Source organism: Aquarana catesbeiana, linkage group LG02 (assembly GCF_042186555.1).
Source record: "Aquarana catesbeiana isolate 2022-GZ linkage group LG02, ASM4218655v1, whole genome shotgun sequence".
Classification (NCBI taxonomy): Eukaryota; Metazoa; Chordata; class Amphibia; order Anura; family Ranidae; genus Aquarana; species Aquarana catesbeiana.
The window spans coordinates 262,193,696-262,265,784 of record NC_133325.1 but is presented as its reverse complement, the minus strand read 5'-3'; positions in this window follow the sequence as shown (position 1 = coordinate 262,265,784).

Below are 72,089 nucleotides of genomic sequence, written 5' to 3'. Positions count from 1 at the left end.
CATACTCGTAAGATCCTGACTTGGGCATCTGGATATATCTTTTTTGTAATCTCTGGGAGGGATGTTCAGCTTTTGGTAACACCTTTGGTAACAGGTAAAACAAGAAGTGGTATGTTAGTAAAACAACTGTGGAGAACCCTGGCTCTATCCCACGCTCATTTACTAAGGCAGCCATAACTGCTTGTGACTGATGACACGGTCCATGTGTCAAGCTGGAGGGAAAAGAGTGGCTGGCAGACATAAATGATCACCTTTTCCAAAGTCCTATTTCATAAGAAGTTGCCCCCTGTGGACCACTTGTTCTTCTCGTTCCGGGGTCCTTAAAGTTGAATTATTAATCCCAGCTATACTGGGCCAGAACTAGGGTGGAATCTGTGAGTTGCACAGACCCATCAAGTGTCCGGGGCTGTAAATGCAGCATCCTTAGTCGCCTGGTCTGCTTCCATGTGTGAAAGTTAATATGGCTACCTCAGCAAGAAGCTGGAAGGCTGAAAACAGCCAATCAAATTAACTTAGCATGCTTTATTGGTTTACCTGCCGAAGTAAAAACAAGCTTCTGGCCCTTTAAATGGAACCAAAAGCTCTCTATATCTCGACTATCTATATAAATATACACTCTTTTTTATAGCTCACAGGCTTTGCTAAAACATGGAGCTCTGCTTCTTGAGCTGGGGAAAAAGGATTCAATGACTTTGAATACAGAGTATCCTTCTGGGTGATGAACTGCATACTCAAATCTACAAAAAATGTAATATCTGGGTCTTCAGGGAGTGTGTCCTGCACTGGGCTCACAGCAGCTGATTCCCACATCAATTTAACACACATGTCTTCCTTTGTCTCCAGCCTCCTCCAATAGAGGCATTAAGGTGGCTGGATTCAAATGTACGCATTTTTCATTGTTAGATTTGTACATAAATAAACTCATATTTTAAACCTTTCATTAGACAAACATTTAGTTATCTGTATATTTGCTGCGCAGAATGTCGGACCATTAAAATTTAAATGTTTGACCAAAACAATATCTAACTTTGTCTAATAGCACCTTTGCATAAAAGCTGCAGCTCTGATATATCGGGATGAACCATTCATTACTGGGTCCAGCTTCCATAAATATATTACAATGGCTTGTTTTCTATCATGCTATTTGTGTAAGAACTCCAGTTTCATGTTTCAAAAGACAACTTCTTCCTGGCAATATTATAATAAATGATAACAATACCCTGCGGTCATGGAGAGATGCCCATAAATCCAAAATATTCTTCTGCTTATACCACTGTACTTACAAGAAAAAGGGGCACATCATTTCACAATCCACACATTCTGCTTTGGATTTCAAAAATAAAAATAAATAAAAACAAAAGGACCAAGAATCTGTATGATGGACCAGAAAGCATCAAAAACTATAAAACAACTGGCTGCAGGCGGCATCTATCCTAACAGGGTGTGTGGACTTGATGTGATGGGTCTGTTATATTTAAATTTTATTTATTATTACTCTCACATCATGGACCGCACATCAAGTTATTATCAAAAACTTTAAAATTTCATTTTTGTAGAAGAACTTCTTATGTATCCCATCCATCTTGGCTTTGTTAAATATTATGGCAGCTTTATTCAAAATAACAACCTTATCTTAATCTTTTTTTTCTCTCAATAAGGGCTTATTGTATAAATGTAAAATTACAAAATTGTTATCTTAATCTAAACTAATCTCATTCATTACAAATTTCCCCATTAACCTGGACTTCATTTCCAACCAAAGGTTGTCTAAACCAGTTTCAATATATCTATACTATTAATAAAATTGTTAAACTCATATTAGAAATTAAAACTCATTATTACTTAATTTTACTTAATTTCCCTTTTTAAAATGCACTGTTTCCACTATCAAAGGATATTCAATTTGTGTAATACACGGTTAAATGTAACCTTCATTTTACCATGTCTGGAAAACAGATTCAAAATAATTGTGATCACATTGTTTACCATTAGATTCGTTAACCCGGCACATTTTGTTATAAATGTTTTGTCTAAAAAACAGAAATTGGCATGGTGTCCTTCCAGCTTATCACTAACCTCTCATCCCAGCCACATTTCTTTCATGAGAGCACAAAGGAGGGGGTCACATCTGCGTACATGACACACACACAAGCAATAGAACTAAAGGTCCCAGCATTCGCACACACATACACCAATATCTCTCTAAAATCGCTTACATTTTTCCCATTTGTACATGCATATCATTCTCTCAATTTCTTTTAACTCTCATTAATATTTCCCTGCCTAAATTCTGCTTTCCTTATTTTGTTTATATCTAGCTTCTATGATCAAAGGGGGAGCCAGAGTGCTCATCCCATCTTCCCTCTCTGACAACATATAAAGTATTCTGTTTTAACTCTCATTTCTCTGTTTCTGATTTTACTAGTTGTAGTGCCTGACCCCAAATTCATCCCACAACTTAACATGAAAATGTCCCTTTCTGTCTAGTGTTAATGTCACCCTTGATCCATCCTGCTCACATAGATAGCTGTTTCTCTAGCTGTTTACTCTGTATGATTCTTAGTCCCTGTGGACTTTGGTAACCCAGTTACCCATTGTGGATCCCTGTCCACTCTAACCATTAATCTAGGGGCTCAGTATAGGCGGAACCGCACCTTTGGTTCATATATAGCGCTCCTCTTGCGCTGGGCATTTTTGAGGGTCTCTTACCCTTCATTCCCTTACTTAATTCAATGCCCATAATGACTGGCCAGTCTTCTCTCTTCTCTACGTGTGCCTATACCCTCTTGCCTCTAAACTACTTTATCTAGCAGATGTACTACATATACCTGTGAACAGCACTATTCTTCCCTTTCTTATCTATAACACTCCGATGGACAGTAGACAGGGACAACATAACATATAACCACCAATCAATACAGTTTGATTAAAGGGAGTAAAATAGGTACCCTTTGTCCCGAAAATGCCTTACCGATCAAGGAAGTCTGATAACTCAAATGTAAGCAAAAGGCTTACCTCAGCCGGCTGATTATCAGAAATTCCCGGATCGTCTCAAGCTCCTCGTTTCGGATACTCAGGGTCACCTGGAATCCCCTCCTAAGGCAAAGCTCGCCATGCTGACTCGGTAAAATTGATGATAGGCAACTCCTATCCTCATATTGATTAGTGGTTCCAAATTAATAATAACTACTGCAGTAGGGAACAGACACAAAAGATACGCTCAGCATCTTTCCAAATAACTGTTCTGCTTTATTATGACGCAATTGAAGGTTTTTATGCACATGATTACGTAGGTATCACATTAATATTACAATTGTACGTTCATGGTAACAAGGGGCGTTACATAGGCAGGCTTATTCTAATCAGGACTCAAAAGAATGTAAACATTTACTGAAAATATTATTAGTGCCGTGTGCACAGTGAGGGCAGTGTGCAATACATACAAAATACAATCTATAATGAAATATATTTTATTTTAATTTATTAATAAATACTTATACTTGTATACTTTATTAAAATGATTTTTTTAATGATTATAAATGTATTTTGCATTTATATGAATGGTGTATAGCTGCATTACATATGTGCATTACATTCATTTACTATACACCATTCACATTTAAATAGGGACATGTATGATCTTTAAATATTGATAAAAACAATGTTTTTTTTATAATTAGGTTAATGTATATTGTGTAGGGGGAATTTAACTTTATTATTTTATTAATATGTTGGGGAATAATGTGTGCTGATTTGTGTTAAACTTTTGTATTTTATGGTTCCTCATACTGTAATCCCGCTATATCACGCGAGATTACAGTGAGAGGAGCCATTCTCAGGAGTTCCTGGCGTTTGTAGATCGCTCCTCAACTCAACATGAGAAGCGATCTACACACTTTCATAAACAGGCACTCAGAGGAGAGCGATCTCCTCTGAGAATGCCTGAGAACTGAAAAGCGGTATTTTACCGCACTTTCATAAAAGGACACCTATGTTTTAGGTTGCTCTATTTATGACCAATCATTTTTATTAGCGCTGCCATGAGATGTATCATTGCTTTTACATTTGTAAATTTTCATTGTTATATTGTTTTACTCTGTACCAATAAAGTGAATTTATATATTTTTACATACTACCTTGGTGTGCACCCTAATTTGCACTCTCTCTGTGTCCGCACTATCCATGGGGCTTATCTGTTTTTCTCCAGCTGAACTTCTGAGTCAGTTTCAGCTGCACCTAATAATTGAACCCTATATTCATCCTCAGCAATCTGTTCAGGGGGAAAGGCTACTGCCATCACTTGGAAAAGACCTTGGGTTGATCGTCTGTTTACTTACATATAATGCCAAGTTGAAAAAGACTATGTCTTTGTTGTTTGTCATGAAACTTCTTCATTTTCTCTTGCTGTTTTTTTTTCTGTACCTCTTCTTTTCAGGCGCCAATAGTCTGCATCTACAAAAGAGCAATGAAAAACAATATTTATGCTTTGTTCAAGAAAATGAAAGAATTCTTAAGTCTCAGCCAAAAATGAGTAAGAGGGCCTGAACAACATAGATTCGAGAAGGGTTGCACCATTCTCCTATGTGGTTCAAATGCCATAAAAGCCATCATAATAAAATATATGATTTGCGTAAACATTGGAATGTAATTGCAACTAATTTAAATACTACTAGTCATTTAAGCAAATCAATGTTATAATATTGCCAGCCAAGTATATAACTTACAATAGAATAAAACGTATATGAAAAATAGATCTCTAGATCATGATGACCATCACTACTGTACATTACACGTAGGTAGGTTGCACCCAAATGTTTTACAAGCCAACAGCTGAAAGAAAAGGAGCTTTTAAGAGACAAAGTGTAATGTGAACCTATGTCTATGGTTTGTTTACAGTACTTTAAGTTATTATTAATAGGCCACAATCATTTTCTCTATAGAGTCTTTAATGTAAAGTTTTTATTTCTTTGAGTTTTTGTCTATCTTCTGAAAACAATTTAAGAAAGCTGCACTGTATTTTTCTATCAAGATCAAATCAATATTATTTTGATCCGTTGTCGTGGGGCCCATAGGCCGGTGCCTATTTGGTAATCTGGGGCTGTCTTTCATATTTACAATAAGGTAAGTGAGCATTGTCAAAAAATGTGTATTACTGACAAAACCACCAGTTAAAAGTAAAGGGGAAAAAAGTCTGAAAAAAGAAAACTAAATGCAGCCACCACACCTAAGGACTGGTAATCTAAAATATATAAAATGTTTGCTCTTTGTCTTAGGTACATTTTGAAGTGATTGTAAAGTTTATTTTTTTAATACCAAACATATTATACTTAGCAATCCCAATCCTCCTCTTCTGAGGTCCCCCCGCTGGTGCTCCTGGCTCCTCCTCTTTTCAGTATGCCACTGTAGGAAACCACTTCCTATGGTGACACACCTACGAGCTTGATTCCGAGCCACGTTGCCTGCCTCCATAGACACAGATAGCATGGCTCAGCCACACCCTCCCACTCCTTTGTCACGGGATTTGACTGACTGCAGTGGGAGCCAATGCCTCAGCAAAACCTGTGAGAGCAGGGGGAGCCTCTAGAGATGGGCACAATGCTGGATCAAATGAGGGCTCAGTTAAGTATAAGGGCATGAGGGAGCGATATTACTACCTGAATATTTTTTACCTTAATGCAGGGAATGCATTAGGCTAAAACATGTTTAGGCTTCAGAACCACTTTAATATTAGGCAGTCTTGAGAGAAACTTGTCAGTTGCCTAAATGGTAGATTCATAAGTGTGTGAAACTGGCTTTGTGCACAGGAAACTTGCCCAGGATTCATTTTAAATTCTTCTTAGCCTTTCCCAAACTGCAATAAATAGAGTTATACTGAGAGCTTATGTCTATGAAGTACATCAACGCTAGAATGCTTGTAGAAATGTCATGCTAACTCTCTTGCTTCAGTACTTTTAGGCTGATTTACTAAAGGAGCTGAAACAATACACTTAGCAAAGTTAATGATAACTTTGAAAAATGTTTGCTCACTTTTCAAAGTAAACATTAGTGAAAAAGATGAACCTATGTTCACTAAAAAAACAAAAAAATAAATATATAAAAAAAAATAATATTTGAGAGAAATGAAAAAAAAGTGACTACAGCTTTATAGTATTTTTTAAACCTTGGTGAACATTCACTTGCGGAGTGAATAATTCCTATTCATTTAGTAAATAAAGCCATTCGAGTCACTGATCTTTATGTTAATAAAGGGCTCATGGCTTTTCTCCAACTTTACTGACTTCTTGTTCCAGGTCAGTGATTCAAAAAGTACTGAGGCCAGTAAATCAGCAGAGCCTTCCAGTCCTCCAATGACCTACGTTAGCCATCTTGTTGAAACAAATAAAATAATTTGGTCAGCTGACCAAGATATTTTATTTTAATATGACCAACAAATACAATTACATATTTAACTATTTCATTAGAATACAGTTACCATATATGCATTATAGGTTACATTTAAAAAATGGAGCTACCTTTAAAATAAAGTATCTTGGCTGTGCCACATTTTAACATACTGTATCTTATACATAGAATGTTATATAGAAATTCTCATTTCTCAAACTATGATATTTCCAATACAAATAGGCATTATTGCAAACTAAACCCAGAGCTCCAATAAATGACTTAAGAATTAGAAAGTACCATTTTCATTCCTACATTTATTTTAAGTGTACCGACTTTGCAGTAATGATGAAATCTAGGCACCATGCAAATAAGTTAATTTATTTTTATCACAAACAAAAACTTTCCACTTTATTCCAAATGTTCATTAGCCTACACTACAGCAGCCTAATGTGATTTTCTGAATAACTAAGCAGCTCAGAATTTAGAGCCTAGTTGATAAACAGACCTTCCCATGTCCCTGATGGAATAAAAATTTAAATATTTAATCACACACTACAGACAGAAAATACAGTATGTATGCCAGTTGGGTTTAGAGTGATGTCAGAAATTGCTTTATTTTTTAAGCATAACTAACAACTGCTTTAGAAACATCTTAGACTGTTAGCTCATTTCCTGCTATTTCTCTGTAGGTAGACTGGCTTAGCAGTTTGAGGTGCTTCAGAATATATAGGTAACATGAACATAACTACAACCAGGCAGTATATTCATTCTTGGAAATTAAAGCTAAAAGAGGATCAAGGTGTGACACCCACTGTTGCACCACGGGGAATTTAAGGACCCTGGATCCAATTCCTGTATTTTGTATTCAAAGAATGTAAAAACTTTGACAGAGCTTGGTAATAGAAACATGCATGGTCTATAAAATTAAAGATAAATGCTTAGTTGGTTCTTAAGACGATAGATGTTACTACTATGAGATCTACTCAACTTCCTGCTTGCTTGTTGTTGTTTTCCTACTGAGAAACATTCAACACGTCCCTAAACTAAATACCACTGCTTAAGAACTTGATTGATGTCTCAAGTAGTTCATGTGTAAGGACCTGGTCTGAACCTGCAACCTCTGCTGTGTCTGGCGGTGTCTAATTCCTTGAACAATCTTGCCTTGAATCGTGTTTCTCTTTAAACGTTAAACCCTTTGCTCCTCCCATGAATCTTTTCCATGCATGTGCACTTCCTGTTTGCCAGATGATTGGGCTCTCTCTAGTCAATATCTTGCTCTTTTAACTTTTGCTGTCGTTCGTATATATGCTGCCACTCGTTATGGAAATTTGACTTTTTCTTCGACTACGCTTCTGCTTGATCCCAAATTGCAACCACTTGTTACCAACTTTTGGCTTGTTACTGACTACATGTCTGCTTGATCCCTATTGGCTATACACTATATTGTCAAATGTATTGGGACACCTGCCTTTACACGAACATGAACTTTAATGGAATCCTAGTCTTAGTCTGTAGGGTTCAATATTGAGTTGGCCCACCCTTTGCAGCTATAACAGCTTCAACTCTTCTAGGAAGGCTGTCCACAAGGTTTAGGAGTGTGTCTATGGGAATGTTTGGTCATTATTCTGGAAGTGCATTTGTGAGGTCAGGCACTGATGTTAGACAAGAAGGCCTGGTTTGCAGTCTCCGCTCGAATTCATCCCAAAGGTGTTCTATCAGGTTGAGGCCAGGACTCTGTGCAGGCCAGTTATGTTCCTCCACCCCAAACTCGCTCATCCATGTCTTTGTGGACCTTGCTTTGTGCACTGGTTTGCAGTCATGTTGGAACAGAAAGGGGCCATCCCCATACTGTTCCCAAACAGTTGGGAGCATGAAATTGTCCAAAATGTCTTGGTATGCTGACGCCTTAAGAGTTCCCTTCACTGGAACTAAGGGGCTAACCCCAACCGCTGAAAAATAACCACACACCAAATCTCCCCTCCACCAAATGATAAAATTGTGCATACCTGTGAATGGTGGCAAGCTTCTGTACTCTATACATTCACATTCTAAACTCTAAAACTTTCATTTGTATGTTCGTGTATGTGGGATAAGTATGTGCATCCATGTGTGTGTGTGTGTGTGTGTGTGGGGGGGGTGTGCTTGGATGTAGCTATTTTTTTTACACCTTTTTTCTCACTAAAACTTTATTTATAATGACAGAGAGGACTACATGATACAATTTTTTTGAGACAGATTATATTTTTTAATGCAATACTCCCCACGTACATGTTCATGCACAAACGGCTATATCTTAGATTGGGTGCTGAAATGACCAATGTCTGGAACCGACTGCAATCAAGAGAAGGAAGTGTCACCAGCACACCAGCAGCTCCAAAATTGGGTCCAAAATTTTAATCACATCGTATCAAAAAATAAAAGCGACGTTTCGGAGCCACGTTGGACCCCTTCATCAGGCATGTGACAAATTGTGATACAAACAGTCCACTATTTAAAAAAACATTCAGCAATCAGTGCAAAGAGGAAATAACCCCCATCCCGCCCCCTGACATCCAATTACATCATATCCTGTCCATAAACCTGTGTGTTTGCTTCCTATTTTTTGAGACAAGGAGGGGGATATCAGACCCCTGAGGTCTCACCTGCCCTCCATTAAAGCTACTGGAGTTCAGATAACACTTCATTAGCTTTCTCCCTGGCCATGGCAGTCAAGGAAAGTGACAGGCAAATGCAGAAGTGATGTAATGCATTTTACCTCTAGGTTCTTACTAGGTAGGAAGACATGCAAATGAAAATTCACTGGTCTCCCTCACCTCTACCCAATGATACCTGCCATGGCCCACGGGTGGGAGAGTGGAGCCCAGGAAATATGATGGGGCCACAGAGGGGGGCGAATGTACACAGACATATCATATACGTCATAATCAACATCACCTAAAAATTGCTAAGGGTAAATAGCGGTGCTAAGTGCAAACAAACAGTACAGTGCATGTATATAATATTTGATAACTATACACATGCTTAAACTAATAAAACTGAAATAACACCCAGTGTGATATCAGTGAAAACAAATTAAAAAAGTTCATATAAAAGTCTTTATAAAACTCAAGGTGCAAATGTTCATCAGAAGTGCATTTCCATAGTGCTCCAGTTTTGTGACAATACTAAATCTTCACACCATACCACATGAGAGCGTGCCACCACTTCCCCATTAGGTTTAGACTCACCAGATCAATTTGCCTCACATTCTCATGTTTGGCAAATAAACTGTTTACCCCAAAGGGTTAAGGGTTCATCAGCAGCAATCTCCAACTCATAAATGGTGGATCAAACAGCTCATACATGGTAATAAAGGGGAACGCTCCAATAGTGTAGTATGTTTTAAACGCGTTTTATTAAAAACTCATCAATCATTACACTCACATTACTTTATGGTAATGTATTAATAAAAGCACACCCACATCACATCCTGCGGTCATGATGGACACAACGCCGAATGTTCGAGTCTCACCTGACCGATGGTTCTTGCCGTAACGTCACTTCTGGTATCTCATGTTACATCATTTCCAGTTGCCATACAGCCAGCCGATGCGTTTCATCATCACAACTTCATCCAGGGATCCCAGGAGGAAGTCGTGATGACGAAAACACGAGCATTCAGAGTTGTGTCCATTCGAGACTTCAGGATGTGATGTGGACGTGTTTACGTATACATGCATAGTTGATGTGGATGCAGGGATCTCTCCCACTGTGCTATTGTCTTCTGAGAGTGGGGACTACCCCCCAAGTGCTGCAAGCACTGATCGAATGCTTGTTTTCCAGCAGGGCCATTCGATAGAAGCCAGTCTATAGACCGGCTTCTTTTGAATAGAGAGGAGTACTCAAGTACCAAAATTCAGCTGGTTCCTAAGAAACTGGCTAAATTTCCATATGCTTGTACCAGGCTTTGGTCCAAAAAGCAGTGGGCAGGACTAGGAGGGGCCAGATGCTGATTAAAAAGCTATGGGCTTGTCAATGCATTGGCAGTGTGATTAGCCATGCCCTCTGCAACATTTTTGAGTGTGACAACTTTGCTCTAAATTCAGGAGCAGTATAAAATTGTTGCTCTATCATCACAGGAAGCTACATTAGGTTAACCTCACTGGCAGGCTCAACAGATATTTGTGGGACTTTGTGAGGGACCTAGGAAAAAAACTGTAAGTGCAGATGCATGTTTAATTAATTTCTGCAGCACATTTTTTTAAATAGGAGAACGGGCAGATCCAGAGGGGGGCAACGGGGCAATTACCCCCTCTGAGAATACGGGTAAGTGAGTGGGTGGGCATGCGTCACTGCGGGTGAGAGAGCCGGCGGGCGGCTCCGTGGCTGTGAGCACAGGCAGCTCCGTTGGTGAGAGACAGCGGGCGACTCTGCAGGCGGGCCGGGCGGCTCGGCTGGTGAGCAGCTGTGTGGCTCGGTGACAGTGTGTGAGCAGGCTGCTGGCCAATCAGGGAGCCAGCGGGAAGGGGAGCAGAGAGATGACATCATCTCTCACTGCTCGGCGACCGCCTTGTATCCCTGCAGTTCTGCCCTCACTGTGCAGTGTGCAGGCAGCCGCAGCAGCAGAGAGATTACTCATCTCTCTGCTGCTTAACTGGTAATCTGCTGCCTGACTCTGGGACACAGCAAGAGACAATTATAGCAGGCAAGTGACAATCCGCAGTGTGGGGCATGGGACGTGGCAAGTGACAATCCGCAACTTGTGGCAAGTGAATCTGCAACATGTGGCATGGGACGTGGCAAGTGACAATCTGCAAGGTGTGGCATGGGATGTGGCAAGTGACAATCTGCAACATGTGGCATGGGACGTGGCAAGTGACAATCTGCAAAAAACACAAAAAACACAAACCTCTGCGCTTAGGACAGAAAGAGGGGGACAAGATATGGAAACAAGAGGGAGGAGGAAAAAGACCAAGGGGGTGGGGAGGGGGGAGGGGAAGGGGGTTAGTAATAGAAGGTGCAAGGGGTAAAGAACCCCAAAGAGAGAAAAAGGGGGAAAAGGAAAAAGAAAAAAAAAAAAGAAAGGTATGCTGCCACCTTTAGTTAAGCCCTCAAAGAGGACTAACATATATATGAAGTTTTAAATAGAGGTATGGCGCTTCCTTATAAAATGTGTACTTGATATTAATGTGACCGATATGAACTATACCATACACAAACAGTGATAAATAATCATATAAGTGCCCCCATAGCTGGTAACATATATGTGATACGAAACGTGAAGAAGACCCTAATTAGGTACCATATACCTATATGCCCAGGTAATTTCCAAAAAGTACCACTAAGTGTGGCTGCTGATACACTATGCAGCTAATATGATGATTCCAACATATATATATGCAAAAAATATATAAAAATTAATATAATATAACAGTGCAATCGAATCCAAAAAATAGTTATGTACCCAAATGGTCTGCAAAATGTGTAATAGCTTATATGGATAGAAAAAATGTACTGTCACAAGTAATGCATCCCAAACTGCAAATAGCAGAAAATTATATGTATATAAATATACAAAAAAGTTGTATACCAGTGCAATCAAATCCAAAAAATATGTATCCAAATGATCTACACAATGTGTCTCAACATAATTGAATAAAGAAAAAATAATAAAAAATAAAAAACACAAAAAACTGTCACACGTGATACGTCCCAGATTGCAATTAGCAGATGAGAAAAAAAAAAAAAAAAAAAAAAGAAGGTCCAAGAGCTTGGTGACTGTGGTGCCCTTATAGATGAAAAATCCGTGACTTCTGTGCTCCCCCTTTTGGCTCCCCACTCACCGACTCCCACTGCCCCTGCAGGGGTAACAGACACTTCAGGATCCCAATCCCGTCCTCTTGGCCGATATCCCGTGGTCACTGAGATAGGATGTCCTCTCTCCCAGGCGTTTCCAAATAGCCTCTTTGTACCACCTCCTTATACCACGTCCAAGACAGGGATCCCCAAAGAAATCCTCATAAAAAGAGATGCCACCTCATAGTGTAGTAATTGAATTAAAACTTTATTACCATAAAAAAGCTCCCCACATGGGAGAAATTAAAAGCATGTAACACTACACTATGGGTGAAGCCGAAAGCCAGGAAGTAATTCACCGCAGCGTGCGGTCCAGCTGCGTTCCAGGCTCTCTCGCTCCGTACCCGGAAATGACGTAAGTGCGTAGCTCCGCCTTACGCGTTTCGTCATCGACGTTTTCAAAGGCGGCGCCATCTTACTACACCTCACAGGTTATAAGGTGAGCGGACATGCTGGATCCTCCCTGCTCCCGTCACTATAGGAATTTTGATTGGACAATCAATCCCAGAGCTCCTCCTCCCGATGACTCTCATTAAGAAACCCAGGTCGAATCCCTATGTCCCTCGGTCAGGAAATAATAATAATATTACGGACCCATGCATCTCCGCTAACCCTTACATAAATTGGCAGACATATTTCACATACAGTAACAGTGCATCAAACATCTTATTAATATGTATTGCAGGTTGAATTTAAATTGGAAAAAACACATAAGTATATCATATAGACAGAAACCTCAGTGGTGGGTTGCGGTACTACATGTTCTTCATCTTGCAAACCCAGTGTCTATCTTGTAAAAGTGAATTTAAATAAAGTGAAAAACTGATTCCCATTCTAGGTCTGTTTTTGTGTAAAGATAAAGGAAAGGTATTAGATATTCATTGCTATCTTTATGGGTATCCACCTCAGATCTCCAAACTTCAGAAGAAAGAATTTTTTACATCTGAGATTTGGAACCAAATATCATTGGTATTTCTGGGACATTCCAAACCACTCGAGAAAAATTATAATCTACAATATATCCATAAGGACTAACTTCCAACCTTTCTATATTGGACCGGTGTATTCCTAGGTGTAGATATTACATTTCCAACCCCAGGACATTAATAACCTAGTTGCTATCCCACATATTGCAGCCTCCCAGTGGTATGTTCTAATAGTGAACTCTCCCAGGTCCTCTATGATGTATGTCCTTTATTTTTACCTGTTAGGTGTCCAAAAAAAGGGGGCATAGTGTAACAACACATTATGATATTATATAACTAAGCTATTGCCTGTATAAATGTTGAGTTAGGGGACAGCAGTAGGATAATCACAGACATGATCAATATGGGAGTGGAGCATAGGTTTGTATACAGCTGACACCCCCAGCACCATTAACTTACAGAACTAATTAGGCATATGTGCATATACGGACATAGGTGGGGATACCCATACTTAGTTATGAGGGACCATGTGCAATTCACATATATGTGGATACTGTTTCCATATATATGTATATATATTTTCAATCATGTCTTTTATGTTGGTTTTTTGTCTGCTTTTATTAATGCCCTTTATGTTTTCATATTTATATTTAAATTTCCCACGTCCTTAAGGTAATTTATACCCCCAAGATGACATCATGCACTTATACCTCCCGGATTCCTAGTACCCCAGAAAGCTACCTTGGGGTGCTGACACTGCATTAGAGAATGTCTACCAAGTGGTATCTGGATGTACATGGGAGAGTTCACTATTAGAACATACCACTGGGAGGCTGCAATATGTGGGATAGCAACTAGGTTATTAATGTCCTGGGGTTGGAAATGTAATATCTACACCTAGGAATACACCGGTCCAATATAGAAAGGTTGGAAGTTAGTCCTTATGGATATATTGTAGATTATAATTTTTCTCGAGTGGTTTGGAATGTCCCAGAAATACCAATGATATTTGGTTCCAAATCTCAGATGTAAAAAATTCTTTCTTCTGAAGTTTGGAGATCTGAGGTGGATACCCATAAAGATAGCAATGAATATCTAATACCTTTCCTTTATCTTTACACAAAAACAGACCTAGAATGGGAATCAGTTTTTCACTTTATTTAAATTCACTTTTACAAGATAGACACTGGGTTTGCAAGATGAAGAACATGTAGTACCGCAACCCACCACTGAGGTTTCTGTCTATATGATATACTTATGTGTTTTTTCCAATTTAAATTCAACCTGCAATACATATTAATAAGATGTTTGATGCACTGTTACTGTATGTGAAATATGTCTGCCAATTTATGTAAGGGTTAGCGGAGATGCATGGGTCCGTAATATTATTATTATTTCCTGACCGAGGGACATAGGGATTCGACCTGGGTTTCTTAATGAGAGTCATCAGGAGGAGGAGCTCTGGGATTGATTGTCCAATCAAAATTCCTATAGTGACGGGAGCAGGGAGGATCCAGCATGTCCGCTCACCTTATAACCTGTGAGGTGTAGTAAGATGGCGCCGCCTTTGAAAACGTCGATGACGAAACGCGTAAGGCGGAGCTACGCACTTACGTCATTTCCGGGTACGGAGCGAGAAAGCCTGGAACGCAGCTGGACCGCACGCTGCGGTGAATTACTTCCTGGCTTTCGGCTTCACCCATAGTGTAGTGTTACATGCTTTTAATTTCTCCCATGTGGGGAGCTTTTTTATGGTAATAAAGTTTTAATTTAATTACTACACTATGAGGTGGCATCTCTTTTTATGAGGATTTCTTTGGGGATCCCTGTCTTGGACGTGGTATAAGGAGGTGGTACAAAGAGGCTATTTGGAAACGCCTGGGAGAGAGGACATCCTATCTCAGTGACCACGGGATATCGGCCAAGAGGACGGGATTGGGATCCTGAAGTGTCTGTTACCCCTGCAGGGGCAGTGGGAGTCGGTGAGTGGGGAGCCAAAAGGGGGAGCACAGAAGTCACGGATTTTTCATCTATAAGGGCACCACAGTCACCAAGCTCTTGGACCTTCTTTTTTTTTTTTTTTTTTTTTTTTTTTTCTCATCTGCTAATTGCAATCTGGGACGTATCACGTGTGACAGTTTTTTGTGTTTTTTATTTTTTATTATTTTTTCTTTATTCAATTATGTTGAGACACATTGTGTAGATCATTTGGATACATATTTTTTGGATTTGATTGCACTGGTATACAACTTTTTTGTATATTTATATACATATAATTTTCTGCTATTTGCAGTTTGGGATGCATTACTTGTGACAGTACATTTTTTCTATCCATATAAGCTATTACACATTTTGCAGACCATTTGGGTACATAACTATTTTTTGGATTTGATTGCACTGTTATATTATATTAATTTTTATATATTTTTTGCATATATATATGTTGGAATCATCATATTAGCTGCATAGTGTATCAGCAGCCACACTTAGTGGTACTTTTTGGAAATTACCTGGGCATATAGGTATATGGTACCTAATTAGGGTCTTCTTCACGTTTCGTATCACATATATGTTACCAGTTATGGGGGCACTTATATGATTATTTATCACTGTTTGTGTATGGTATAGTTCATATCGGTCACATTAATATCAAGTACACATTTTATAAGGAAGCGCCATACCTCTATTTAAAACTTCAAGTGACAATCTGCATCTGGTGACGTGGCAAGTGACAATCTGCATCTGGTACCAGGTGACCTGGCAAGTGACAATCCGCAACGTGTGGCGTGGGACATGGCAAGGGACGTGGCAAGTGACAATCTGCAACGTGTGGCATAAGACGTGGCAAGTGACAATCTGCATCTGGTGACAGGTGACGTGGAAAGTGAGAATCTGCATCTGGTGACAGGTGACGTCGCAAGTGACAATAAGCATCTGGTGACAGGCGACGTAGCAAGTGACAAACCGCAATGTGTGGCAGGTGACAGTGGCAAGTGACACGCTTGGGGCTCCCACTGATTCTGAATTATGGTGAGTTGAACCATTTCACTTTTTATAACAATGTAATAATAGTAATAATACGCTTCAATCATCCTGACACCTTAACAACCATAGTGCCGTGATGATTGAAGCACTAACACCAGCCATTTCCCCGATAAATTTACCCCAAAAAAAGGTATTTTCTGGCAGTGCCCCTCCCAAGACTAGGCTCTGAATCCATCCCTGAATAGGAGGCCATAGTTCTATTTTAATTCTGACTTTCCTTAGCTGTCGGCTTGCTTCTTGTCCATGACAAAAGATAGTATGATAGCCACAGACCACCATAACGGCCCGCATTTTCAGAAGGGGGTCAGCTAAGACAGTCTACATTTTTTTCTTTGTACTGGTTTCCTTTAAAGAAAAAAATCTGCATTCTGCAAGGCTAAAATGTTTAGCATAACACTCTAATTAGCATTACAAGATATATTTTAGGGGTTAAATATTAGCATATTACCATTTATGTGTTTGACTCTGTGTGAACCTCAGGGCTCCTTTTATCTTTTTCTATCTAACATTTGGAAACACCAAATTATCAGCTAACAGCTTTCCATGCAACCTTTTATAAGAACAGTGCCATGTCATTTATAGAGTGTGGAGCCATCTATTGTCTACAAATGGTTGCCTATTTGGCACAGTTATCATGTAAAACTGGATTTATTAAACATTTGAACAAGTTTACTCTAAATAAACTTTGTGGACTACCCATTAAGACTGATAGGATGTCTTACTCTACCTGGATATAGAAGTTTCTAAAACTTGCAATCAGTAAACATAGTCAGAATATTATTCAGAAATCTTTAACATAATAGATAAGAAACAAGTCAAATTGGCAAATTTTCACAAACTCACCACATACTAAGTAGTGGTATAAGATGAGCAAATATCAGCTGTGATGAAGCTTCTTACTGATTGGTCAAAATGAGATTTTACACTACCTTTAAAGTTAATCTGGTTGCACCAAAGCTTACACCAGTGCTAACGTTTAGGCACTTTGTGATACCTGTAAATGACTGTTATGCCCTGTACACACGATAGGATTTTCCGATGGAAAATGTGTGATAGGACCTTGTTGTTAGAAATTCCGACCGTGTGTAGGCTCCATCACACATTTTCGATGGGAATTTCCGACACACAAAGTTTGAGAGCAGGCTATAAAATTTTACAACAACAAAATCCGTTGTCAGAAATGCCGATCGTTTGTACACAAATCCGACGCACAAAGTTCCGCGCATGCTCAGAATAAATTAAGAGATGAAAGCTATTGGCTACTGCCCCGTTTATAGTCCCGACGTACGTGTTTTACGTGTACGTGTTTTAGGTCACCGTGTTCAGAACGATCGGATTTTTGTGTGACCGTGTGTATGCAAGACAAGTTTGAACCAACATCCGTCGGAAAAAATCCATGGATTTTGTTGTCGGAATGTCCGATCAATGTCCGACCGTGTGTACAGGGCATTAGTCTTTAAATTGAACCATATAATGCCCATTCCTAGATCCTTGGTTTTTATACAGGCGGATGAGATAAGAAAGATGATGACCAGCTCCCCCCTGGTACTATGCCCCAACAAGGTTATTAAACTGTTAAATGCAAACTTTAGCAAGCATGTAGGGCTCTAGCATTTGACATGTCAGGTTTTCTATAAACACAAAATGTTTTTCTTTTTCTGTTTTGCTTTGATCAAGAAATTAACACATAAAAGTTAAGCATTTTTGAAAGAGAAAAAGAAAATTACACTTTTATTTATGAGTTAGTGCTTTGTTCGCAAATCACCTAATTTAGTCTCCGTAAGTTCACTTCATTCTTTCATCTGTTACAATTATTGAATCCAAATGTAATGTTATTACTTGAAACAAATATCGACAATGCAATTATGAAAAGTCTTAGAAAGTATTCATGCACAACAAATCAATAATTATATAATTAGGTCAATGCATACATTATTTAAAAACCATGTCTACCTTTCCAGACATAGCAGAGATAAAATTAATTCTACTAATTTGATGTATCGATTGTTTTAGCATTTGTTGAACTATTAACATATTGTCCTTACTGTGACTTTTCTTCTCATTTCAAACAACATTTTATAAAATGACAATTCAATATATCTCAAAATTGTGTCAAAATGTAATAAAGGGTCATTTCATGATAACATTACCCACACTTTCACTGTCTATGTAGTTTTATACTCGTGTAATGCGAGCTACATGAAACTGTTTCACAGTCTTGCCCAATTGTTGACTGCCATTTTCAGAGACACACTGCAGCTACCTGGCCTACAGAAATCTTCACCATCCCCAAATCACAGGGAAACTTTGAAATGTAGAGCAAGAAGATTTTAGTCAATTTTTTCCTCGGTATGTACCCTAAAAGTCTCCTATCTCCACTTTTTGTTTTCTTTGAACCTTAGGGATGTTGGTACTATATTACATTTAGAATCTTGGAACTGAATTCTGCCTATTCATTAGCAAGAAGATATAGAAAGAAGGGGTGAAATAGAAAATGCAAAGTCCAGTTTGTGTGACAACCATTGTTGCCCCTATAAATACAACAGAGAAGTGAATGTAGACACCAAGGGACAGGAAGTGATTTAATTCCTGAAAATTGTTTATGCTGTCTTTGCAGGAAGTAACAATGACATTGTATTTCTGACAATATCTACAAGTAATTTTTGAAGTTGGTAAAAACATTCTTAACCTGAAAAAAGGAAATGAAACCACCACATCTAAGAACAGGACAGCTGCAATGTATTACAATTTGGTTTTGAGGTTTAGATACACTTAAGCCTAACAGTCACCTCACACCCTGCATATAACCTTGTACATAGTGGAGATCAGTCGACAACTTAGAGGAGGATTCTTGCCTAATTAAGTAGACAGCATCTCAAGTAGGCCTAAGAAGAGAAGGCCATGCATGCACATTATGTGTTGCTTCTGTCAGCTCGAAGGTCAGAAACACTGTCTGATTGTAGACTGTGGTTCTTGGTCCAGGTTAATGGCTGATTTGTAGATCTAAAGGGAGTTATACCTATCATGGGGAGGGTGTGTGGAGACTGTGTAACTTACTTTGTTTGAAAGTATTCTTAAACTGTAATACATGTATTTATTTGATAACAAAATCATTTCATGGCTAATGAATTTATTTGGAAAAGCTTTGGTTCTGTCACGAGTTTGAGTACATTGATCGGACGCCGGGTTTTAACCCCTGTCTGAGCTGCTTGGGTTCCTGCCAATCCACCCCTCTGAACCTAGGTATTATAAAAGAGTTTTTACCTGTGGGTTAGTGTTAGCCGGACCTTCCTGTTCCTCTGGCGTTTGCTGTTCCTTCAGTATTCATTTCCTTGTATTCTGTGTGTTTGTTCGTCCTCGTTGCTGTTACCAGTGTTTTGTTGCTTGCTGCACTCTTATTTCCTTAGGTGGCTGTGTATCCTTTTGTTTTCTGTTGCTGTGAGTTGTTTCTTCATATTGTCTCCTTCCTCTTATTCCTGCTTGCTGTGTCTGTCTCTCTCTGCGCTTTTGCCCAGCTTCCCCTACTCTCCTGTGCTTCATGCTTGTTCCCTGTGTCCTCCCCCTAGTGTTTCTTCTCAGCTTGCTGCCGTAGTCTTTCCTCGGTACCTTGTATCCAGTGTGTACCATGAGTCCTGCCAGTGTGCTATTTGCTAGCACTGTGCCTACACGGGATTGTTGGAGAGCAGCAACCTGGGGGCTGCCTTGCAGCGCAACATTCACACCTCCAGTGGCTCTGGTAAAGACCAGTTGGCTCCTTGGATCCCGTGACTCTGACACACCTCTGTTTGTGTCTAGTAACACTGCTCCTGCATATTCTAGGACCAGTACCCTGGCACACCCATTTAGTCGTTCCTACTGCCCTGCTAGACCTAGAGTTTTACAATCCCAGGCGTTCCAATCTGCAGATCATGATAGGTTCTAAGACTGAATTAAGAAAACTGACAGGTTTCTGCCCCTTCCTTTCCTCTCCTCCACTGACAAAAGCCATTGCATTTTCTTCAAAGGATTAATTATTTATTTGCCTCTCCTCCAATCATAGAGCATATTTATATTCTTGCAGCATACTTTATTTCATGGAAGTTCTGTGACTACTAAACATTAGCTTTAAGCTGGGTAAATATAATATAGTTTATATTAATAGTTTGGAATCTATTTTTCACATGCAGGTAAAGGACTAGTTTTCTTTTTTTTTTTTGTTTTGTTTTTTTTTTGTTTCTACGGTTTCTTTTTTTGCTGTGCTAAAAAGAAGCCAATTTACAGAATTTAATAGATCAGGAAGCTAATATAAATAAACCAGCCAATAACTCAGATGAAGTGTTCATCAGTTCCTTGTCTGTGGGAAATTTTAATCAGGCAGAAAGCAAACAGTTGCTGCTGCATTCTTTTTGGAAAACCCATAATTTTCTTACGATCTTGTGTTATGGATGCATGCCATAAGTGTTAGCAACATAAAGTAAGTAGTTTAAAATGCAGACACTTTGCTTTATAAAACCATTTTGTAAGTAAAAAATGGAAAAGGCATGGACATTATTAGTCCTCTTAACCACTTGCCGACCGCCTCACGCATATATACGTGAACAGAGCGGCACGGGCAGGCAAAATCACGTACCTGGTACGTGATTGCCTTCCCGCAGGCGGGGGGTCCAATCGGACCCCCCCCCGATGCCAGCGGCGGTCGGCATTTGTCTGGCAGCGATCAGAGATGAGGGGGAGGCCATCCGATCGTGGCCCCCCCCCTCGCGATCGCTCCCAGCCAATGAGAAACATCCCCTGCCTGTGTATAGTACACACAGGCAGAGGATGTGATGTCATCTCTCCTCGGCTCGGCAGTTTCCGCTCCGACGCCGAGGAGAGAAGATATCCAAGTAAGTGTAAAACACAAACACACACAGTAGAACATGCCAGGCACACTAAACACCCCCGATCCCCCCCCGATCGCCCCCCGATCCCCCCCCAATCACCCCCCCGTCACAAACTGACACCAAGCTGTTTTTTTTTTTTTTTTTCCTGATTACTGATTGGTGTCAGTTTGTGACAGTTAGAAGTGTTAGGTCAGTGAGTATTAGCCCCCTGTAGGTCTAGGGTACCCCCCTAACCCCCCCTAATAAAGTTTTAACCCCTTGATCACCCCCTGTCACCAGTGTCGCTAAGCGATCATTTTTCTGATTGCTGTATTAGTGTCACTGGTGACGCTAGTTAGGGACGTAAATATTTAGATTCGCCGTCAGCGTTTTATAGCGACAGGGACCCCCATATACTATCTAATAAAGGTTTTAACCCCTTGATTGCCCCCTAGTTAACCCTTTCACCACTGATCACTGTATAACCGTTACGGGTGACGCTGGTTAGTTTGTTTATTTTTTATAGTGTCAGGGCACCCGCCGTTTATTACCGAATAAAGGTTTAGCCCCCCGATCGCCCGGCGGTGATATGCGTCGCCCCAAGCAGCGTCAGATTAGCGCCAGTAGCGCTAACACCCACGCACGCAGCATACGCCTCCCTTAGTGGTATAGTATCTGAACGGATCAATATCTGATCCGATCAGATCTATACTAGTGTCCCCAGCAGTTTAGGGTTCCCAAAAACGCAGTGTTAGCGGGATCAGCCCAGATACCTGCTAGCACCTGTGTTTTGCCCCTCCGCCCGGCTCGGCCCAGCCCACCCAAGTGCAGTATCGATCGATCACTGTCACTTACAAAACACTAAACGCATAACTGCAGCGTTCGCAGAGTCAGGCCTGATCCCTGCGATGACTAACAGTTTTTTTGGTAGCGTTTTGGTGAAATGGCAAGCACCAGCCCCAGGCAGCGTCAGGTTAGTGCCAGTAGCGCTAACACCCATGCACCGTACACCTCCCTTAGTGGTATAGTATCTGAACGCATCAATATCTGATCCGATCAGATCTATACTAGTGTCCCTAGCAGTTTAGGATTCCCAAAAACGCAGTGTTAGCGGGATCAGCCCAGATACCTGCTAGCACCTGCATTTTGCCCCTCCACCCAGCCCAGCCCACCCAAGTGCAGTATCGATCGATCACTGTCACTTACAAAACACTAAACGCATAACTGCAGTGTTCGCAGAGTCAGGCCTGATCCCTGCGATCGCTAACAGTTTTTTTTGTAGTGTTTTGGTGAACTGGCAAGCGCCAGCGGCCTAGTACACCCCGGTCGTAAGCAAACCAGCACTGCAGTAACACTTGGTGACGTGGCGAGTCCCCTAAGTGCAGTTCAAGCTGGTGAGGTGGCAAGCACAAGTAGTGTCCCGCTGCCACCAAGAAGACAAACACAGGCCCGTCGTGCCCATAGTGCCCTTCCTGCTGCATTCGCCAATCCTAATTGGGAACCCACCACTTCTGCAGCACCCGTACTTCCCCCATTCACATCCCCAACCAAATGCAGTTGGCTGCATGAGAGGCATTTTCTTTATGTCCTCCCGAGTACCCCTACCCAACGAACCCCCCCAAAAAAGATGTCGTGTCTGCAGCAAGCGCGGATATAGACGTGACACCCGCTATTATTGTCCCTCCTGTCCTGACAATCCTGGTCTTTGCATTGGTGAATGTTTTGAACGCTACCATGCACTAGTTGAGTATTAGCGTAGGGTACAGCATTGCACAGACTAGGACACACTTTCACAGGGTCTCCCAAGATGCCATCGCATTTTGAGAGACCCGAACCTGGAACCGGTTACAGTTATAAAAGTTACAGTTACAAAAAAAAGTGTAAAAAAAAAAAAAAAACACAAACAAAAATAAAAAAAATAAATAGTTGTCGTTTTATTGTTCTCTCTCTCTCTATTCTCTCTCTCTATTGTTCTGCTCTTTTTTACTATATTCTATTCTGCAATGTTTTATTGTTATTATGTTTTATCATGTTTGCTTTTCAGGTATGCAATTTTTTATACTTTACTGTTCACTGTGCTTTATTGTTAACCATTTTTTTGTCTTCAGGTACGCCATTCACGACTTTGAGTGGTTATACCAGAATGATGCCTGCAGGTTTAGGTATCATCTTGGTATCATTCTTTTCAGCCAGCGGTCGGCTTTCATGTAAAAGCAATCCTAGCGGCTAATTAGCCTCTAGACTGGTTTTACAAGCAGTGGGAGGGAATGCCCCCCCCCACCGTCTTCCGTGTTTTTCTCTGGCTCTCCTGTCTCAACAGGGAACCTGAGAATGCAGCCGGTGATTCAGCCAGCTGACCATAGAGCTGATCAGAGACCAGAGTGGCTCCAAACATCTCTATGGCCTAAGAAACTGGAAGCTACGAGCATTTTATGACTTAGATTTCGCCGGATGTAAACAGCGCCATTGGGAAATTGGGGAAGCATTTTTTCACACCGATCTTGGTGTGGTCAGATGCTTTGAGGGCAGAGGAGAGATCTAGGGTCTAATAGACCCCAATTTTTTCAAAAAAGAGTACCTGTCACTACCTATTGCTATCATAGGGGATATTTACATTCCCTGAGATAACAATAAAAATGATTAAAAAAAAAAAAAATGAAAGGAACAGTTTAAAAATAAGATAAAAAAGCAAAAAAATAATAAAGAAAAAAAAAAAAAAAAAAAAGCACCCCTGTCCCCCCTGCTCTCGCGCTAAGGCGAACGCAAGCGTCGGTCTGGCGTCAAATGTAAACAGCAATTGCACCATGCATGTGAGGTGTCACCGCGAACGTCAGATCGAGGGCAGTAATTTTAGCAGTAGACCTCCTCTGTAAATCTAAAGTGGTAACCTGTAAAGGCTTTTAAAGGCTTTTAAAAATGTATCAATTTTGTTGCCACTGCACGTTTGTGCGCAATTTTAAAGCATGTCATGTTTGGTATCCATGTACTCGGCCTAAGATCATCTTTTTTATTTCATCAAACATTTGGGCAATATAGTGTGTTTTAGTGCATTAAAATTTTAAAAAGTGTGTTTTTTCCACAAAAAATGCGTTTGAAAAATCGCTGCGCAAATACTGTGTGAAAAAAAAAATGAAACACCCACCATTTTAATCTGTAGGGCATTTGCTTTAAAAAAAATATATAATGTTTGGGGGTTCAAAGTAATTTTCTTGCAGAAAAAAATAATTTTTTCATGTAATCAAAAAGTGTCAGAAAGGGCTTTGTCTTCAAGTGGTTAGAAGAGTGGGTGATGTGTGACATAAGCTTCTAAATGTTGTGCATAAAATGCCAAGACAGTTCAAAACCCCCCCAAATGACCCCATTTTGGAAAGGAGACACCCCAAGCTATTTGCTGAGAGGCATGTCGAGTCCATGGAATATTTTATATTGTGACACAAGTTGCAGGAAAGAGACAAATTTTTTTTTTTTTTTTTGCACAAAGTTGTCACTAAATGATATATTGCTCAAACATGTCATGGGAATATGTGAAATTACACCCCAAAATAAATTCTGTTGCTTCTCCTGAGTACGGGGATACCACATGTGTGAGACTTTTTGGGAGCCTAGCCGCGCACGGGACCCCGAAAACCAAGCACCGCCTTCAGGCTTTCTAAGGGCGTAAATTTTTGAATTTACTCTTCACTGCCTATCACAGTTTCGGAGGCCATGGAATGCCCAGGTGGCACAAAACCCCCCCGAATGACCCCATTTTGGAAAGTAGACACCCAAAGCTATTTGCTGAGAGGTATAGTGAGTATTTTGCAGACCTCACTTTTTGTCACAAAGTTTTGAAAATTGAAAAAAGAAAAAAAAAATTTTTTTTTCTGGTCTTTCTTCATTTTCAAAAACAAATGAGAGCTGCAAAATACTCACCATGCCTCTTAGCAAATAGCTTGGGGTGTCTACTTTCCAAAATGGGGTCATTTGGGGGGGTTTGTGCCATCATGGCATTTTATGGCCTTCAAAACTGTGATAGGCAGCGAGGAGTGAAATCAAAAATTTATGCCCTTAGAAATCCTGAAGGCGGTGCTTGGTTTTTGGGGCCCCGTACGCGGCTAGGCTCCCAAAAAGTCCAACACATGTGGTATCCCCGTACTCAGGAGAAGCAGCTGAATGTATTTTGGGGTGCAATTCCACCTATGCCCATGGCCTGTGTGAGCAATATATCATTTAGTGACAACTTTTTGTAAATTTTTTTTTTTTTTTTTTGTCATTATTCAATCACTTGGGACAAAAAAAATAAATATTCAATGGGCTCAACATGCCTCTCAGCAATTTCCTTGGGGTGTCTACTTTCCAAAATGGGGTCATTTGGGGGGGTTTTGTACTGCCCTGCCATTTTAGCACCTCAAGAAATGGCATAGGCAGTCATAAACTAAAAGCTGTGCAAATTCCAGAAAATGTACCCTAGTTTGTAGACGCTATAACTTTTGCGCAAACCAATAAATATATGCTTATTGACATTTTTTTTACCAAAGACATGTGGCCGAATACATTTTGGCCTAAATGTATGACTAAAATTGAGTTTATTGGATTTTTTATAACAAAAAGTAGAAAATATCATTTTTTTTCAAAATTTTTGGTCTTTTTCCGTTTTTGTCTTCAGGTACGCCATTCACGACTTTGAGTGGTTATACCAGAATGATGCCTGCAGGTTTAGGTATCATCTTGGTATCATTCTTTTCAGCCAGTGGTCGGCTTTCATGTAAAAGCAATCCTAGCGGCTAATTAGCCTCTAGACTGGTTTTACAAGCAGTGGGAGGGAATGCCCCCCCCACCGTCTTCCGTGTTTTTCTCTGGCTCTCCTGTCTCAACAGGGAACCTGAGAATGCAGCCGGTGATTCAGCCAGCTGACCATAGAGCTGATCAGAGACCAGAGTGGCTCCAAACATCTCTATGGCCTAAGAAACTGGAAGCTACGAGCATTTTATGACTTAGATTTCGCCGGATGTAAACAGCGCCATTGGGAAATTGGGGAAGCATTTTTTCACACCGATCTTGGTGTGGTCAGATGCTTTGAGGGCAGAGGAGAGATCTAGGGTCTAATAGACCCCAATTTTTTCAAAAAAGAGTACCTGTCACTACCTATTGCTATCATAGGGGATATTTACATTCCCTGAGATAACAATAAAAATGATTAAAAAAAAAAAAAAATGAAAGGAACAGTTTAAAAATAAGATAAAAAAGCAAAAAAATAATAAAGAAAAAAAAAAAAAAAAAAAGCACCCCTGTCCCCCCTGCTCTCGCGCTAAGGCGAACGCAAGCGTCGGTCTGGCGTCAAATGTAAACAGCAATTGCACCATGCATGTGAGGTGTCACCGCGAACGTCAGATCGAGGGCAGTAATTTTAGCAGTAGACCTCCTCTGTAAATCTAAAGTGGTAACCTGTAAAGGCTTTTAAAGGCTTTTAAAAATGTATCAATTTTGTTGCCACTGCACGTTTGTGCGCAATTTTAAAGCATGTCATGTTTGGTATCCATGTACTCGGCCTAAGATCATCTTTTTTATTTCATCAAACATTTGGGCAATATAGTGTGTTTTAGTGCATTAAAATTTTAAAAAGTGTGTTTTTTCCACAAAAAATGCGTTTGAAAAATCGCTGCGCAAATACTGTGTGAAAAAAAAAATGAAACACCCACCATTTTAATCTGTAGGGCATTTGCTTTAAAAAAAATATATAATGTTTGGGGGTTCAAAGTAATTTTCTTGCAGAAAAAAATAATTTTTTCATGTAATCAAAAAGTGTCAGAAAGGGCTTTGTCTTCAAGTGGTTAGAAGAGTGGGTGATGTGTGACATAAGCTTCTAAATGTTGTGCATAAAATGCCAAGACAGTTCAAAACCCCCCCAAATGACCCCATTTTGGAAAGGAGACACCCCAAGCTATTTGCTGAGAGGCATGTCGAGTCCATGGAATATTTTATATTGTGACACAAGTTGCAGGAAAGAGACAAATTTTTTTTTTTTTTTTTGCACAAAGTTGTCACTAAATGATATATTGCTCAAACATGTCATGGGAATATGTGAAATTACACCCCAAAATAAATTCTGTTGCTTCTCCTGAGTACGGGGATACCACATGTGTGAGACTTTTTGGGAGCCTAGCCGCGCACGGGACCCCGAAAACCAAGCACCGCCTTCAGGCTTTCTAAGGGCGTAAATTTTTGAATTTACTCTTCACTGCCTATCACAGTTTTGGAGGCCATGGAATGCCCAGGTGGCACAAAACCCCCCCGAATGACCCCATTTTGGAAAGTAGACACCCAAAGCTATTTGCTGAGAGGTATAGTGAGTATTTTGCAGACCTCACTTTTTGTCACAAAGTTTTGAAAATTGAAAAAAGAAAAAAAAATTTTTTTTTTCTGGTCTTTCTTCATTTTCAAAAACAAATGAGAGCTGCAAAATACTCACCATGCCTCTTAGCAAATAGCTTGGGGTGTCTACTTTCCAAAATGGGGTCATTTGGGGGGGTTTGTGCCATCATGGCATTTTATGGCCTTCAAAACTGTGATAGGCAGCGAGGAGTGAAATCAAAAATTTATGCCCTTAGAAATCCTGAAGGCGGTGCTTGGTTTTTGGGGCCCCGTACGCGGCTAGGCTCCCAAAAAGTCCCACACATGTGGTATCCCCGTACTCAGGAGAAGCAGCTGAATGTATTTTGGGGTGCAATTCCACCTATGCCCATGGCCTGTGTGAGCAATATATCATTTAGTGACAACTTTTTGTAAATTTTTTTTTTTTTTTTTGTCATTATTCAATCACTTGGGACAAAAAAAATAAATATTCAATGGGCTCAACATGCCTCTCAGCAATTTCCTTGGGGTGTCTACTTTCCAAAATGGGGTCATTTGGGGGGGTTTTGTACTGCCCTGCCATTTTAGCACCTCAAGAAATGGCATAGGCAGTCATAAACTAAAAGCTGTGCAAATTCCAGAAAATGTACCCTAGTTTGTAGACGCTATAACTTTTGCGCAAACCAATAAATATACGCTTATTGACATTTTTTTTACCAAAGACATGTGGCCGAATACATTTTGGCCTAAATGTATGACTAAAATTGAGTTTATTGGATTTTTTTATAACAAAAAGTAGAAAATATCATTTTTTTTCAAAATTTTTGGTCTTTTTCCGTTTATAGCGCAAAAAATAAAAACGGCAGAGGTGATCAAATATCATCAAAAGAAAGCTCTATTTGTGGGAAGAAAAGGACGCAAATTTCGTTTGGGTACAGCATTGCATGACCGCGCAATTAGCAGTTAAAGCGACGCAGTGCCGAATTGTAAAAAGTGCTCTGGTCAGGAAGGGGGTAAAACCTTCCGGGGCTGAAGTGGTTAAAAGTTAAAAAAACAAAAACAAAATGGATTTTATTGATTATCCCTGTAAACTCTTCACAATAGTTGACATCCCAGGTGTATTCAGTCATCAATTATCAGACTATGGTGAAATGTAGAAAAGTACTCACTCAGATGTTGTGTCATTGTGTGCAGCACATAGAGAGGAGGAAAGGAAGAAGGTAACATGCAAGCATAGTAAATGCTACAAACTACAAAGGCTACAAAAAAGAGCTTTATGTTCCTGTGATCATAGCTGAAAATATTATATTTTTAAGGTCCATTGAAATGTAGACACCCCCCTGTAAGTAGCCAGAAAAGGAAAATGGTCCTGGAATACAGGTGTATAACCAAAACGGGAAAAAAGAAAAGAGACCCTCGCTGACCTACATAATGAAGGCACAAAATTATCAAGTCACAACATTAGTCTGACAGAAAGTAGCCTCCCCAAGGTAAATGACCCAGAAAGATGCTACTTCTGAAAGACTGGCATAGCATAACATGCATTGATAAAATGCATGGCAAGCTACAGTCCTTCTGAGATAACGCCCCTTTGATAAGAAAGACAAAACGAGAGCTTTTTTGTTAGGTCACTGCAGCTCTATGATCTGAGAATGTCACATACCTGGTAGATGCTGAGTTGATAAGAGGACTTCCCTTGCACCTCCTGTCCCGTGTCCCCTGGAGATGAAGACAAGTTATGAAAATTTAAAAAATTGTAGCGCTAGAAAACACATATGCAAATTATCTCTGTTTACATAAACATAATGTCCCAATAGTGACGTGTTGTTAAAGCAAAAAACAGTCCACAATGAATATATGTGATCCGTGTGGCAGTTCGTTCAGCTTCTCAACGGTCAGCTCAGGTATCATCAAGATAAACGGATAGATGGAATACGCTTACCGGACAAGTTGGATTCTACTGCCGTGAGCATGGAATCGGTAAGGCTTTGTGCCACCAAGGGCAAAGATGTGGAATGATGGAGGCAAGGGTAGAGCCTCTGACAGGCCTGGATGTCCCTCTCGGTCCACTGGAACAGGATCGAAATAGTTCCCAAAAACAAGTGGTTTCTCAATTCACCAGAACATGTGGAAAAAAAGAGGGATGCTTCCACATAGTGTAACTCGGGATATTTTATTGCTAAAAAATCGCAATACATGAAGCATAAAACATAAAACGTGATCACGAGTAAAAGCAGTGTATGGGGTATGTAAAACGCCCTACGCGTTTCGATCAAAAGATCTTCAACAAGGGCATACGAAACCCTCATGACACTGCCAATATTTATAAAATAATGTATGCAATCAAACATAATACAAGACCAATGGGCTGTCAACAATTGAACAATAATGAATCCTATTGGACAGAGGAGAGGGTCATCTAATGAGATGTGGCCCACCTTCTCCTCACGACCAATCAGTATACCTGTAATAAAGTGTGCATATAACCTTCTGCCAATAGAAACAGGCCTTCTCACTCAGGTCTATTAGGATTGGTAAAATTCTACATAGGCGTCTGCATGCTGGGAGCCCTGGAACTGAGCGGGACTCCCGCATGTGACGCCGAAACCCGGAAGTGTACAGGGCGCACGTGGAGGTTGCCTAGTAACCCTGCACGCTACGTCCGGAAAGCCCGCAAACACAAACCATGTGATCGTGCGGCCGTCACATGATTCCCAATTACCACCCCATGTGATGCACAACAACATTCACATGCGGGCAGTACGTGCAGGTCGCTAGGCAACCCTGACGCAGTGTCAGAGAGGCCCACAATAACGTGGGCGTGTCCGCACTGTGATCACCTGACTCCCTATAGGTTGACCACGTGACCGTAGATGCAAATCAAGCACATCTATGTACTGGGAGGGATTGTATGCATTCTAAAACAAACAACAACAAAAAAGCAAGGAAAAATAGGTGATACAAATGGAGATGAAAATAGGCACGTAATAATAACGGCCAAATCCTGTGTAATCATGTGTCTAAAAAATTAAAATTAAAATAAATGTATAAAAAATATGTATATGTACAGAAGGGAGGGGCTGCAGCCTAATGTGCTACAACCCATCCTAGCTAGAATACATGATACATACTTCAAAGTGGGAGAGTGAATAAATGAAAATATTAATGGTATACCTAAATAAATAGTATTGGTGGGAAACAAGAGATATATCTCACATAATAATGTGGGGATATTAGTGGGGTCAAAGCCAAATTACAATTGTGGAGAAATGGGCAAAAATGAAATGCAATGTATTAAAGTATTAGGAAAGGTTAATAAATGAATTCAAATCCCACTCTATGTTGAGCCCAAAAGGAAAGTATGATCTGAGCTCATGTATCCAGTAAGTTTCCAACCTGGATACCCCCCGTACGTGAGACTCCCCCCGCCAATGAGGGACAAACTTATCAATCACTTGAAATGTACTTCCCGTAGGGTCCCTATTATGGTGGAATAAGTAGTGTCGGGGTACTGTATGCTTGTCTTTGCCACCTTTAATGCCTGCAATATGTTCATTGACCCGTGTGGTGAACGTTCTACTGGTCCTACCCACATATTGTTTCTTGCAGGGGCAAGTAATCAAGTATACCACGTATTGGGTGGCACAGATGGCAAACTCTTTCATGTGATAGATGCGCGAGGTAATGGTAGAACTGAAAGTGTCAGTTTTATGTCCTATTAGGGTATTGTGTGCGCATACATTACATCTGCGACATTGATAAAAACCTTGGCATTGTTGAAAGAAAGAAACTTTCTTTGGAGCTGCTATAATGTTAGGGGCAATTTGTCCTTGTATGGAATGAGCACCTCTAAAAATGACTCCCACATTGTCGGGTAGCTCAGGGCCCAAAAGTCGGTCACTCTTAAGTACTTTCCAATGTTTTCTAAAGATGGCCTTTATTTCCTTAAACTGAGTAGAGTATGTGGTGAAAAAGGACCATTTGGCTCTAGAATCAGAAGTATTGGTGGGAAGTTCTACAAGGGTGGAGTCCCTATCTATCTGTGAAACTCTGTTAATCTCTACATCTAGGTCTCCTGCATTATAACCTTTGGCCACAAATCTCTATTTTAATATATGAGATTGGGCGTAATAGTCAGATATTTTCGAACAATTACGACGCAGCCGTAAAAATTGGCTGCGCGGGACAGATCGTAGCCACTGAGCATGATGGCAACTGTCAGACTGGATATACCCGTTTCGATCTGTGGGCTTAAAGTAGGTCTTAAACTCCAGATGTTGATCCACGACCATAATTTCCAGATCTAAAAAGTGGATGGAGCTCAAACTGGCCTCATAACTGAGAGAAATCCCATGATCATTAGCATTCAAAGCTCCCATGAATTCATCCAAAGTCTCACAGTTTCCTTGCCATAGGAGGAGGATGTCGTCAATATACCTGACCCACAGAACCGGTTCTGGTCTCTGGTGGGCATAGACGACATCCTCCTCCCATTGGGCCATGAAAAGGTTGGCCAAACTGGGGGCGAATTTGGCCCCCATGGCTACACCCTTTTGTTGTACATAGAACTGGTTCTGAAACCAAAAGTAGTTGTGGCCGGTGGCAAAACGCAGGAGCTGCATGATGAAATTGCGCTGCAATATTGGCAGGGTGTTATTCATGGACAAATGTTTTTAAACTGCATTAAACCCTAGATGGTGTGGTATGCATGTATATAAGGCAGCTACATCGGCTGTGACCAGAAAAGTGCCCTCTTTAAGCCTTACTTGCTCAAGACGTTGGATAACATCTCTAGTGTCTTTGAGGTAAGACGGAGTCAATCGGACATATCTCCCTATCCTGGAGGTGACCGAGTCAATCCCGCTGACAATAGGTCTGCCAGGGGAATTGACTGGGTCTTTGTGGACTTTAGGGAGATAATAAATCACGGGGATCCGCGGAACAAGAGGCACTAAATAGTTTTTCTCTTTTTTGTTCAGAATCCCTAGAGAGTACCCTTCATTGACTAATTCGACCAAGGTGCATTTAAATTTGTGGGTGGGATTGAAATTTATGGGGGTATGGGTATCTCGATCTTGGAGAATCCTAAGCATTTCTCCAATGTAGTCTTCCTTGTTAAGAACTACAATACCCCCACCCTTATCTGAGGGTCTTATGACAAGATTCTTCCTATCGCAGAGTTCTTTAAGACCTGCCTTAATTAAGGGGTCCATATGGGTCTTCCTTTTAGGTTTGGGGAGTTCGTCTAAATCTTGTAAGACTAAACTCTTAAACACTTGGAGAGACGGGGCTAAATTCCCCGGGGGATTGAATAGAGAGGGATTGGTTAGACCAGAATGTATATAGTCATTATTAATGGAGCTATGATTAGTTGTGGAGGGAATGGAGGGTTGGTTAAGAAAATGTCTCTGTATATTTAGTTTCCTAGTAAATTTTAGAAGGTGTGTTTGTGGTTACCAACCCTGACTCAGAAATAGGAGGCCTCTTCATGAGACTTAAAAATCTAATGATAAGTGAAATCCATCTCCAATGGGATATTGCCTTTCTCGAACAATATGCTAGAGAAAGTATGGTACCCAGGGGCCTCCGCTGGGATGTTTATCCACAGCAGGATGAATCAGACGTTGAGTCATGGTTCAATTACTTTAATGACGTAGGGATTCAACTTTTAGATTTTTTAATAAAAAGAAAACGGACGAAGTTATCTTTGATAGATCAAGAAATAAAAGATCTTAAAGATAAACTCTCCGTACATAAGACCACGGCTGAATACATTTCTCTTTCCTCCACTCTAAAAAACAACTTGGAGAAGGAGGAGAAAGATCAGAGAAATAAAAAACAAAAGAAATACAATAGAGATTTTTCTGATTATAGTACGCACATGGTTTTCAACTGGCAAAAAAAGATGGTCTCTTCCGCCCTTTTAGAAAACGAGTCTCTCCCAGTTGAGACCCAACAATCAATAAAAACCAATTCCAATAGGAGATTGGTGTATGAGCCACCACCAAATACAGGAGGAACCTCAGGGCAACCTTATCCAACTCCTAGACGCCCCATGGACTCTAAACATAACACCTCCAAGAATCCTGGCCCTAGAAAGGCCCCCCCACGTCCACTACTCCCTTTCTACCCGCCCTCCAATCATAGAGGCGGAGGACCAAAAAATCGAGGCAGAGGCCACTCACGGGGATACCTTGGCCATCCATCTCACCGTGGAGCTCCTGTGTCCTCACCATATAATTGGCGAAACTGGGAGGGCAACCAAAGATCCAGATTACAAAGCCGAGACTACCCCTATGAGGCCCAGATACCCACTCAAAATCGTTATTTCCCCTTACAGGAACATTCGACACTAGACACCTACCATGGGGCCTATCCTCAATATGATAGGGAAGAAGATGTATATAATAGGTCTCCATAAAATTATAACCAAAGAGGCTTAAATTTTGAACAAGCATCGGGTTTTCAGAGGCCCACAGAAAACCATTCAGGGTACCAAGAAGGAAAAGAGGGACCAGAGGGGGGTGGAAGGCTAGAAGCCAAAAGAAAAAGAATCTGAGAGGTGTTGGGATTTTCAATCTTAGTACTGTCCACTTGACAGAAGCCGAGAAAATCAGATCTAGACAAGGGACTTAAGTTTGTCCCCCCAAGACCCTTGAATAAATTTAGTACATTTATCGATGTACTAAAATTTACTAGGAAACTAAATATACAGAGACATTTTCTTAACCAACCCTCCATTCCCTCCACAACTAATCATAACTCGATTAATAATGACTATATACATTCTGGTCTAACCAATCCCTCTCTATTCAATCCCCCGGGGAATTTAGCCCCGTCTCTCCAAGTGTTTAAGAGTTTAGTCTTACAAGATTTAGACAAACTCCCCAAACCTAAAAGGAAGACCCATATGGACCCCTTAATTAAAGCAGGTCTTAAAGAACTCTGCGATAGGAAGAATCTTGTCTTAAGACCCTCAGATGGGGGGGGGGGTATTGTAGTTCTTAACAAGGAAGACTACATTGGAGAAATGCTTAGGATTCTCCAAGATCGAGATACCTATACCCCCATAAATTTCAGTCCCACTCACAAATTTAAATGCACCTTGGTCGAATTAGTCAATGAAGGGTACTCTCTAGGGATTCTGAACAAAAAAGAGAAAAACTATTTAGTGCCTCTTGTTCCACGGATCCCCGTGATTTATTATCTCCCTAAAAACCACAAAGACCCAGTCAATCCCCCTGGCAGACCTATTGTCAGTGGGATTGACTCGGTCACCTCCAGGATAGGGCGATATGTCGATTCTTTTCTCCAACCATTGGTCCGATTGACTCCGTCTTACCTCAAAGACACTAGAGATGTTATCCAACGTCTTGAGCAAGTAAGGCTTAAAGAGGGCACTTTTCTGGTCACAGCCGATGTAGCTGCCTTATATACATGCATACCACACCATCTAGGGTTTAATGCAGTTTAAAAACATTTGTCCATGAATAACACCCTGCCAATATTGCAGCGCAATTTCATCATGCAGCTCCTGCGTTTTGCCACCGGCCACAACTACTTTTGGTTTCAGAACCAGTTCTATGTACAACAAAAGGGTGTAGCCATGGGGGCCAAATTCGCCCCCAGTTTGGCCAACCTTTTCATGGCCCAATGGGAGGAGGATGTCGTCTATGCCCACCAGAGACCAGAACTGGTTTAGTGGGTCAGGTATATTGACGACATCCTCCTCCTATGGCAAGGAAACCGTGAGACTTTGGATGAATTCATGGGAGCTTTGAACGCTAATGATCATGGGATTTCTCTCAGTTATGAGGCCAGTTTGAGCTCCATCCACTTTTTAGATCTGGAAATTATGGTCGTGGATCAACATCTGGAGTTTAAGACCTACTTTAAGCCCACAGATCGAAACGGGTATATCCAGTCTGACAGTTGCCATCATGCTCAGTGGCTACGATCTGTCCCGCGCAGCCAATTTTTACGGCTGCGTTGTAATTGTTCGAAAATATCTGACTATTACGCCCAATCTCATATATTAAAAGAGAGATTTGTGGCCAAAGGTTATAATTTCACCACATACTCTACTCAGTTTAAGGAAATAAAGGCCATCTTTAGAAAACATTGGAAAGTACTTAAGAGTGACCGACTTTTGGGCCCTGTGCTACCCGACAATGCGGGAGTCATTTTTAGAGGTGCTCGTTCCATACAAGGACAAATTGCCCCTAACATTATAGACCCTCCAAAGAAAGTTTCTTTCTTTCAACAATGCCAAGGTTTTTATCAATGTCGCAGATGTAATGTATGCGCACACAATACCCTAATAGGACGTAAAACTGACACTTTCAGTTCTACCATTACCTCGCGCATGTATCACATGAAAGAGTTTGCCACCTGTGCCACCCAATACGTGGTATACTTGATTACTTGCCCCTGCAAGAAACAATATGTTGGTAGGATCATTAGAACGTTCGCTACACGGGTCAATGAACATATTGCAGGCATTAAAGGTGGCAAAGACAAGCATACAGTACCCCGACACTACTTATTCCACCATAATAGGGACCCTACGGGAAGCACATTTCAAGTGATTGATAAGTTTGTCCCTCATTGGCGGGGGGAGTCTCGCGTACGGGGGTATCCAGGTTGGAAACTTACTGGATACATGAGCTCAGATCATACTTTACTTTTGGGCTCAACGTAGAGTGGGATTTGAATTCATTTATTAACCTTTCCTAATACTTTAATACATTGCATTTCATTTTTGCCCATTTCTCCACAATTGTAATGTATGTGAGATATATCTCTTGTTTCCCACCAATACTATTTATTTAGGTATACCATTAATATTTTCATTTATTCACTCTCCCACTTTGAAGTATGTATCATGTATTCTAGCTAGGATGGGTTGTAGCACATTAGGCTGTAGCCCCTCCCTTTTGTACATATACATATTTTTTATACATTTATTTTTATTTTTTAGACACATGATTACACAGGATTTGGCCATTATTATTACGTGCCTATTTTCATCTCCATTTGTATCACCTATTTTTCCTTGCTTTTGTGTTGTTGTTTGTTTTAGAATGCATACAATCCCTCCCAGTACGTAGATGTGCTTTATTTGCATCTACGGTCACGTGGTCAACCTATAGGGAGTCAGGTGATCGCAGTGCGGACACGCCCACGTTATTGTGGGCCTCTCTGACACTGTGTCAGGGTTGCCTAGTGACCTGCATGTACCGCCCGCATGTGAACGTTGTCTTGCGTCACATGGGGTGGTAATTGGGCGTCATGTGACGGCCGCACGATCACGTGGTTTGTGTTCACGGGCTTTTCGGACGTAGCGTGCAGGGTTACTAGGCAACCTCCATGTGCGCCCTGTACACTTCTGGGTTTCGGCGTCACATGCGGCAGTCCCGCTCAGTTCCAGGGCTCCCAGCATGCAGACGCCTATGTAGAATTTTACCAATCCTAATGGACCTGAGTGAGAAGGCCTGTTTCTATTGGCAGAAGGTTATATGCACACTTTTATACAGGTATACTGATTGGTCGTGAGGAGAAGGTGGGTCACATCTCATTAGATGACCCTCTCCTCTGTCCAATAGGATTCATTATTGTTCAATTGTTGACAGCCCATTTGTCTTGTATTATGTTTGATTGCATACATTATTTTATAAATATTGGCAGTGTCATGAGGGTTTCATATGCCCCTGTTGAAGATCTTTTGATCGAAATGCCTAGGGCGTTTTACATACCCCATACACTGCTTTTACTCGTGATCACGTTTTATGTTTTATGCTTCATGTATTGCGATTTTTTAGCAATAAAATATCCAGAGTTACACTATGTGGAAGCATCCCTCTTTTTTTCCACATGTTCCGGTGAATTGAGAAACCACTTGTTTTTGGGAACTATATCGATCCTGTTCCAGTGGACCGAGAGGGACATCCAGGCCTGGCAGAGGCTCTACCCTTGCCTCCATCATTCCACATCCTTGCCTTTGGTGGCACAAAGCCTTACCGATTCTATGCTCACGGCAGTAGAATCCAACTTGTCCGGTAAGCGTATTCCATCTATCCGTTTATCTTGATGATACCTGAGCTGACCATTGAGAAGCTGAACGAACTGCCACACGGATCACATATATTCATTGTGGACTGTTTTTTGCTTTAACCACTTCAGCCCCGGAAGGATTTACCCCCTTCCTGACCAGAGCACTTTTTACAATTTGGCACTGCGTCGCTTTAACTGCTAATTGCGCGGTCATGCAATGCTGTACCCAAACGAAATTTGCGTCCTTTTCTTCCCACAAATAGAGCTTTCTTTGATGGTATTTGATCACCTCTGCCGTTTTTATTTTTTGCGCTATAAACGGAAAAAGACCGAAAATTTTGAAAAAAAATGATATTTTCTAATTTTTGTTATAAAAAAAATCCAATAAACTCAATTTTAGTCATACATTTAGGCCAAAATGTATTCGGCCACATGTCTTTGGTAAAAAAAAAAAGGTCAATAAGCGTATATTTATTGGTTTGCGCAAAAGTTATAGCGTCTAAAAACTAGGGTACATTTTCTGGAATTTGCACAGCTTTTAGTTTATGACTGCCTATGTCATTTCTTGAGGTGCTAAAATGGCAGGGCAGTACAAACCCCCCCAAATGACCCCATTTTGGAAAGTAGACACCCCAAGGAAATTGCTGAGAGGCATGTTGAGCCCATTGAATATTTATTTTTTTTGTCCCAAGTGATTGAATAATGACAAAAAAAAAAATGTACAAAAAGTTGTCACTAAATGATATATTGCTCACACAGGCCATGGGCATATGTGGAATTGCACCCCAAAATGCATTCAGCTGCTTCTCCTGAGTATGGGGATACCACATGTGTGGGACTTTTTGGGAGCCTAGCCGCGTACGCGGCCCCGAAAACCAAGCACCGCCTTCAGGATTTCTAAGGGCACAAATTTTTGATTTCACTCCTCACTACCTATCACAGTTTTGAAGGCCATAAAATGCCAAGATGGCACAAAACACCCCTAAATGACACCATTTTGGAAAGTAGACACCCCAAGCTATTTGCTGAGAGGCATGGTGAGTATTTTGCAGCTCTCATTTGTTTTTGAAAATGAAGAAAGACCAGAAAATAATTTATTTTTTTTTCAATTTTCAAAACTTTGTGACAAAAAGTGAGGTCTGCAAAATACTCACTATACCTCTCAGCAAATAGCTTGGGGTGTCTACTTTCCAAAATGGGGTCATTTGGGGGGGTTTTGTGCCACCTGGGCATTCCATGGCCTCCGAAACTGTGATAGGCAGTGAAGAGTGAAATCAAAAAATTTACGCCCCTAGAAAGCCTGAAGGCGGTGCTTGGTTTTCGGGGTCCCGTACGCGGCTAGGCTCCCAAAAAGTCCCACACATGTGGTATCCCCGTACTCAGGAGAAGCAACAGAATTTATTTTGGGGTGTAATTTCACATATCCCCATGGCATGTTTGAGCAATATATCATTTAGTGACAACTTTGTGCAAAAAAAAAAAAAAAAAAATTTGTCTCTTTCCCGCAACTTGTGTCACAATATAAAATATTCCATGGACTTGACATGCCTCTCAGCAAATAGCTTGGGGTGTCTACTTTCCAAAATGGGGTCATTTGGGGGGGTTTTGAACTGTCTTGGCATTTTATGCACAACATTTAGAAGCTTATGTCACACATCACCCACTCTTCTAACCACTTGAAGACAAAGCCCTTTCTGACACTTTTTGATTACATGAAAAAATTTTTTTTTTTTTGCAAGAAAATTACTTTGAACCCCCAAACATTATATATTTTTTTAAAGCAAATGCCCTACAGATTAAAATGGTGGGTGTTTTTTTTCACACAGTATTTGCGCAGCGATTTTTCAAACGCATTTTTTGTGGAAAAAACACACTTTTTAAAATTTTAATGCACTAAAACACACTATATTGCCCAAATGTTTGATGAAATAAAAAAGATGATCTTAGGCCGAGTACATGGATACCAAACGTGACATGCTTTAAAATTGCGCACAAACGTGCAGTGGCAACAAAATTAATACATTTTTAAAAGCCTTTAAAAGCCTTTACAGGTTACCACTTTAGATTTACAGAGGAGGTCTACTGCTAAAATTACTTCCCTCGATATGACCTTCGCGGTGATACCTCACATGCATGGTGCAATTGCTGTTTACATTTGACGCCAGACCGACGCTTGCATTCGCCTTAGCGTGAGAGCAGAGGGGACAGGGGTGCTTTTTGTTTTTTTCTTAATTATTTTTTTGCTTTTTTATCTTATTTTTAAACTGTTCCTTTCATTTTTTTTTTTTTAAATCATTTTTATTGTTATCTCAGGGAATGTAAATATCCCCTATGATAGCAATAGGTAGTGACAGGTACTCTTTTTTGAAAAAATTGGGGTCTATTAGACCCTAGATCTCTCCTCTGCCCTCAAAGCATCTGACCACACCAAGATCGGTGTGATAAAATGCTTCCCCAATTTCCCAATGGCGCTGTTTACATCTGGCGAAATCTAAGTCATAAAATGCTCGTAGCTTCCGGTTTCTTAGGCCATAGAGATGTTTGGAGCCACTCTGGTCTCTAAACAGCTCTATGGTCAGCTGGCTGAATCACCGGCTGCATTCTCAGGTTCCCTGTTGAGACAGGAGAGCCAGAGAAAAACACGGAAGACGGTGGGGGGGGGGCATTCCCTCCCACGGCTTGTAAAAGCAGTCTAGAGGCTAATTAGCCGCTAGGATTGCTTTTACATGAAAGCCGACCGCTGGCTGAAAAGAATGATACCAAGATGATACCTAAACCTGCAGGCATCATTCTGGTATAACCACTCAAAGTCCTGAATGGCGTACCTGAAGACAAAAAAATGGTTAACAATAAAACACAGTAAACAGTAAAGTATAAAAAATTGCATACCTGAAAAGCAAACATGATAAAACATAATAACAATAAAACATTGCAGAATAGAATACAGTAAAAAAGAGCAGAACAATAGAGAGAGAATAGAGAGAGAGAGAGAAAACAATAAAACGACAACTATTTTTTTTTATTTTATATTTTTGTTTGTGTTTTTGTTTTTTTTTACACTTTTTTTTGTAACTGTAACTTTTATAACTGTAACCGGTTCCAGGTTCGGGTCTCTCAAAATGCGATGGCATCTTGGGAGACCCTGTGAAAGTGTGTCCTAGTCTGTGCAATGCTGTACCCTACGCTAATACTCAACTAGTGAATGGTAGCGTTCAAAACATTCACCAATGCAAAAACCAGGATTGTCAGGACAGGAGGGACAATAATAGCGGGTGTCACGTCTATATCCGCGCTTGCTGCAGATACGACATCTTTTTTGGGGGGGTTCGTTGGGTAGGGGTACTCGGGAGGACATAAAGAAAATGCCTCTCATGCAGCCAACTGCATTTGGTTGGGGATGTGAATGGGGGAAGTACGGGCGCTGCAGAAGTGGTGGGTTCCCAATTAGGATTGGCGAATGCAGCAGGAAGGGCACTATGGGCACGATGGGCCTGTGTTTGTCTTTTTGGTGGCAGCGGGACACTACTTGTGCTTGCCACCTCACCAGCTTGAACTGCACTTATGGGACTCGCCACGTCACCAAGTGTTACTGCAGTGCTGGTTTGACTACGACCGGGGTGTACTAGGCCGCTGGTGCTTGCCAGTTCACCAAAACGCTACAAAAAAACTGTTAGCGATCGCAGGGATCAGGCCTGACTCTGCGAACGCTGCAGTTATGCATTTAGTGTTTTGTAAGTGACAGTGATCGATCGATACTGCACTTGGGTGGGCTGGGCTGGGCCGGGCGGAGGGGCAAAACGCAGGTGCTAGCAGGTATCTGGGCTGATCCCGCTAACACTGCATTTTTGGGAACCCTAAACTGCTGGGGACGCTAGTAAAGATCTGATCGGATCAGATATTGATCCGATCAGATACTATACCACTAAGGGAGGTGTACGGTGCGTGCGTGGGTGTTAGCGGTACTGGCGCTTCCCTGACGCTGCCTGGGGCTGGTGCTTGCCAGTTCACCAAAACGCTACAAAAAAACTGTTAGCGATCGCAGGGATCAGGCCTGACTCTGCGAACGCTGCAGTTATGCGTTTAGTGTTTTGTAAGTGACAGTGATCGATCGATACTGCACTTGGGTGGGCTGGGCTGGGCCGGGCGGAGGGGCAAAACGCAGGTGCTAGCAGGTATCTGGGCTGATCCCGCTAACACTGCATTTTTGGGAACCCTAAACTGCTGGGGACGCTAGTAAAGATCTGATCGGATCAGATATTGATCCGATCAGATACTATACCACTAAGGGAGGTGTACGGTGCGTGCGTGGGTGTTAGCGGTACTGGCGCTTCCCTGACGCTGCCTGGGGCTGGTGCTTGCCAGTTCACCAAAACGCTACCAAAAAACTGCTAGCGATCGCAGGGATCAGGCCTGACTCTGCGAATGCTGCAGTTATGCGTTTAGTGTTTTGTAAGTGACAGTGATCGATCGATACTGCACTTGGGTGGGCCGGGCTGGGCCGGGCGGAGGGGCAAAACGCAGGTGCTAGCAGGTATCTGGGCTGATCCCGCTAACACTGCGTTTTTGGGAACCCTAAACTGCTGGGGACGCTAGTATAGATCTGATCGGATCAGATATTGATCCGTTCAGATACTATACCACTAAGGGAGGCGTATGCTGCGTGCGTGGGTGTTAGCGGTACTGGCGCTAATCTGACGCTGCCTGGGGCGACGCATATCACCGCCGGGTGATCAGGGGGCTAAACCTTTATTTGGTAATAAACGGCGGGTGCCCTGGCACTATAAAAAATAAACGGACTAACCAGCGTCACCCGTAACGGTTATACGGTGATCAGTGGTGAAAGGGTTAACTAGGGGGCAATCAAGGGGTTAAAACATTTATTAGGTAGTATATGGGGGTCCCTGACGCTATAAAACGCTGACGGCGAACCTAAATATTTACGTCCCTAACTAGCGGAACCAGTGACACTAATACAGCGATCAGAAAAATGATCGCTTAGCGACACTGGTGACGGGGGGTGATCAAGGGGTTAAAACTTTATTAGGGGGGGTTAGGGGGGTACCCTAGACCTAAAGGGGGCTAACACTTACTGCCCTACCACTTCTAACTGTCACAAACTGACACCATGCAGTAATCAGGGAAAAAAAAAAAAAAACCTGCTTGGTGTCAGTTTGTGACAGGGGGGGGGTGATTGGGGGGGATCGGGGGGCGATCGGGGGTGTAATGTATGCCTGGCATGTTCTGCTGTATGTGTGTGTGTGTTACACTTACTCAGATGTCTTCTCTCCTCGGCGCCGGAACGGAAACTGCCGAGGAGAGATGACATCACATCCTCTGCCTGTGTGTACTATACACAGGCAGGGGATGTCTCTCATTGGCTGGGAGCGATCGCGAGGGGGGGGCCACGATCGGATGGCCTCCCCCTCGCCTCTCAATGCTCCCAGACAAATGCCGACCGCCGCTGGCACCGGGGGGGGGTCCGATCGGACCCCCCCGCCCGCTGGAAGAATCACATATGGGTACGTGATTTTTCCTGCCCGTGCCATTCTGCTCATGTATATAGACGTGAGGCGGTCGGCAAGTGGTTAACAACATGTCACTATTGGGACATTATGTTTATGTGCACAGAGATAATTTGCATATGTGTTTTTTAGCGCTACAATTTATTTAATTTTGGTACACATTTTTGTCACATGGTTTGTAGCAGCTTATTTATTATTTTCTTTTTAGGGTAGCGCATTAACCATCCCCCCTTTTTTTGCACAAGGTATGAAAAGGCACAGAGTGGTATGGGTGCCTGTAGAAAATCCTGGCTGAAAGATGATCTGGTTAGTGCAGGAGATACAGGGAGCACAGGACTAGGAACAATGAGGAAGGCAATCCAGAAACTTGTAGATGCAGGGGTTATAAGCGTAATTAGATAGGAAGGCGTCAGCAACAAATAGGCAGCAGAAGTGCAGAATCAGGAAGTAGAAGCTGTGTCAGGCCAAGGTCTGTATCAGGTGAACAGCGAAGGTCTCAAATCAGCACACAGAAGACAGGGTCAGATCACAATTCAGCATCAACAATGGAATATTAAGATCAAGCAGAAACAGAACAAAGTCATGGCAGATGTGAGCACGGGGTCTGATCTTGAGCCTTGCAGTGCTTTAAACAGGCTAGTAGGCACCACAGTCAATGCAAACATGCAGATACATGCATGGCCCTGATTCTGTGCACAGATCTGTGGACAGTTCTTTGCACACAGGCAGTTTTCCAGACATGGGCATGGCTTTAGTCCACCTGACAGAGAAGGAAAAACAATATTTTTAAAGCAGGATATATTAGTACACTATGGCAGACTTAGCATTGGCCATTGGGTTGGCCAAACTGTGATTACATCAATCCCATGCATGCATGGCTCAGTGTACACAAATGCTGACAGGCAGGGAGAAGGGTTCATGACAGACACAATCAATAGGGTCTCTTCTGTCATAACAATCCTGTCAGCATATTTTCTTATTTGGTTTAATTTTACTTTAAAGAATAGAACATCATCCCTACTGTGAAACATTGACAACTTCCATCATGGTATGTGGTTGTTTTGCTGCCTTTGGCACTGGGTGTTTTAAATATGTCCAGGGCACTATGATATCACAAGATTATCAAGGCAGCCTGGAGTAAGACATAATGCCCAGCTCTTTTTCATCTCCAGTAGAAGATGGCCCAAAACTTACATCATAAAGAACCCCAAATTATTGAAAACATAGAACTGTTCTCACGTGACCTGCATTGAGTCCTGTTTTGAATCCAATAGAACTCAAATTTTGGAAAAGGAACCAATTAAACCTAAGACAACTGGTGCAGTTTGCAGAAGCATGAGACAAATTACCAGTTAAAAAGTGTATAAATCTTATATATATATATATACTGTACACACATGCATACACATAGACACAGACTGAGATTGATTTAACCCTTTCATGACTAAGCCTATTTTTGAAATTTGGTGTTTACAAGTTAAAATCCATATTTTTTGCTAGAAAATTACTTAGAACCCCCAAACATTATATATATATATTTTTTAGCAGAGAATCTAGAGAATAAAATGGAGATTTTTGCAATAATTAAATATCACACGGTATTTGTGCAGCGGTGTTTTAAACGCAAATTTTTGGAATAGGGACACTTTCATGAATTTTAAAAAATCCAAACAGTAAAGTTACCACAATTTTTTTGTATAATGTGAAAGATGATGTTATGCCGAGTAAATAGATACCAAACATGTCACCCTTTATAATTGCATGCACTCGTGGAATGGCGACAAACTATGGTAGCTATGAATCTCCATAGGCGACGCTTTAAATTTTTTTTACGGTTACCAGGTTAGAGTTACAGAGGAGGTCTAGGGCTAGAATTATTGCTCTCACTCTGACGATCACGGCGATACCTCACATGTGTGATTTGAACACCGTTTACATATGCGGGCGCGACTTCCGTATGCGTTTTCTTCACTGCGCGAGCTCGCGGGGACGGGGGCGCTTTAAAAAAATGTTTTTTTTTTATTTATTTTTAGACTTATAAATTGTGTTTTAAAAAAAAAATGGTTTTTTTTTTTTACTTTTATTGCTGTCACAAGGAATGTAAACATCCCTTGTGACAGTAATAGGTGGTGACAGGTACTCTTTATGGAGGGATCGGGGGTCTAAAAGACCCCCGATCCCTCCTCTGCACTTCAAAGTATTCAGATCGCCGAAAACAGCGATTATGAATACTGTATATTTTTGTAAATTCGGCGCCATTGGCAGCCGAGTAAACGGGAAGTGACGTCATGACGTCTCTTCCGCGTTTACATTGAGAAGTCTGGAACAAAGCCACCCACGGCTTCGTTCCAGCCCGCCCACAGCCACCGGAGGCAGCCGATTGGACACTGGGCCTCCCGATCGCACGGGAGGCCCGGTAAGAGCGGCGGGAGGCGGCGGGGGGGATGTCCCCTCCCACTCCTCTGGTATAACAGCCGAGCGGCTTTTAGCCGCATCGGTTGTTATATATGGGTAGCCGATCGCCCGCTCTAAACAATGGTACCGGTATGATGCCTGCAGCTGCGGGCATCATCCCGGTATAACCCCGGAAAGCCGAGTACGCACATATGCGTACGGTCGGCGGGAAGGGGTTAATAAAGGAGTTGGAAATCTATACTCATTAAAATGAGGGAAGTTTAACTTTAATCATTGGATCATGTAAAAAAGCAAATTCCTGTTAAGAATGAAAATAAAATTGCCGCAAAAAGTTAAATCAATTGATTTACTGTTGCTTCACCTAATCCCATGCTAAAAATTATGGGAATTTATTGAATAACAATGCAAAGATCAGTTGTACAGTATGCACATTAAACAATCACAGTTCAGTTTTAATCAAGCAAATATGTTGACAGGCAATAGGTTTGGTTCACACAAGGATAAGGATACTTGTTTTCAAAAAAAGTGACAGTGACATTCAGGAGAGCTCAATTAAACACATGGCCTAAATGATTTACCTATCTTTTGTTGTAAAGCTTTGTGAATTAAAGCTGAACCAAATGAACGCATTTAACTGTTTTCCAAAACAGGTACATTTAGGGCATGCTGTGAATGATAACTGTCACAGTTGCTTGTGCTCACAATAAAACTGTCAAAACATCAAAAGGCTGGTGTCATTAATCACATGTGCAGCACCATGACAACTGCATCTTAAACAGAGGCTAATATGGCAGTTTCCATGGCTGTAAAAGATAGGTGGGTTAAGTTTCACTTTAAGTCTAATATCTGCTTTTTCCATTTTTTCAATTTAAACAAATGTTTACTTTCTTATTCATTACTAACAATAATAATCAACCTAGTTTCAGCTGACTAAAGTATACAGTATTAATGCATGCCACCTTAGATCTGTCCTTTAATACAAATAGGAGATTTGTTTTTGTGGTTCTTTTTGCACCACCCTCATGTGGTTTACCATTGGTTGGTGAGGTCACTTATCCTAACGATAAACTAAAAGTAACACTCATGAGATAGCAGAGAGGAAGCAGCGAAAACAAACAATACAACTAATATCAGGGGCTTTGAACAGCTTTACAGGGGGTCACAAGCAGTATCAAGGCACCATGACATATCTACTAGTTTTATAAACTAGCATATTAGTCCCCTTTCCCCTCAAATACTACACTTCTATTAATTAAACTTTAATTGGTTAAATGCTTATGGCTTTAATAATCTGTTTGACCTTCTTTTTCAATGTATAAATTATGCAATGTGCCGTCTTTCATTTGTACTGATATTTAGGAATAAATCAATAATTCAAATTAATTAATTATGACAGACAGAATTTGATATTTTTTCACAAACAGTAATCTTTATTCCAGTACAATTCTGTAGTTTTCAACATGCCCCTTTTCACCCTGAATACAGCTGCCCATTTCTAATGACTTGCATACACCTCAGATGCTCTTACCTGAAAATCGGAAATATCTATAGACTTCAGTCATTATATTTAACAGATACCTTTGCAGAAATTAAATAATTGGAAAATGCATCCAATTCATTACAGTCATTTACTGTTTTAGGAAACAGGAAAACATATAATCATGCAGTCAAAATTATTATAATAAGTAGTGTTGTTCAACAATAAACAGGATGATTTGTACATATAATGGGAGGGAATTCCTAAGGCTGGAGCAGCCAGAATCTGGAGCAGATGTGTGTGGAAATCAATCAGCTTCTAGTTTTCATTTTAAAAGCATAAAGCAAAACTATAGTCCAAAGAATACTCACCTCCATTCCTGCGATGCAACTGTTGGATCCCTTGCTGGTGACTGACAGCTTTTCCCTGTTCTTCCCCCCGGGTGCTGGGCCACTTAATTGGCTGGTGGTGATGGCACGACTTCTGCGCATGTGCATGAGAGTCACTCGTCCCAGCAAATTGACACTGTGCAAAAAATGTATGCTGAGTTGCTCATACACAGCTCAGTGTACATCATAAAAACATTACAAACAGACAGGTAAGTGTATTTTATTGCAGAAGAGAAACAGCATGTCTCTTCTCCAATAAAAAGCTGTCTGTTTGTAATTTTTGCTACTAAAGGTTTAGTTCCATTCTCACTGAAACTAAAGCTGGACGATGACTGGTAACTATGGAGCTAGATTCTGGCTGCTCCAGCTCCAGCTCCAGTAAATTCTCCCACAGTATATGTTTTGATTTTTGAGAAAGAGTCATAGTACACAATCAGCTTAGTTGAAATTAAATGAGATTGAGCTCTTATAAACTGCAGGTAAAGGTTAGGAGGAAATAAATCCTCCTAACCTTTACAGCCAAGGTAGCTACCATCTTAGCCTCTTTTTGATCTGCATTTGCCATGGTGCTGCACATGTGACCAGCTATAACACCAGCTATATGATGGCTTGATAGTTTTGTTGAAAGTTGGCAAAAGCACAATAGTAAATATAATGGTTATTATTCAAGGTACTGTATGTCTTGATTGTAACTCTTTCAGGAAACTGGGGTTAAATTGGTGGGTTTATTTCCACTTTAAGGCTTATTTGAAATTACAAAAATAGATATTCAATCTGATAGACATTGTATTAGCAACCTTCATTTTAGGTTTGTAGCCCTTTTTTGGGGGGAGGTTATAAGAAATTACCCTGCCTCTGGTCTGGGTGAAATACAACAGCAGCTCCTGTGTGTGTATGATCATGTTGCTCAGTTCTGTGCCTATTTCCTGGAAACTCCCCTTTATATTTATCACAGTCCTTCAATTGGGGTTTCTGACCCAGCTGGCAGGGACACAAAGTACCTATTTATAACCAAAACACTCTGTGGTAAATAGCAAAGAACAGCTATTTACAATATAGAAAGGAGAGGGCAGCAGATCCCCACGTCTGACTTTCACTTTCCAGATGCATATCTAAGTCTGACTGTGCTGACACTCTCCACTTTCTCCTTAGCTCTACACATCCGTGTGAGAATGCTTTTGAGTAGAAATGTGGGTGTTACTCATCTTTTCCAGCACACAGCATTGGAAGTAGAGCAGTAAATGTATTTTCACTAAGTGAAAAGTGAACTTTTTAAAAAACGTTCTAAGAGAAACATGTAAGAATTCAACTTGACTGCAAAGTAAAGGTATAATGTGCTAGTATGCATCGCATACTAGCACATTATGTGGCACTTACCTGCAACAAAGCCTGCGCAGTCCCCACTACAGGCTGCATCCATCTTCGCCCTCCTTCCTGGGGCCACGGACTCCAGCTGCCAGTCATGGCACACTGCACCCGGGAGCTGGCAGTCACGGCACACTTGCCTGAAAAAAGCGGCATGGGTGGCCGTTTCTTCTGCATTGGCGCAGTATACAGTAAATATCTCTTAAACGAAGCACGTTTAGGAGATATTTTTAGTACATATAGGTAAGCCTTATTCTAGGCTTACCTTTAGGTACAACTTACACATTGAGGTTTACAAACGCTTTAATGCATGCACAATTTAAAAAAAAAGTTATCCTTCCATCTTTCTTCTTGCTACAGATACAGTGAACATACTGTTATTACTTTGCTAATGTACATTCATTTGATGGCACCAAACAGGAATTTGCCAACTCTAAATCAACAAGAAGAGATTGACATCACAATCAAGAATTTAATGAAGGCTTAGATTCAAATAGGTGCTCAAACACAACAGTTTCCATTCTTAAAAAAAAAAAAAAAGTGTAAGATATTTTTTTCCAAGGTGTATGTTACATTATTGTTTCTTTTACACACTGCTGTGGTATGGTTATGCTTGTTGTAGAGCGTTGTTACCTTTTTTTTTTATCTTCTTGGAATCCATCTGGAATCCTTCGGACACAATTATATAACCCAAGAAAGGTATTTCCGGTAGTTCAAAGGAGCACTTGGAAAGTTTGGCATACAACCTATGATCTCTTAAACATTGAAGAGTGAACGAGTATATTGTCCAAGTAGACGACAACAAAAGTGTCGAGTAGATCCCTAAAAATGTCATTTACGAACTCCTGGAATACAGCTGGGGTATTGCAAAGACCAAATGGCACCACGTGACACTCATAATGCCCCCTTTGAGTATTGAAAGCTGTCTTTCATTAATCTCCTGCTTTGATCCTGATGAGATTGTAGGCAGAACGAAGGTCTAGTTTGGTAAAGATCTTTGAACACGGTCAAACAGCTCAGTAATTAAAGGGAGAGGTTACCAATTTTTTACAGTAATTCGATTGAGAGCCCTTAAGTCAACGCAGGGCCTAAGTCCTCCATCCTTTTTCTCCACAAAAAAGAACCCTGCCCCCACAGGAGAGGAGGAAGGCCGAATAAAACCCTTCTTTAGACTGTATTCAAATGTACTCTACCATTACCTATATAGTTACATAGTAGGTGAGGTTGAAAAAAGTCCATCAAGTCCAACCTATGTGTGCTTATGTGTCAGTATTACATTGTATATCCCTGTATGTTGCGGTCATTCAGGTGCTTATCTAATAGTTTCTTGAAGCTATCAATGCTCCCAGCTGAGACCACCGCCTGTGGAAGGCAATTCCACATCCTTGCCGCTCTTACAGTAAAGAACCCTCTACGTTGTTTAAGGTTAAACCTCTTTTCTTCTAATTTTAATGAGTGGCCACGAGTCTTGTTAAACTCTCTTCTGCGAAAAAGTTTTATTTCTATTGTAGGGTCACCAGTATGGTATTTGTATATTGAAATCATATCCCCTCTCAAGTGTCTCTTCTCCAGAGAGAATAAGTTCAGTGCTCGCAACCTTTCCTTATAACTAAGATCTTCCAGACCCTTTATTAGCTTTGTTGCCCTTCTTTGTACTCGCTCCATTTCCAGTACAGCCTTCCTGAGGACTGGTGCACAGAACGGGACAGCATACTCTAGGTGCGGCCGGACCAGAGTCTTGTAGAGTGGGAGAATGATCATTTTATCTCTGGAGTTGATCCCCTTTTTAATGCATGCCAATATTCTGTTTGCTTTGTTAGCAGCAGCTTGGCATTGCATGCCATTGCTGAGCCTATCATCTACTAGGACCCCCAGGTCCTTTTCCATCCTAGATTCCCCCAGAGGTTCTCCCCCCAGTGTATAGATTGCATTCATATTTTTGCCAACCAAATGCATTACTTTACATTTTTCTACATTGAACCTCATTTGCCATGTAGTTGCCCACCCCATTAATTTGTTCAGATCTTTTTGCAAGATTTCCACATCCTGCGGAGAAGTTATTGCCCCGCTTAGCTTAATATCATCTGCAAAAGTCTTCCCTTAGTCTCCGCAAGGCTGAGGTTCTCCCCTTAGGTAGGGGAGCACCGGGTAGCAATTCAATAGCTCAGTTATAAGGGCGGTGGGGAGGGAGGCCCTCCACTTCTTTTTCAGAAAATACGTCAGAAAAATCGGCATTGGCATCAGGTAATTCAGGATCAGTAGACACCATATGAATGGACACTTTATTAGGTATAACCTTTTGTAGACAGTTGACATGACAGGAGGTGCTCCAAGCAGAAATTTGACCAGAGGACCAGTCAATACCCAAGAATTACTGGGTGCTTAGGAAATGGAATGATGTCAAACAATAAAACTTCAAAATGCAGAGCCCCCAACAGGACGGAAAGAGGCTTGGATTTGTGAGTGATAAGTCCAACGCCAAGAGGGTCTCTGCCAAGACCAGTTACACAGAGCGGTGGGTCTTTTGGAACAGTGGGAATCTGCAGACTCTTAACCAGCACTGCATCAAGAAACACACCACCAGCACCGGAATCTATAAAAGCTACTGCGGAACAGCACTTATCATTCCATTACAAGCAAATAGGGACTAAAAGTCTCTCCTGAGGAGTATACAAAATAGCATGGCCTAATGGGGCTCCTAGGTCACCCATTAAGCCCGGAAGTTTTTCGGCGGAAGCAGACAAGAACACAGGACATGACCCGCCTTCCCACAATATAGACAGAGGCCTAGGGACCTGCGTTTGGTTTGTTCACTATCAGACAAACACACAGCCCCTACATCCATGGGTTCTTCCTCAGACCAGACAGGAAAAGGGACAGAGGGGGCAAGTGATTGCTGAGGAGATTTAGCACCAAGTCTGAGAGGAAGAACTTGTCTTTGGCGCCCTCTCTCCAACTGGTGTTCAGAGAAGCGAGTGTCCACCAGGATACAAAAATTAATAAAATCCCCCAGAGCCGCAGGGACCACATGGTAGGTTAATTCGTCCTTTATGCGTTCCGCTAGCCCTCTGCGGAAGGCAGCCTTAAAGGTGTTATTATACCAGGTGGTCTCTGCTGCTAGCGTGTGAAATGCTATGGCTTAAGACGCTCCCATGCGTTTACCCTGATGTAAATCGAGAATACTGGACTCGGGCACAGATGCTCTGCCAGGGACGTCAAATATTTTCTCAAAGGTCTTCATAAACGTGGGGTAGTCAGTAAGTATGGGAGACTGTTTCTCCAGAAGGGGTGACACCCAGTACAAAGCTCTGCCCTTTGGTAAGGAAATAATAAATCTCACCTTGGCTTGAGCAGAGGCAAACACAGATGGTTGGTTTCTAAAATGTAACCGGCAGTGGTTAAGGAATCCCCTGCAATCTAAAGGGTTACCATCATACTTCTCATGGGAAGGTATCTTAGGAGTGGTAGACACGACAACAGGTTCCCCAGTCCCAGCCGCTTGGTTACTAGGTGAAGCAGAACTAGAGCCACGTGTAGTAGACAAATAGGAAAACTGCTGTGATGGCATCTAATTTCTCCTCCAAAGACTGCAAATAGTTAGCCTGCTCTCCCAACAGTTGCCCCTGAAGAGAGACTGCCTGCACCAACTCCCTAAGGCCCACCTGGCCCTAGTATAACGTCAGGTCTGCCAAGAGACTCTAACTGTCCCTCTGGTTTCCTGACCGGTAGTCTTCTTATCCCAGTATCAGGTGGAAGGACGGTTGAAATCCTGCAGCCAGAAATATGGGACCACAATAGAAAGTGCAAACAGGTTATGTCAAGGAACAACAAACAAGCAACTCAGTTAGTAGTGGGTGAAGTCAGGAGCCAGGCAGAAGGAAGGGCAATCCAAAAACGGTCCCAGTTTGCAAACCAAGGCAGCAGTGCACGTGGTATACCAGGAGGTGGTGTCGAGAACAGGCAGAGTCGGCAACAAGGATCAGCATAATCCAAAGGAGTAGTTCAAGGGGCAAAGTCAGGAACAGGCAGAGTCGGCAACAATGATCAGCGTAATCCAAAGGAGTAGTCCAAGAGGAGAAGTCGGGAACAAGCAGAAGTCAGCAACTAGAAATACAATATATAAAACACCAACAAGCAGAAAACAGAACCTATACTAGGGCAAGGACGGGAAGGGGAAGTGATGATTTATAGGTCACTAGATCAGGTGACTGCCTACAGCTGGTCACTGGGTGGAGCCCGAATCCATAAACAAGGAGCAGGGGACAAGGGCTCTACTCAGATGGAAGTTCCCCAGTGGCTCAGCTAGTAGGGAACCATCCCAAGAACTCCAGGTCCCAGGCGTGACATTGAGTGACTTGGATCTTCCTTCATAACACAGTGGGGAATTTAATATTTGGTATTTTATTACCTTATTATGTCTTAGGACTTCAAAACATAATTTTAACACATTTTACAGCTGTCAGGTAAATAGAAAGCATTGTACACAAAAGAAAATATTAACTGTTTGTTGAAAAAAAGCCTGCACACAGAGCACAGTGGCTGAAACTCTTATTATACATACAGAAGAATAAAGCAGAGAGGTGACTCAACCTTGTTCTGCAAAGCTCCACAGAAACATGTATTTAAAGAGAGAAGGAGTCTGAAAGCAAACAGCTACTGCTGTTCTCTTTCTGTAAATAAAAGAACAATAGCATGGTTGCTAATAAACTAACAATATTGTATGCATTATACCTATGCAGCAGGTGGCGCTGTAGTATATAGTTCCGGTATTCTATGATATAACAGGATGTATTGTTCAATGCACTTGTTTGTATCCTGTTCCTGTTTCATGTTTGTCATGATGTAAACACATGTTCTGATATTTCTCCATGAAAGCAAAGCATATTGCTGTTTACAAGAAGCTTCCAGCGCATTATTTCAATACTCTGCATAACAGGTTATGGGCCCAGGGCACCCAGGCACTGGAGCAAAGAATTCTGCAAATCAGTGAGTACTGTATACAAGCTACTGAAAGATGGCAAGCGGTTCAGATGTGAAGTTTGCAATAGTAAAGCTGAACAATGCCAATTACCAGCTGTGGAATTTTAAACTTGAAATGCTTCTCAACAAGGATGACTTGTGACAAGTGCTGAATACAGACAGACCCACAAAAGGAGAGAACGAGGACTGGGACAGGAAGGATAGACAGGCAAAAGCAACTACAAGCTTATTAGTGGAAGATGACCAGCTTATCCACATAAGAACAGAAAAAACAGTCAAAGATATGTGGACTTCATTACAAAAAATGAATTGATGAATATGACAGAAGGAAAGAAAACAGGCACCATGATGACAAATCTCCTAAGATGTACAAAGGCACTAAGCACAACAAAGAAAGCAGAGCCTGTTTTTGTTGTAAAAGGACCAGTCACTTAAAGGACTATTTTATCTGGAAAGCTGATCAGCAAAAGCTAAAGCTATCCACAAAAGAAGGAGTCAAAGCAGTGACAAAGGAAACTGCAGACACATCATGGAATGGCACCTTTAGAGTAACACAGAGTGGCAAGCCATGCGGCTGGTGCATAGACTCAGGAGCAACAAGCCACATGACTAGAGATGAGACCTTCTTCACAAACATTGATTACAGTGCAAAAGACAAAGTTTTCCTACCAAACGGGAAAAGTATCACTGCCGAAGGTAAAGGCCAGGGCTTTCTGAACTGCAATACACCACAAGGAGGCAAGCAGATTATCTTTGAAAAGAAAGTGCTGTATGTTCCAGAACTAGAGAACTAGAAGGCAGCCTTTTATCAGTGAAAAGTCTTGCAAACAACATTCTCACAGTTCATTTCTAGAGTGATAAATGCACAATTCACAACAATAAGCAATTCCTCGCAAAAGGAAAACTGGATGATCACCTATACAGGCTCATCACCACAGATCAGCAAGCCAACATAGTCTCTAATGACCTACACAGCAAATGTGTTCACTTATAGCACAGACGGCAGGGGCACAGAAGTCCAGAAGCTATACAGGACATTATAAAAAGAGGCTTATCAGAAGATTTGGCAATAGTGCCTTGCAAAGTGCTCATAAAATGCAAGTTATGCATTGAAGCAAAAGCCACACGTGCTCCCATTCCACAGGCCTCTCAAAGAAAAACCACCCACCTCCTGCAGCTCATACACAGAAACATATGCGGTCCAATGAAAACTCCCACGTCAGGCGGGAACAGATATCTACCAACTTTCATTGATGATTATTCCAGGTGCACAACCACTTATCTGATAAAACACAAGAATGAAACATCAGAGAAACTTCAAGAGTTTGTTGCCATGTCTAGCAACAAATTCCAACAGAAACCAGGAATAATACGCACCCACAATTGTGGAGAATACACAAGCAAAAAAGTGGCCTCATACCTGAAGAGACAAGGAATAGTACACAAGACAACCACACCATACAATCCTGAACAAAACGGTGTAGCAGAAAGAACAAAATCGCACTCTTATAGAAATGGCCAGGTGCATGTTGTCGGATGCCAACCTACCTCACAAGTACTGGGGAGAAGCAGTCGTGACTGCAACCTACCTACAGAACAGACTACCCTCAAGAGCCATTAAAAGTACTCCATTCGAAATGTGGCATGGATCAAAACCTCATATAGGGCACATCAGAGTGCTTGGATGTAAAGCATATGCTGATATTTCAAGTGAAAAGTGATCCAAGCTGGAGAACAGAACCATAGAGGGCATTTTAGTAGACTACAGTGAGCAAACTAAGGGTTACAGAATCGGGGGCGTGGCCGGATGGTGAAGAGAGCAGTCGCATAAACACACAGCTCCAGCTCTCAACGACCATCCTGCATTTATCCTTGGTCCTAACTCCTCGTGGAAGGTATCATTCTGTTCCCCACGGCTGTGGGCACCCACCAGGCTGGCAGACATGGTGAAATACGGGCCACCGCGGCCCTCACACACGGTGGAACAACTGGCGCGGTTCCGGAGGCAAAATGGCGCCGAGACACATGCAGGTTACTCAGACGCGCTGCTGGCCTCCTCCTCAGCCATCCAGGACTCTGTGACAGGGATGAGTGCATCAATTCCTGCTATATTCCTCACACATACAGAACCCCTGCAGACACAAGACTCACAGCAATCTGCTAAGTTTAGTCAGGCTGTGGATTCTCCCCCTCCTGAGCCTACATCATCTACTATTATGCTGGCTATTCAGGACTACAAGGCCTCCCTCTCCACTCAAATAGCTTCTATCCGTATGGACTTTTCTTTATTGAAACAAGATGTCCAGAACCTCAGGGATCGCACAGGGGATGCTGAGGAACGGATCAGTACATTAGAAGATACGGTACACCCCATGTCTGTTACCATACGTGATACTACAAGCGAGATGGAGGCACTGCGCGCAAAAATTGACGATTTGGAAAATTGCTCTCGCAGGAATAATCTCAGATTTGTGGGATTTCCGGAACACGCAGAAGGTTCCCATCCTGAAAAGTTTCTTTATTCATGGCTTCGGGACATTTTTGGTAAAGACGCACCCTCATTCTCACATGTTATAGAGCGTGCACACCGCACTCCTCCTCGCCCCCCCTCCAGTGGGTGCCCCACTACGTTCTATCAATGCACGCATCCTCAATTTTCAAGATAAAGCGGCCATCCTACACCTGGCAAGAGAAAAAGGCCCGCTTACATTTAATGGCAATAATATTTCTGTTTTTCCTGACTTTTCAGCTGAAGTTCAACACCAGTGGATTTCCTTCTCAGCAGTGAAGTCTAGATTGTGCACGGAATGCCTCTCCTATGCCATGCTTTTCCCTGCTAAACTGCGCATTATTCATGATGGTAAAGCCCATTTCTATACCAACCCCAAAGAGGCCATGAAGTGGCTGAATGATCACTACGGTGCTGCACATAGAAGCAGAGGAGACTGAAGTCACTATTAATATGCATGGAGAGATTTATACCCTGCTATGCAAGCTACAATGTTAGCATTCTACATGTCCTTTCATTTTCCCATGACCTTCATATCTATGTTCCAACCTGCATTGATATTGGTTGCAACACATGGTAACCGGCACTCTGGAACAATCATCCGGGTAACTTTTTCCACATGAACAATTAACTCATGTATCCTCCAACAGGACAAGTCTATTGGGGAAATTGTTTTTTATTTTTTCTCTTCGGTCAGTAGTTGGGAGCCTCACCATACTCCACGCTACTCCCTTACCATGTTGTGGCCACGGTACAGTTTTTGACTTCCGCAGTTTCTAGTTAGGATGGACTCTTAGTTCAGGGATCCAAAGCTTGCTATGTTTGGGATGGCTGAGCGGGGTGGGGGGCAAAAAAGTTCAAAAGGAGCTGTTGATGGGTTTTTTTCATGTTTTTTCTCTTTTGTTTTTTCTTACTTTTTATTTCTTTTTCAACACACCTATACCATTTGCCAATGGAGAGTCATCTAGAGCATATCAGGTCACCGTTTATAGTGGTTTATTAATGCCTTTGCTGTCATTTATAATTTTTTTTTGTTGTTTTTCTAAACCAACAAATTTTTTCCAGCCCATAATATCCTATAAGCAGACCCACGCACTTTTTTGTCATGTGCTTGTGTGTGCTTCAGGTGGCGCGGCCTATTCACTTCTATTGATACTAATACAAAGGTTTACTTATGCTTCTTTATTATTACATGTTTCATTATGGCACAGTCCCTTAGGATAGTCTCCTGGAACACTAGAGGCTTGAATGCAGCTCAGAAAAGATCCTTGGTTTTCTCTGTGTTGAAAAAAATGTCACCCTCACATTATTTGCCTCCAGGAGACTCATCTGACTGGTTCAAAAACAAGGGCCCTAAACTCACACTAACTATTCAAGGGGTGTATCTATACTTCTGGCTAAATCTCTTCCAGCTGAGACGATCAGTGTCAAAACAGAACCAGATGGGAGGTTTATTGTTCTTACGTTACGAATTTCTACTATAACCTTCACGTTGGTGAATATTTATATTCCACCCCCCTTCTCAGTAGTAGGGATGAGCTTCGAGTTCGAGTTGAACTCATGTTCGACTCGAACATTGGCTGTTCGCAAGTTCGCCGAACAGCGAACAATTTGGGGTGTTCGCGGCAAATTCGACTGCCGCAGAACACCCTTTAAAAGTCTATGGGAGAAATCAAAAGTGCTAATTTTAAAGGCTTATATGCAAGTTATTGTCATAAAAAGTGTTTGGGGACCCGGGTCCTGCCCCAGGGGACATGGATCAATGCAAAAAAAAGTTTTAAAAACGGACGTTTTTTCAGGAGCAGTGATTTTAATAATGCTTAAAGTCAAACAATAAAAGTGTAATATCCCTTTAAATTTCGTACCTGGGGGGTGTCTATAGTATGCCTGTAAAGGGGCGCATGTTTCCCGTGTTTAGAACAGTCTGACAGCAAAATGACATTTCGAAGGAAAAATTCCATTTAAAACTACCCGTGGCTATTGCATTGCCGACAATACACATAGAAGTTCATTGATAAAAACGGCATGGGAATTCAACACAGGGAAACCCCGAACACAAATTAAAAAAAAAAATGACGTGGGAGTCCCCCTAAATTCCATACCAGGCCCTTCAGGTCTGGTATGGATATTAAGGGGAACCCCGGCCAAAATTTAAAAAAAAAATGACGTGGGGTTCCCCCTAAATTCCATACCAGACCCTTCAGGTCTGGTATGGATTTTAAGGGGAACCCCGCGCCAAAAAAAAAAAAAAACGGCATGGAGTCCCCCCAAACATCCATACCAGACCCTTATCCGAGCACGCAACCTGGCAGGCCACAGGAAAAGAGGGGGGGATGAGAGTGCGACCCCCCCCTCCTGAACCGTACCAGGCCACATGCCCTCAACATTGGGAGGGTGCTTTGGGGTAGCCCCCCAAAACACCTTGTCCCCATGTTGATGAGGACAAGGGCCTCATCCCCACAACCCTGGCCGGGATCCTCCCCCCATCAATGAGGGAGGCTTTGATTGTACTCCTATTAAAGCCCCGAAAGGATCCACTTCATTGTGAATCTTATCGTCCAATTTCTCTTATAAATGTGGACGTTAAGATTCTGGCCAAAATATTAGCAAACCGTCTGAATGCTGTGGTTACATCCTTGGTTAATAGCGACCAGGGTGGATTTATCCCTGGTAGGTCTACTAGAATGAACATCCGCAGATTGTTCCACAATTTGCAATATCCACATGACTGCCCTCCTACACGTGTCATTGTGTCCTTAGACACCTGTAAAGCATTTGACAGTGTGGAATGGCCGTACCTTTTTCAGGTGTTACAAAAATATGGTTTCGGTCCCCGTGTGATAGCATGGATAAAACTTCTGTACACTTCCCCAACAGCTAGGATAAGGGTTAATTCATCTATTACTGATCCCTTCCCAATCACCAGGGGCACTCGACAGGGGTGCCCATTGTCACCCCTGTTGTTTGTCCTGGCTATGGAGCCGCTTGCAGTTCGCATCCGCTCCTCCCCTATTATTAAAGGACTCCCAATTGCAAATATAGAGGAGCGCATTTCCCTCTACGCAGATGACACTCTGGTGTACCTGGCGGATGCAAATGAGTCCCTGCAGGCTCTGCTGGAGGAGGTCAATACCTTTGGGGACTACTCTGGTTTCCGAGTTAACTGGGATAAGTCCAGCCTCTTTCCCTTGGATGTGAATAACCCTCCTCAGATACACCCGGATTCCAAACTTCAAGTGGTATCTTCTTTCAGATATCTTGGAGTGTTGGTTCAGACTCCCTTATGTCTATATGTGACTAATAATCTTGATCCTTTGCTGACTCACCTCCAGGAACAAACTAAATTATGGATGGATTTGCCTTTAGACCTCATGGGGAGGGCCAATATTCTTAAAATGATCTATTTACCCAGATTGCTTTATATCCTTATTAATTCCCCATGTAAAATATCAAAAGCTACATTCAAACGCATAGACATGATATGTACTTCTTTCCTGTGGAAGGGTGGATCCCCCAAAGTGACACTTGAGACACTGAGACTGCCAGCTCATTTGGCAGGTCTAGCATTCCCTAATTTTTTCCTTTACTATATGGCATCCCAATTGGTGCACATACATGATTGGATGAACCCAAATCCAGCCAATGCCTGCACAGCCATGGAGGGGGCTATCGCATCTTCCCTTGAAACTCTACATAATATAATATATAGAGGCCAGGTCCCTGACCGCCCTGGAACCTCTCTACTCTCAGTCTCCCTTTCACTGTTTAAATATATCACCACGAAAATATTGAAATATTCCTGGCTGAAATCCCCTAATAACCCCTTGTGGTTTAATCCCAATCTGCAAGAATTATACTCTTTTCCAGATGCCAACCGCTGGTATTCAAAGGGGGTTAAATATCTGTGTCATTTATATACTGCACAGGGCTTTAAAACTTTTTCTCAGTTGAGCAGAGATTTTGACTTACCAAGATCACACTTATTTTATTATTATCAGCTCAGACATGCCATACGTGCTCAATTTGGTACCTTAGATGATATCACTGATTTGCCTCCACTGGAAAGACTACTTAGGCAACCAGAACCCTCTAAATTAATATCCACTTACTATGCAACCTTAATGACTGACTCTAACGCTAGGTTCCACAAAGCTCAAGAGAAATGGGATTTATTAGATATCTCCATGGTAAATGAGGACTGGTCAGAATTTAGTGACACATATAAAACCTCTGTCATTTCCTCTCGAGACCGTATCATACAAGTTAAAATCTTTCACTAGACCCACCTTACCCCGGCCAGACTGCATAAAATGGGTCTCCTATCATCAGCTGTCTGTTTCCGAGGTTGTGGCCAGGAGGCAGACTTCTTACATTGCTTTTGGTCCTGCCCGATAATTAGTGCTTTCTGGGAGGAAGTAGGTGCCTTTATTTCAACTGTGCTGGGCCTTCCTAACATAATTCACCCTAAAAACTGCCTGTTGGGAGTATTTGGAGATTTATACCTATCCTCACATACCAAGAGATTGCTCCGTATACTTTATTTCTATGTTAAAAAATCTATTCTACTGTCCTGAAAGGGTGCTCAGACCTCCTTGAGGTCCCTCTGGCTAAAACTTATCAATGACTCTATTCCATTATACAAATTAACCTTTGAAATTCGAAAACGGAATAAAACCTTTCATAAAATTTGGGATAAATGGTTGGCTAGTCCGCTAACTCTCTCTCAAAATTGAATATAATTGATCATTGATGGGCTGTGCCACAGGGTCCTTCAATACAAGGTCTTTTAATTTGGTTATGTCGTGCAAGGTGCCTATATCTGATTGTTGTTGTTGCCAATATTTCAGACCTTTTGAAATGACTTGCCTGCAATGCCTTGTGTGATCTACTTATGGATTGGATACCACTTTTGTGTGCCTAATGGATCAAATACTCGTGTGTGTTTTTTTCTGTTTTTATAATTATTATTTTTATTTGTGATTGTTTTGTGTGTGTTTGTTGGTTTGTGACCTATAATCAATAAAAATATCTTTAAAAAAAAAAAAAGGGTTACAGAATCCTACACCCAAAGACTAAGAAAGTGACAATAAGCCAAAGTGTTCATTTTGATGAGAGCCCATCACCAGAAACACTGACCCCTGAAAGCTGTGAAGTGAATATGCCAAGCAAACCAGAAGAAGAGGTCGACCAAAGTGAACCTGCGCAGGAGTCAGAACAAGAGATGGAACTCACAATGCCTAAATCAAATTCCTTACCAGATCCTGCTGAACTGCCTGAAGTCAGAAGATCCACTCAGACTACAAAGGGGATAACACACCACAAGCTGTTATACACTGTCAAAACACACAACATACTTGAACCAACATCCTGGGAAGACATAGAAAAACTGCCAAAACATGAAGACAATAAATGGAGAAAGGCAGCAGAAGAATTAGTCACTTCAAGAAAAGAAACCCTGGACACTCACTGAGCTCCCTCCTAAACGCAAAACTATAGGAAGTAAGTGGACTTTCAATGTAAAGTCAGGTGTAGAAGGTAATATCCACAAATACAAAGCCCGACTAGTTGTCAAGGGTTACTCCCAGAAATTTGGTGAATATTACGATGAAACAATTGCTCCCATCAGAGAGCAACCACCTAGACGTTAAAACTGCTTTCCTATATGGAGCAACCACCAGGGTTTGAACAAGGAGACAACCTTGTGTGTAAACTTCAGAAGAGCATCTACAGTCTTAAGCAATCTGAAGGGATGTGGAATGAGCAAGTGAACAAAGTACTTACCAGAGAGGGATTCTCAAGAAGTAAAGCAGACCCGTCTCTACTCCAAGAATCAAGGAGACAGATGGATATACATTTATCTATGTTGATGACATTATAACTTGTTTTGAACAAGAATGGGATTATAAATCAGATGGTTCACAAGCTGAAAGAAAATTTTGAAATCAAAGAGATAGGAAACATTAGCTACTATCTGGGAATACAAACAGAGAGAGAAGATGGAATTTATCTTTTTAATCAATCTCAGAAAATCTCCAAATCTTGGGACAATTCCTAATGCCCCATACACACGGTCGGATTTTCCGACGGAAAATGTGTGATAGGACCTTGTTGTCGGAAATTCTGACCGTGTGTAGGCTCCATCACACATTTTCCATCGGATTTTCCGACACACAAAGTTTGAGAGCAGGATATAAAATTTTCCGACAACAAAATCCGTTGTCGGAAATTCCGATCGTGTGTACACAAATCCGACGGACAAAGTGCTACGCATGCTCAGAATAAATAAAGAGATGAAAGCTATTGGCCACTGCCCCGTTTATAGTCCCGACGTACGTGTTTTACGTCACCGCGTTTAGAACGATCGGATTTTCCGACAACTTTGTGTGACCATGTGTATGCAAGACAAGTTTGAGCCAACATCCGTCGGAAAAAATCCTAGGATTTTGTTGTCGGAATGTCCGAACAAAGTCCGACCACGTGTACGGGGCAATAGAGCAGAGCAATTGGTAAACTGCTATATGTTGTCACTGTGACAAGACCAGACATAGCCGCAGCAGTGGGCATACTATGCAGGAAAGTTTCAGCTCCCTGTCAGCATGACTGGAATGCAGTAAAAAGAGTGATGCAATACCTCAAAAGGAACAATTCAGATGAAGTTACGGTTACCAGCAACATCAAAGCCAAAACTGGTCAGATTTGTAGATGCTGATTGGTCTGGTGACAGCACAGACTGCAAATTCACAAGTGGACTCATCTTCCACTATGGAGAAGGAACCATAAGTTGGCCTAGTCAAAAGTAAGCAACTGTCACTCTATCTTCAACTGAAGCACAGTACATTGCAGCAGCACACGCGTGTCAAGAAACGATATGGATTCATCAACTTTTTGTAGACATTGGAATAGACATGTCAAAACCAATTCCCATTTTTGAAGACAACCAGAGATGTATAAAGCTTACACAATCAGAAAGGGTCAATCCTAGGACCAAACAGATCGACGTCAAGTATCACCTACTGAGGGATAATCAAGAGCAAGGTGTTATTGACATTCAATATTGCCCATCAGAGGAGATGACTGCCAATGCACTCACCAAGCCTTTGTTGAAGGAACATCATAATTATATCCAGAAGAAGCTGAATGTAATTTGAAAAAGCACATGCTGTTGAGAAGGGGTGTTGGAAAGAACAACAACATGCTTGATAATAAACTGACAATATTGTATGCATTATACCTACCTATGCAGCAGGAGGCGCTGTAGTATTATAATGTAAAGTTTGTGTATTCTATGATATAAAAGGATGTATTGTCTATCTTTGTACAATGCACTTGTTTGTATCCTGTTCCTGTTTCATGTTTCTCATGATGTAAAGACATGTTCTGATATTTCTCCATGCAAGTAAAGCACATTTGTCAGAGCTGGGCTCAGCCCTTCCTTCTCTGAGCTGGCCGCTCAGCTGTCAGCTAATTGCCAGCTCCCATCTCTCTCCACAGTTACCCAGCTGTTGATGATCCTGCTCATCAGTCCTGCCTACTTAAGCCGTCCAGTCCAGAGGAGCTCTGTCTTCGCCTTGGTCACATGACAAGAAACTATCTCCTGCGTTCCTGTTTAAAGACTAGCTTTGCTGACATCCCTTCTGGCTCTAGATCCTGCTTGCTGTTCCACTACTTTGATCCCTGACTTCTGCTTGGCTGACTATCCGTTCAGGTTACTGAACTTTGGCTATGTTTTGACTACGTTTGTTCTTTTTACTTTTATTATTAAACAAGTGTGATTTAACCGTACTTCTGTCTCGGTCTGATTTCATGGTTTCTGACAGTATTGCTGTATACAAGGAGCTTCCAGAGCATTAATTCAATACTCTGCATAACAAGGGGCATCCTGTATTTTTATAAATACTAATTTTTATAAATACTAAGAAAGACGTTATTTTAACAAAAGTTAAAAATTTAAACATGGCCAAAACCATGATTTAAATGGCAAGCGCAAGACAAACTATATTTAATTATAAGTAGAGGATATAGAATGTGTCCTTCCTGGAATCAGTCCCCAACCACTACAACTTTGGCAAAGATATATTTAACTAAAATTCCACACTTAGGTATGTGCTAAGCTGCAGCCTCCCTGAAAAAAACTTCACAAGTGAAGTCCAATTACAGTATAACCTTGGTTCGAGAGTAACTTGGTTTGAGAGTGTTTGCAAGACAAGCAAAATGTTTTAATAAATTTTGCCTTGATATACAAGCAATGTCTTGATATAAGAGTAGCGCCATGTCACAACTGAGTATAAAAAGAAGAGAGGAGCTTCTAAGTGTAGCAATATGGTTACATTTAATGAAGGTACAACATTTAGCAACTTATTGCTACACTTAGAGGTGCCTCTCTTCTCTTTTATACCCTGTAAAAAAAATGCTTTGATATACAAGTGCTTAGGATTACAAGCATGTTTCTGGAACGAATTATGCTTGCAAACCAAGGTTTTACTGTAGTTAATTATAAAAGGAAGGGAATTTGGCGGTGCTTACAACAAATATTTGAAAATCATCTATCATGTATATTTTTTTATATAAAATGTTTGTGAATATCCCAAATCTGTTTATATTGTAACTAAAAGTAAAAGCAAACTGAAAAAATTACGAACTTGTGTCTCTTGTATCCAGTATATGATACCTGCAAAAATGTCTTAATAAATCAAGTAACATAAAAAATGCACAAACCAAAACCAATGTGTAAAAAAACAAACAAAAAAAAACCCCAATATATAAGTCCAAATCTGTGATAAAGAGCTATCCACAATAAATGTCCATAATTCAAAAAATCCCAACACGACTTGTGCAGAATCCAGGTGATGACACTTTATCACAATTTCTGTGCAGAGAAATAAGGTGACCTTTCCATGCTCCCCCTTTGTTTTATGCACTCACCAGAAAACCCTACCCCCGCAGGGGTAAAGAGCGTGTAGTCAGATATGCCTCTTGTTCTGGTGTCCCAATGATCAATATGACCTCCTGCTCCATGGTGTTGCTTGTGTAATAGGGTGTCCACATAAAATGTCCACTCATAGCGTAAATCCGGTATAAACAAAATTTATTTTCCAAAAGTAAAATCTTTTAAGAGGAAGGAGCTTCAATTGCCCCAATTCATATAGGCACTGGGCGGCGTGTGTTCCACAGACCTCAGTGCAAAAGTCACGTAAATGCGTACCAAGGCCCGCCTTATGCGTTTTGTTATTAGACATCGCCATGTCTGTAACTCCGATACTTGTATTACCAACTCTACCTTTTACCAGATACTGCATGCTAATGCCCTGGACCTGCCTTCCAATCGTCCACTTCCAGTATTGCATAAACAGCTATACCTATTGTATCTGTAAAGCTGTAGGTGATCACCTTATGCAGCCATATTCTATACATACACAAGGAAAATGTGCAAAAACTACTGTCTGAACCAAGCCCACTGCAGTAGTAGGGTGTATTTGAAATTATGGCCATTGGCATTTTGCAGTCACCCCTTTAACTAGCAGTACCAAATGCAGTAAGCTGCATGTGTTCTACAAAATTACATGTAGAAGGGCTTGAGAACTCGTTGGGACATTCTATAGAGAGGGCACAATGACCTGCTATATGTGGAAGTATGAGTGAGGCTACAAACCATGACAGAGTTGCACAATAAGTTTCCTGCAGGACAGCTTCCTCGACAGCTTTACAGCATCTAGCAGTTTGGTTATTGTTTGAATGTTAAATAATTTTGAGGCGTTCTGCAATGAATACTATTGCTAAGAAGAAACATTGTCTTTGTTTTTTGATAGCCAGAAAGCTCAGAACCAGGACAGCCAGGCCATTCAGGACAAAAGCTAGTATATAATGCAGGCACATGCTTTTGAACAAAACAAGTTTTGCATGGAGATACACATTTGAAAAGCAACATTTTCGCAAGGAGTATGTTGGCAAAGCAAATAATCTTGCCGCAGGCAGAAAAGGACATAGAAAGCGCAGGAATGCACTTGCTGAGATTGTAGTACGGCTACGCAGTACATCAATCCTTCCACATCAGTTTACTGTAATCCGTGCCAGACAATTCTATCAGGTGCAAAGGACCTGACAACTGGCATTTAAATTCAGTGGAGAGACTCACAGTCACTGGCTCCATAAGCCTTTGACATAACAATTGAGAAACAGATTACAGATGCACAGAAAGGCATCGATCAATCAAATTGACATCAAAATTGGATCTAAATCAGGCTGCCTCTTAGTGCACAAAGTATATATGACCTCTGCCCACTGACAGCAAAACTACAGAGATTTTCAAACACCTGATACAGATTTGGCACCGAAGACACACAGACTCTAAACAGTAGCACAATTAAGAGGTGATCAGGCCCACGTTTTATTTTATCACATTGCAACTTTAGGGCAGCAGAGGCTTAAATGTATGCAGCTTGCGTCAACCCTCTAGTAAGTCTGTCTTATATCAGAGATCATTGCTCCTGTTTTGCATTACATTGCAGTTGGTGAGGAAAATGCTTTTGATGTTTAAGGCAACAATAGGCTTTAGGGCATCAATGGTAGTCTACTATTTGCATTCAGTAGAGGCTTTGTGCAGGACTCATTGCACATTTTATTCTTACAGTTTGCTGCTGCAGCTGACAAACAATGACCATGTCGCATCTTGGCATTAACCAATTAAGGAACCCAACTGCCATTCTGTCAATAATATTAGTGACAACTCGATACAACTTTCATTCTGTCAATAATATTAGTGACAACTCGATACAACTTTCATTCTGTCAATAATATTAGTGACAACGCGACAGGTCGCTACAGTTTCTTATGTATCTCTCTCTCTCTCTCTCTCTCTCTCTCTCTCTCTATATATATAGATAGATAGATAGATAGATAGATAGATAGATAGATAGATAGATAGATAGATAGATAGATAGATAGATAGATAGATAGATATATCTTTAACCACTTCAGAACTGGCATGCTATACCCTCTTCCTGTCCAGGACATTTTTTAGTTTTCATTGCTGTGATAGTTTGACTGACAAATACTCCATCATTCAACCCTGTACGCAAATTAATTCTATACCTTTTTTGAAACAGAAAGAGTTTTCTTTTGGTGGTGTTTAATAACTTTTTATTTTTTTTATTTTTACCAAACATTTTAATAATAAAAATAAAAATGTCCCTTATTTTCTAGTATAAGAAGGTATGGAGAGTCAAAAGGATGAAACTGCATTGTTTGCAATGGCTTGATGTCATGGATAAATATAACCCCCCTCCCTATCCCCAAAAAACCCCACAATTGTCCCAGATGGGTATACATCTTCATATTTCAAAAAACTTTGAGGGATTCTAATGCCTTATTTTCAGGCATATATGAACATTATTGGGGGAGGTACAGACATGCGTCCAGAAGCTTTAATGGACAACATATCAGTCCTCCTTAAGGAGGGGAAAGACCCAGCGTCTTACTTTAGCTTTAGGCCAATATCATTAATAAATTAAGACATTAAATTAAATGCGAAAATATTAGCCATGAGGCTGAAGCGCTATATGCCAGATTGGACAGAGAAAGTTCAAGTTAGCTTGAGCTTTCTGTATAACTATCCGTTTAATACATAGAGCTAAGAAAAGCAAAAAAACAGTCCTTTTCCTGTCATTTAATGCTAAAAAGGCTTTTGACAGGATGGATTGGGATTACATGCTTTCAACATTAAGACATTTAGGTTTAGGCCCACATATGCATAAATGCATAGAGGCATTATATTCCAAACCTTCTGCCCAAGTCCGAGTGAACGGGACCCTGTTGCAACCATTTGTTATACACAATGCAACACGGCAGGGTTGCCCACTCTCTCCCTTGCTATTTGTACTGTCCCTGGAATCCCTCTTAGCAACAATTCCAGCAAATTAATAGTTGTAGGACATAGAAACATAAAGTATCTGCATTTGCAGATGATATTATGCTCTATGTATCTAATCCAAGCCAAATGCTGCCCTGTTATCCTAATGGAACTAAAAAGATATGGGGATATCTGAAATTTAAAGGTTAATGTGGAAAAGTCTGAAATATTAAACATCTCTCTTCCCCAAGGAGGACTCAAGGCTCTTAGACTTTAATACCCATTTGAATGGAAACAGAAGGGATTGAAATACCTGAGCATAACTCTATCTCCTTTAGTGAAGGATTTATATCAAGATAATTATATACCTCTTCTTAATAATATTAAACAGCGTTTGAATGGCTACCCTATCGGCAGATTATCCTGGTTGGGTAGGATAAACATGAATATAATGGTGATTTTTCTGAAGGCTCTCAATGTATTTCAGGCTCTTCTGATAAATATATAAGAAGCCTACTTTAAAATCCTTAGGCTATTGTTAAGGATATTTATTTGGAAACATCGAGGTACCTGTGTTGAATATAAAGTGCTTGTTAGACCTAAGTCAAATGGAGGACTATCCCTGCCAGACTTTGAGACCTATCATAAAGCAGCAGTTCTGGCAAGAATAGTTGACTGCTTGCATAGTACCCCCTTGAAAAACTGGGTACAATTGGAAGAAATTATAAGTGAAACACCTCTAGGCCGGATTACTCTATATGGTTGCAAAGTCAGTACAGAGGTCTGTCTAAAGACTTGGCTTATATTACAGGAGAAACTTTAAGAGTTTGGGATAATCTCCATAAAAGTATGAAATGGCAGTATAATAGTCCCTTAATGCCACTTTTGGGTACAAACTATTTTCTGCCTGGGAAAGAGAATAAGGCCTATTTAAATTTGACAACCTCAGATTGTCTGAGATCAAAAGATGTTTTGAATGGGAATGTTCTTTGCTCATTATTTGAATTAAGAGCCAAATATTGCTCTTCATTATGGGATGTTTGGAGATTTAGGCAACTATGGCATTTTGTGCATTTTGTGGACTCTCTGCGAAGACCCCTCCATTCTATCCATGAGTTTACACAATGGAGAGACTCATGGATCAGATGGGGACAACTAGACATGGTATTTCAAATATCTACAGGATGCTGGTGGCATCCTTGGATTCAGGGGTCTCATGCTTTTTTGAATGGATGGGAGCATGAACTAAATCAACCCATCTTAAGAGTTCCAAAGTGTAAAGTCATAGACTATGTACCCTCTACCTCAATAGATATGGGGATAAAAGAAATTAATTGTAAATTATTATAAATTGTTGATTAGGTGGTATTATGTTCCATCAAAACTACATAAGGTTAATTCAGGGCTATCATCGGAATGTTGGAGAGAATGCATAGAAGAAGGAATGCATTCCCACATTTGGTGGCATTGTCCAATCATCCAGTTACAGGAAAAAGTTTTACATATAATTAAGATGATTAGTAACTCTGAAATTAGGCAAGACCCTTGGCAATGTTTATTTCATGCTATTAGTGAGTCAAGGAAATTATATAACAAGTCAATTATTTTGACTTTTGTTGAACTCAATGAAGGCATTAATGCCAAAATACTGGAAATCAAAGAAAATACCAACTATATCGGAATGGGTTTAAAGAAATAGAACAAGATTAATGGAAGAGTTGATACATTTACAAATTGATTCCTATACAAGATTTTATGGAACCTAGAGAAGTTGATTTGAATTTAAACAGTCTTTAGTTTATATGAGATATGTAGGTAATGAAAATGCAGTGGAGGAGGAGAGAGAAATAATGGTGGAGGAATCCCCATAATATGGGAAAGTGCTAGAGGATAGGAAAAGGAAAAAGGTCAGCATAGGTAACTGATCCCTTTTTAGAAAGTTTGCTTATCCTGTCCTCTCAATGTTGAGGTATACCCCCCCCCCCCCTCCCCATTATCTCCTTTATGGTGTGGGGTAAAAGGGTGGGAGAAAAGATAACATTTTTTTTTTTTTTTTTAGTGTACACAGATATATACTTACATTTTATGGAATAGTGATTTTTAATTAACTGAATAAAGAATGGATAAGGAGGGAGGGAGGGAGGGAGAAAAAAGGGGAATAGCAGGTGTGTATTAAGGAGGGAGATATGGGAAGGATGAAGGAAAGGGAAGGTTTAGAAGGAGAAGGATGAAAGTAATTTTCTTTTTCTTCTCCCTAAATACTGTATAACAATTTGATTGCTTTTCATTTGTTTTGCTTTTTTGCTCATGCCACAACACACAAAGTAAAGGTTGAAATGGACATGATGAAGGGGGGAGAAGAAAGAGGGTGGGGGAGTGAGGTTGTGAGAGACGAGGATTAGGTAGACGGGTTTGGTAGTCACTACACCTATTTTGGTGAAGATCAGCTGGGTTATTTACATTTAGATGTGGGGAGCCTCCACCTCTCCTGTTGTCTCTTTCCTCCTCTTTGGGGAATAATTATGGTTGCCATGATATTTGAACAGGGTCCTAGGTTATACATCTTTATTATATGTTTGTTATAGGTTTTCTTTTCTGTTGTGTCATGTAGGAGTTGTAAATTCTCTTCTCTTTAGGAATGCTGTTTTGTTGGGGGTTTCTTTGTGCTGTATTTATTTGTAAATTATTTAAAATGAATAAAAAGAATTTAAAATAAAAACAAACAATTCCACAATTATTGGTGGTTAGTGCCATTTTTTTACTCAAGCTTTCAGTTGGTGGCAAGTGGCACTTTAGACTCCCCCTTTTCCAAAACACTCTGACAGTATTGGTGGTCCAATAAATTCATTCAAATTGCATTAATTCATGAAATCCCCTGTTCCCCCTTACTCTGTTGTGAGGGCTCACACATGTAAACCATACTACACTGCTTGTATTTGGTTATTGCTTTTATCTGAAACCCTCCCCTGTCTGCATGCACAAAGGTAAACAAACAGGATGTATAGGTAAGGGTAAAGGTGTCATCCATCCATGGGTTATTAAAGCTGGATGTAAGGAGGTAATACAAATATTGTAACATCATTGTTTTAATGTATTTACACTAGTATTTATGCTAGTGTTATACACACTACTATGTCACCTGTATCTTACAGTAAGTTATAATAATTTATTGATAAATCAATTAGCCCACAGCTGACATGCAAAATGTAAAATTATTCTGGTCCATAAAGCCTAGTACACACGGGACGAATGTTTTCAATAAAAACCGGCCAACATTCGGCCCGCGTGTATGGGAGCTGGTCCGACAGAAGCCGACTGTTTGGCCAGCTTCTTTTGAACAAGCATGCTGGAAAACCAGCAGCCGACTGTCTCCTGATTAGCACTCTCAGCCAATGGCTGACAGCGCTAACCAGAGTGTTATGGCGTGATCAGACAATAGAACAGCAGGGGAGTTTGCTGTACTAACATTGGATTGTTAGTACAGCGGCTCTGAGCAGAATGAATGACTGGAAAAAAACTAGTGGTGTGTACTAGGCTTAAGGCTAGGTTTAGAGGGGAGACAAACATTGCCACCCAGCGATCCACAGTTGATCACTTTTAGGAGGTGCTTGACAGGCAGCAAAGAGGTGATATGTTGTCCTCCCACCACCTGTTTTAACACTATAAATGCTGCATCACCCTGTTGCAACCATGTGTATTACACACAGTTGCAGGGTGGTTGAAGCACAGCCCATTCACGCGAATGAGTCATGGTTGGCAGCGGTACTGCCCCCTGAACAAGATAGGGCTATCATTTTTGCCATGGCACATGTACAACCCCTTTCGGCTGCTTTTGCAGCTTAAAGAAGAGCTCCAGGCTCCTTCCGAAAAAAGTAAAAGTCAACAGCTGAAAATACTGCAGCTGCTGACTTTTAACCACTTGACAACTGGGCACTTAAACCCCCTTCCTAACCAGACCAATTTTCAGCTTTTGGTGCTCTCACATTTTGAATGACAATTACTCAGTCATGCAACACTGTATCTATATGAAATTTTTGTCCTTTTTTTCACACAAATGGAGCTTTCTTTTGGTGGTATTTAATCACCGCTGGGTTCTTTATTTTTTGCGCCGTAAAAGAAAAAAGACCGAAAAAATCTGTAAAAAAATACATTTTTCTTCATTTCTGTTATAAT